Here is a 72089-nt window from a genome sequence, read left to right as displayed (position 1 = left end):
AAAGATGATTGATTGTCATCTTTTGCATGTGCATGCCTTGATTAAAGGGTTGAACTTTGAAAATATTAAAGATGATTGATTATCATCTTTCACATGTGCATGTTTTATTTGAATATTTTCAAAAGTGATTGATACTTTTTTAGACTTATACAAAAAGTAGATGATTTTGTTTGAAAAATTTGAAAAGTAAAGTGTGCTCATTTTGTCATATGCAAAAAGTAAAAGATTAGGTTTGAATTTTTTGAAAAGGAAAGTGTGCTCATTTTGTCATATGCTAAAAGTAAAAGATTAGGTTTGATTTTTTTTGAAAAAGTGAATGATGTTATCTTTGACATGTGAATCTTTTTAAATTTGAATATGAAGTCTCATATGCCTATAAATAGATCATTTGAGAGCTTCACATTCACAACACCAAGAGCATACAACATTCATTCAAAGCTTTCATTCTCTCTTCTCTAAGCATTGAGCCTTAATCCTTGTTCATTTTGAGAGATATAGTTTGCGCTGTATTGTTCTTATTTCACTCATTGAGGAGTGTTTTCTGATAACCTACCCACTATCAGCTCTTGTATCAGAAAAATGGTGTGTATAACCCTTGTGTGTGTAGAAAGTATTCTACACGGGGAATAGTTTGCAAGTGTAGAGGGTGTTCTACACGGATCCTTTGTAGCGGTGTTGTTCAAAGGTGTAATAGATTTCTATCTCTACCTGAAGGAGGTTGAATAGTGAATTTGGGAATCCTCAAGGGGTAGCTTGAGGCGAGGATGTAGGCAGTGGGGCCGAACCTCGTTAACATACTGAGTTTGCTTCTCTCTTACCCTTACTCTTTATATTTATTGTTATTTCATATTTTGTTTATTTTTTATATTATATATTTGATTTATAATTGTTATTTTTTTTATACAACTCAATTCACCCCCCCTCTTGTGTTAGCCATCTGGGCAACAATTGGTATCAGAGCTAAGAGCTCTATTATAAGACTAACTATCTTTTGAGTTAAGATCTTATGGCTAACATTTCAGCTTCGTTTGGTGAAGGTCAATCTAACAGTCGGCCTCCACTCTTTTGTGGAGATAATTACTCATTCTGGAAAGTTAGAATGAGAATATTCCTTCAAGCTCAAGGTCGAGAAATCTGGAAATGTATTGTAAATGGACCTTATATTCCAACAAAAGTGGTTGATGGAGTAAAGGTCAAAAAGGAAGAAGAAGAGTTTGATCATGAAAACGATAGACTTTATACTTTGAATTTAACTGCTATGAATTTATTATTTAATGCTCTCAATAGAAATGAGTTTAATAGAATAATGACTTGTGCTACGGCAAAAGAAATTTGGGATAACTTGGAAGTTACTTATGAAGGAACTTCGCAAGTCAAAAAATCAAAAATTTATATTCTTACTCATGAATATGAAATGTTTAAGATGAATGGTGATGAATCTATTTCTAGTATGCACACTCGTTTTACTAACATCATAAACAGCTTGACAGCTCTTGGTAAAGTTTATTCCAAGGTGGAGATAGTAAGAAAAATTCTCAACTCTCTACCAAAACGCTGGGAATCAAAAGTGACAGCGATTCTTGAAGCTAGAGACCTCAAGAAGCTCGAAGTCAATGAACTCATCGGGTCACTTATCACCCATGAGTACACATTGAAAAGAGGAGAAGAAGAAGGAAAGCCAAAGAAGAGCTTAGCGCTTAAAGATGTTCCTCATGAAAGTGAAAGTGATGAAGATGAGGAAAATGAAGATAAAGATGAAGAAGTTGCGATGATAACAAGAAGAATTCAGAGGTTCTTGAAGAAAAATAGAACTCCTCCGAGGAAATCCTTCAAAAAGTTTTCCAAGAAAGATTCAGGTAAAAATGACACTTTAATTTATTATAAATGCAATAAACCTGATCATATCAAGCCAGATTCTCCTCTGTTAAAGAAAGATCGAAACAAGGGCAAGAAAGCAATGAAAGTTACATGGGATGATGATTCAAGTAGCTCAGATAGTAAAGCAAGCAATGAAGAATTAGCAAATCTTTGTCTTATGGCTAAATATGACATTGAGGTAACAAATCTTGATAATATTGAAAATCCTTCATATGAAGAATTGCAAAATGTTTTAGAAGAGGTATATGAGGAATTTGAAAAATTGGGTATCAAGTATACTGCTTTGAAAAAGAAAAATTCTTCTTTAACAAACGAAATTGAAATTTTAAGAAAAGAAAGTATCATTTTGAAAGATGAAAATCTTGAATTGAATAAGAAGAAAACCGATTTAGAAAATATTATTGAAAACTTTACGAATGGAAAAAGAAATTTTGAAAAACTTCTTGGTAGTCAAAGATGTGTTTTTGACAAGGCAGGTTTGGGATATATGCCAAAACAAAAATACAAACCTTATAAAAATTTCTTTGATAATCATTGTACATCAAAGACTAATATTCAAAATTCTTTTCATAAAAATAATTTTGTCAAAAAAGGATATTATTATAATCATTCAAGTTTTTCATATATGTCACATGCTATTTACAATTTTTGTAATAGAAATAGTCATAATTATCATACTTGTCCTATTAGAAGGAATCATACAATGACTATTAGGGCCATATGGGTACCTAAAAATCTTGTTTTTTCTAATACTAATAAATAAAGGACCCAAAGAACTTGGGTACCAAGAAAAATCATTTTAATTGTTTTTATAGGTATGCATGAAGTCTTCCACAAGCAAAAACAAATGGTTTTTAGATAGTGGATGTTCAAGACACATGACGGGAGACAAGACTAAGTTCTTTGATCTTAGATCTAAAGAAGGACACGTGACATTTGGAGACAACTCGAAAGGGAAGATCGTGGGAATAGGTAAAATTGGTAATGAATCTTCTCTCATAATTGAAGATGTTCTACTTGTTGAAGGTCTAAAACATAATCTTTTGAGCATAAGTCAATTATGTGATAAAGGATTTACAGTTACTTTCAAAATGGATAAGTGCATTATTTTGAATGATCATGATTGTAATATTTGTTTTATTGCTTTTAGAAACAATAATGTTTATACAATTGATTTTGAAGAAATTACCTCACAAGATGCTATTTGCTTTTTAGCTCAAAATGAAACTAGTTGGTTATGGCATAGAAGATTAGGTCATGACAACATGTAACTTATTTCCAAACTTTCAAAAAATGATCTTGTGAGAGGTTTACCAAAAACATATTTTCTTAAAAACAAAATTTGTGATACATGTCAATTTGGTAAACAAACAAAAACTTCTTTTAAAACTACGAAACATATTTTCACTACTAGACCATTGCAACTGATACACATGGATCTTTTTGGACCAAATAGAGTTGCAAGTCTAGGAGGAAAATATTATGCATTTGTTATTGTTGATGATTTCTCTAGATATACTTGGGTCATCTTTCTTGCTCATAAAGATGAGGCACATAATGCCTTTACCAAGTTATGCAAGAGAATTCAAAATGAAAATGGTTATACTATTTCAAGTATCCGAAGTGATAGGGGAAAAGAGTTTGTTAATAAAAATATTGAAACATTTTGTGATGAAAACGGTTTTGTGCATAATTTTTCTGCTCCTCAAACTCCTCAACAAAATGGGGTAGTAGAGAGGAAAAATAGATCTCTTTAAGAGATGGCAAGAATAATGCTCAATGAGAACAACTTGCCTAGTTATTTTTGGGCCGAAGTCGTAAGTACTGCATGTTATGTTATAAATAGAGTTATGCTAAGGTCTAAGTTAGATAAAACCCCCTATGAGCTTTGGAATGAGAAAAAGCCCAACATTGGTTACTTTCATGTATTTGGATGCAAATATTTTATTTTGAATGACAGGGATAATTTAGGCAAATTTGATGCAAAATCTGATGAATGTATCTTTCTCGGGTATTCTACTAATAGTAAAGCTTATAGAGTATTCAATAAAAAGACTTTGACTGTACAAGAATCTATGCATGTAGTATTTGATGAATCTAATCCTTCACTCTCCAAGAAATCTATTGATGAAGAAACAGGAGGTATAAATAATACGGAAAGTCTCAATCTCAACAAAGAGAAAACAATAGAGGAAGTTCAACATGGAGCCATCAGGAAAGATCATCAAAATTTAATACAAGATGCAACCAAACAGTGGAAATTTGTGAAAGATCATCCAGTGGAACAAATTTTGGGAGAACCTTCACAATGTGTAAGTACTCGATCATCTCTTAGAAATATTTGCAATCATACTGCTTTTCTATCTCAAATTGAACCCAAAAATATTGATGACGCACTTCTTGATGAATCTTGGATTCTAGCTATGCAAGAAGAGTTGAATCAATTTGAAAGAAATGATGTTTGGACACTTGTTCCTAGACCCAAAAATCATACTATTATTGGAACAAAATGGGTTTTTAGAAACAAGAAAGATGAGTCCAGAGTCATTACTAGAAATAAAGCTCGACTTGTAGCCCAAGGTTTTAATCAAAAAGAATGAATCGATTATGATGAGACATATGCACCTGTCGCAAGATTAGAAGCTATTCGAATGCTACTTGCATATACTTGTTATAAAGATTTCAAACTTTTTCAAATGGATGTTAAAAGTGCTTTCTTAAATGGTTTTATAAATGAAGAGGTATATGTTTAGCAACCTCCAGGTTTTAAAAATCATATTTCCCCAAATCATGTTTTCAAACTCACAAAAGCACTATATGAACTTAAACAAGCTCCTAGAGCTTGGTACGAGAGACTCAGTGATTTTTTGATTGAAAAAGGTTTTTCAAGAGGAAAATCGACACAACTCTTTTCATTAAATATAAAAATGATGATATTCTTTTGATTCAGATTTATGTTGATGATATAATATTCGGTGCTACTAATGAAAATATGTGTCAAGTTTTTGCTAAGACTATGCAGGAAGAATTTGAGATGAGCATGATGGGAGAACTTACATTCTTTCTCGGATTGCAAATTAAGCAAGCAAAAAGTGGGACATTCATCAATCAATCAAAGTATATTAAGGAATTACTGAAAAAGTTTGGGATGGAAAATGCTAAGGAAATTGGAACACCAATGAGCCCATCAACTAAACTTGATAAAGATGAATCCGATAAGCCAGTTGACTCAAAGATATATCGAGGTATGATTGGTAGCTTATTATATTTAACAGCCAGTAGACCAGATATTATGTTTAGTGTGTGCTTATGTGCACGCTTTCAATCATCTCCAAAAGAATCACATTTAATTGCAGTTAAGCGCATTCTTAGATATCTTAGTGGTACAATTAACTTAGGGTTATGGTACCCTAAGCACACATCTTTCGATTTAATCAGCTACACAGATGCAGATTATGCTGGCTGTAAAATAGATCGAAAAAGCACTAGTAGAGCATGTCATTTCTTAGGTCATGCATTAGTTTTCTGGTTCAGTAAAAAATAAAATTCTGTTGCACTATCTACTGCTGAGGCAGAATATGTTGCTGCGGGTAGTTGTTGTGCTCAAGTACTCTACATAAAGCAACAACTTGAAGATTTTAAACTCAAGTATAATCACATTCCAATCAAATGTGATAATACAAGTGCTATAAATCTTTCAAAGAACCCAATACAATATTCTAGAACTAAGCATATTGAAATAAGATATCATTTTCTTCGAGATCATGTGCAGAAAGGCGATATAGTACTAGAATTCACAAATACACACGATCAGTTAGCAGATATTTTCACAAAGCCTTTACCAGAAGATAGATTATGTATGATCAGAAGAGAAATAGGTATGATGCATGCTATGAATATCTCTTAAAAGATAGACTAGAGTCAATAAAAATAGAGATAGATTTTTTAAATACTTTTACATAAACTTGAGATTCTTAGCCTCATGTTTGAGACGCTCATTCTCTTCATACAATATCATGTCATTCTTATCCATGGGAACCGGCAAGCGGAATGAAGAATCTAATAAAGATTTCAACTGTTTATTCTTCTGCCGAATGATTCATTCCCTTGTGTGAGACTCTTGAACAATTCGTTGAAGTACAACAATTTGTTCTTTGAACTTTTCAACTTCATGATTTTTGGCTTGTAGCCGCTGAGAAAAAGCAACAATAGAGGAAGAGTAGCGAATCCCAAGACTTACCAAGTCGTAAATAGCATCAAAATCTGACTTATTAGTCAGATTATTATTTTCTTGCTGCAACATGGCACCAATGGCAGCTGCAGAAAGGACAGGAGGTTGAGATGCAGAATGCCTCATGGATGGATCTAGAGAAATGTTAGAAGAATGAGCCATTGAGAAAAGAATAGAAGGCTTAAAACGAGAATGCTGAAGGAATGTAGATGAGTTATAGAGATGAGATGAAAACTTGATGCGGATTGGATGAACTTCAGGACTGATTTTATAGAGATAGCATAAAGAATAAGACAAACTATTTTCTCTTCAAATCTTATTTAGTCAAAAGAAATACAAGATATGCTGGACACACATTGTCAAAAGTTTTCTTACTAAGCCAGCGAGATTAACAGTAGATTGTCCCTATTTTTCTAGTAAACGATGAACCTCTGCTGTTATCTGCCGATGTTGATCTTGTATCTGAACCCTTTCTCGTTTCAGCTCCTCTATTCGTGGTTGCAGATCATGAGCATACCAATCTGCAAATTTTTTCAACTCTTGGTTTTCTTGCTTTAGCCTTTTATTCTCACTATCCTTATTGGCAAACTTCTGTCGTAACTCAAATATTTGCATGTTAAGATGATCAATCTCACTCACTCTCGCCATTAACCTCCGAGACATGATTGTAACAGAGGCAGCATATTGACTACTGAGCATTCTTGATTCTGCAATAATCTCAGAATCAGCCTTACTAGAAAAACGGTTCACTGCTTCTATCATGGTATTGACGGCCTCAGGAGAGAAGATTGATGATTGATGCGTCAAGGGTTCCTGATTCAAGTCTGGAACATTAGTGGAAGAGAATTGCTCAGTCATTCTATCGTTGTGGAAAAACAGAACTCAGGTCAAGAAGCGATTATTTTTTTGGCATCCGATAGATGAAAATGATCATTTTTTATAGAAACTCGGAACCTTCAATCCAGTTTGTCAACAACATCAGGTGATTGTTTAAATCTTCAGCAGTATTAAATTCATAGAGTTAGGCCTCGAGGTTTTGCAGCACTTGTCGGGTCACGGACGGCTCCATTTTTCAACTATCTATAGTGTCTACTAACGCATTGTTTTTTTTCAGTCTATTTACTTGTTTCAGATCCTTTTTAATGATGCCAAAAGGGGGAGAAGTGTTAGACTAGAACATTAACACTGTTTAAATTACTAAACTTGTTATATATGCTTGGAATTATATTTATACTTTTGCTTGAAAAACTAACGTATATTTTCAGGGGGAGCTTAAGTATTAATACAGGTTTCAAGTTCTATCAAGTATTTGTCATCATCAAAAAGGGGGAGATTGTTGAACCCAAGGTTTCAAGTTTCATGTGATTATAAATCTACACATGGATTTTGATGATAACAAATGAATTCAAAGAATAAAGGAGTTTCAAGGTCAAGTTGTTTACACAATGGAATCAAGCACATCAAAGAACCAAGCATGAGCAAGAAGGAAACAAGTTCACATTAAAGTCATAGAGTAATATTGTAAATCTCTTAAAATTCGAAATTAGGATTAATGCTCAAAATTAATATTTTATCATAAAGCATTAAAATACATTTTCCACATGTGCATGAATTTTTTTGAAAATTAAATTTGAAAATTTTGAAAGATGATTGATTGTCATCTTTTGCATGTGCATACCTTGATTAAAGGGTTGAATTTTGAAAATATTAAAGATGATTGATTGTCATCTTTCACATGTGCATGTTTTATTTGAATATTTTCAAAAGTGATTGATGCTTTTTTAGACATACAAAAAGTAGATGATTTTGTTTGAAAATTTTGAAAAGTAAAGTGTACTCATTTTGTCATATGCAAAAAGTAAAAGATTAGGTTTGAATTTTTTGAAAAAGAAAGTGTGCTCATTTTGTCATATGCCAAAAGTAAAAGATTAGGTTTGATTTTTTTTGAAAAAGTGAATGATGTTGTCTTTGACATGTGAATCTTTTTAAATTTGAATATGAAGTCTCATATGCCTATAAATAGATCATTTGAGAGCTTCACATTCACAACACCAAGAGTATACAACATTCATTCAAAGTTTTCATTCTCTCTTCTCTAAGCATTAAGCCTTAATCCTCGTTCATTTTGAGAGATATAGTTTGCGCTGTATTGTTCTTATTTCACTCATTGAGGAGTGTTTTCTGATAACCTACCCACTATCAGCTCTTGTATCAGAAAAAGGGTGTGTATAACCCTTGTGTGTGTAGAAAGTATTCTACACGGGGAATAGTTGAATCACTACGTGTAAGGTGATTGCAAGTGTAGAGGGTGTTCTACACGGATCCTTTGTAGCAGTGTTGTTCAAAGGTGTAATAGGTTTCTATCTCCACCTAAAGGAGGTTGAATAGTGAATTTGGGAATCCTCAAGGGGTAGCTTGAGGTGAGGACGTAGGCAGTGGGGCCGAATCTCGTTAACATACTGAGTTTGCTTCTCTCTTACCCTTACTCTTTATATTTATTGTTATTTCATATTTTGTTTATTTTTTATATTATATATTTGATTTATAATTGTTATTTTTTTTATACAACTCAATTCACCCCCCCTCTTGTGTTAGTCATCTGGGCAATACTATGATACTACATTACTCTTCTGTAGTTGTCAGGCGCTGCATAGTTATGACGCTACTTTGTTCTTTTGTAGTTGTCAGGCACCGCAGCTATGATACTACATTGCTCTTGTCTCTTGTACAAAAATGCTTCACGAGAGATGATTTGTCATAATTTTCTCTATAAAAGAATTATTCAGTTCATCTTCTTTCGCATCTCATCTTCTTCACTTTTCTGAAATTAGTTTGCATTCTTACTCTGCAATCTCTTTATGCTTACTCACTTTGCAATGGCTCAGTAATCTTCTCACTACCAAAACATGAGGTATTCTGCACCTCGTTCACCAGTTATTTATGCTTCTTCCGTAGGTGCTATAATGCAATCCAATAATGATCTGACTAATAAGTCAGATAATGAACTTATCTATGAGCTTGTGAGTCTCGGTACCCGATACTCATCAGCCATTGTCACATATTCTCAGCGACTGCAATCCAGGACTGGTGGGGTTGACAAACTCCACGAGAATATTGCTATCCTTCAACGGCTTCTTATGGAATCCAACATAAAGATAGAAGCACTAAAGCGAGAGAACAAAGATTTAAAATCTTTGCTTAACTCTTCTTTTCGAGTGGCTACTCCTTTAGATAGGAAAGGCATGCAGATTTTTGAAGAACAAGAACGTTTAAAGATTGAGGCAAAGAGCCTCAAATTTCTGTAATTTTGTTTTATGATAATAAAATAATACTTCACAAATATTTATATTTGTGTTTCTATCTTCTGGTAGATGTTTTATGTGCTCCATTTTATTTCTTTAAGGGATTTTCATATATATGACATGATCCAATAACTCATATAAATATGCATTTAATCATGCATATCCAAACTCTCAGTAATCTTCAAGTTAATAAAAACCTCAAGGAGTTCTACTGGTCTAGGACTAACTTACTTCTTTATAATCGCAACAATCAATCCTCTTCCTAGGTGGTACTTCGATAACTGATCAGTTAATAACTTAAACTTGAGACTTTCTCTCTTATGATTGTCATAACTCTTCTATCCATCATGAGCTATCACTTATTCTAATTCTAAATGATTTGTTCCTAATGTCCACATAAATCCTCAAGACCAAGATTTTACTCTCCATATAATAGTCTCCAAAAGAAGATTGATTTATGTATCCATAAAGATAGTGCTTTGCCAGAAATCATTTATTGGTGACGTGGTAATACTATTATCATAAATGAATCCTACTAAGGGTAAAGCTTCTCCTAATCAAATTACTCTTCCAAACACAATTTCCATCGTATTCTTAGAATCAAAACAATTCTCCAAATATGTGGAATACTATTCATCAATCCTAAATATCCTTTCTCATATTACTAAAAGGTATTATATATCTATATTGGTATGAACAATAATACTTCTAATGAAAATTGTTACTCTTACCACTAGGGTAACAATTTAGTTTCTAATCTGAATTCTCAAAAACTACCACAATTACTAGAAACAATAATTCATTTGAATCAAATAATGTACAATTTACCAACCCCATTGACTTGACCTACTCCAAAATAACAATAATGCAATACTACCATCAATTGCAATCAGATCAACCTTAACTACGTTTAACCACACATAGGTCCTAGTAAAATACCAGTGACAATACCAGCTCCTGCAGTTCCTGGAGCGCCAGTATCTACGTCTCTCTGAGTGACATCATATACTCTAATGGGTATGTGCACTTGCCGTAATTGTGGATGTCTAAACACGTTGGTCAACAAACTTACCACCTCAGCTAATCCTTCATCCATCGGGGAATTCTGATCCTCTTGATTGTTATCTCCCTTAGGATTCTGAGGTATTCTACTACGAGTCATGTGTCATTTCTTGAAACACACGAATATACGTATTAAAACCACATACTACCTTTCATACCTTAAGAAATTAAAGCCTAATGACGACTAAAATCTCAAACCTAATGTTTGGTGCATTTCCTAAGGACATGTGGATTTACTGCCCAGAGACGTATTGCTCTGATACCACCATGTGACGCCCCCAAATTCCGTTTGGGATTGGACGGACATTTGAAGCGTCGAGACATGTAACAGAAGGTTACCTGCCCCCGTTCATGACATATAAGATGCAATGTTCCTAACATGCATCTAACATTATGCAATATCCGCAACGGATAAATTATTTCTTTAGCAATACTATGCACCAAATTGAAAATATCTCAAATGCTTAAAACATAGTTGATATATAAAGACTCATTGAACAACTAAGATCATAACACTAGTCCAAAATGATTATGATCCAAAAAGTACTAGAGATGCAACTCCATCGTACAAGTAGTAATTTACGTTAACTACTATATTAATATTGACGTCGCATCGTCGCTCAGTCAACTGTGTCTAGTTGGTTAGCTCCTGATTCTCCTTCAGGTCCTGTAACAAGATCTACCATTCGGGGGGAATGGTAGTTGGGACTACCACAGTGAGATTTGATTACAAATCTCAGCAAGTTAACAAAAAACTTCCATACAGGCTAATGATGCATGGATGACAGTAAAAGCATAAATGCATAATCAAATTTATAAGTAATTAAAGTATAACTTGGCATATAACATAGCATAATTAACATAACTTAAATTGAAACATGAACTGAACTTGACTTGACATAAACTTGATCTGAAACTTGACTTATCATGAACTTGTTCTGAAACTTGACTTAACATGAAAAATACATACTCCACAGTTGTTGTGGCCCCATGTATTCTACGTGTAAAGACATACTCCACAGTTGTTGTGGCCCCATGTATTTTACACAAACTTGACTTAACATGAAAAATACATACTCCAAAGTTGTTGTGGCCGCATGTATTCTACGTGTAAATACATACTCCACAGTTGTTGTGGCCCCATGTATTATACACAAACTTGACTTAACATTAAAAATACATACTCCACAGTTGTTGTGGCCTCATGTATTCTACGTGTAAATACATACTCCACAGTTGTTGTGTCCCCATGTATTTTACGTGTAAATACATACTCCGCTGTTGTTGTGGCCCCATGTATTATACGGAAACTTATTCTTTAACTGCTTAAATACATACTCCACAGTTGTTGTGGCCCCATGTATTCTACGTGTCACAATTGATGTGGCCCCATGTATTCTACGTGTCACAATTACTATGTCTCACGTAGTGTATGCGTCACAATTGCTGTGACCCCATACATAAGTAATCAAGATGAAACGTGACTGGAATACTAAATGACTGAAGCCCTGACGTAACATAACGTGACTTGAACATAACTTGAAATACATGACCAACTTGAGATAGAAACATTTCGTAACATGGCATAACATATAATAGACGACATATTTAACATGACATACTTGCAACAGTGAATATTACATGACTTGACATACATGTAATAGATGGCATACTTAGCATGACGTACTTGTAATGTACAGTAATACATAACAGAATATATTATGTAACATAAAAATTGATGACAATAAATTCTCTATAATAGACAATTACGTGATAATTTGGCATAGCATGACATATAGGATAACACACATACATACACTGTAGTTCCTTTACTTAGCACACATACACAGTAGATTGTTAGTAAGTTAAAAGCTAACTTACCTCGATCTCCGTGTTTCTTATAAAACCTTAAGCGCGATCACGAGAAATTGTAATTAGTGATTCTAAAAGTTAGCATTAAATCACTAATAAATTAAAATATGAAAAATACTAACTTAAAGAGTAAAATTTCCATTTTACTCTCTGCATATAGGAAAATGACCGTTTTACCCATAACTTAAGGATTTTGCATACTAACTCCAGATGTCACCAAAATTTACATGCCTCATGTAAAATTTATCCTCAACTCAAATATCAATTTAGAGAAATTTAAAACTAATCACAACTATTAAAACTCCATAGGGCCGAAATTCCCATATGCTATTTCCATTGATTTTTGTTTCTAACTTGTTTTGATTAACCTTTTGATCTATGACTTATAAATAGGTGATCTTCAAACCAAACCATCACATGGTTTAAAAAGATGTCCTAAAACATATATAAGCTTCTAATTCAAGATCACATGGTTAAAATTTAACCAAAACATAAATTTAGCCAAGAACATCCACACTTTGGCTTATCTGAATATCTCATTACATAAAATTTCATATCTTTGAAACTAACATCAAATTTCTTCAAAATAATAATATAACATGTATATAAGATGCTTAGGATCCTCCAATAAAATTATCAAAGTCATTAGAATAGGTTTAGACCACCAAAGAGTTAAACTTTTTCAAAACAGAAACTGTTTTTCCTCTTCCAGTTTCTAAGTTTCTAAATCTAAGAAAATCTTTTATCAAAACCTTTAATCATGCAAAAATTGTCAACCAATAGTCATATATACATATTAACAATACTCCATAAAAATTTCAGACCAATATCTATCCATTAGCTCGGTCAAAAACTTCAAACTATAACATATTCTCCAGTTTATCTTCCAAAATGACCTTTCTATAGTTTACATAATATTTGATTGACCAAATGATCTTCAAATTGGGCAAATAAGATATCCATGTAAAGTAGACTAAAAAAGGAACAACTTATATGAAGGAGACTTTATGATAAAACACTTAAAAAAGCTTCGAAATGGGCGTGCAATAGAACTCGTAAAAGCTGTCTGAGAGAAAGTGTTTGATATTCTTTTAAAGGAACATGTAAATGAAGATAAGTTCATGGGTGATGGCTGGAGATGCTTATGGACGAGATAAGGAAGATGATAAGGCTGGAGTTGAGAGTTGAGTGTAGTTTTCTCCTACCCAAAATATCTATAAAAGATTATCTCAAAATATTCTATCCAATAATATCTACAAAAATCAGCTTAAGATATTTTCCAAATGTGGAGTAGACTTGGAAGAGTAAGGTGGCTAAAATCTTTCCACGTGTATTTTAAATCTTTGTTCTTAAGATATTTTCCAAATGTGTATTTTGCTTAGTTGTCATGATCTCACACCTTGATTTCCTTCACAATTCCATCTAATTGTTTCTTTTTGTGCCAAGTATCTAATACTATTCATTATGTGTTGTTAAGATCTTGCCAAGTGTCCAAATAAAATTTCGCTAACCTAATTTGGACATTTCACACTGTGATTTTGAAAACACTACGCTTAGTACGTTTACCGAGGTTACTATTCACTCCAAAAATAAACGTAATAAACTTAGTACTGAAAAATCCTAAATATTCAATTAAGCCTAGTGGTGTAGACTATAATGTATTCTGACACTTCTAACTATCTCAAATAATTAAAATCGCATTTCTGGCACCATAGTGAGTGATAACACTAACTATGTTGACAGGCTAAAACCTATGCGATTAGTGGATTCGTGAAAGCTTATAGAGTTTTCACGAGGTTCCTAAAGTCAATAGAAATTTCACAATTGAATTTCTAGGGGGCTATTACATTCGGCCCCTCTAATTTGAATGTTGAAGAAAGATATGTTGTAACCCCAGGTAATATTGATGCTAATGCATCAGAGACTAAGAAAGCTAGCTTCATCACTGGTATTTTCCTTATAATGTTTGTGCTTTTGTTGAGAGCATGAGTGTTAGAATTAGTATTAATACTAGTATCACATTATATTTTTATTAGGAAACGTCAACTTATTAAAGTTCACGGCTTGTGTGCTATTTGATTCGGGTGCATCGCAGTCCTTTGTGTCTGCAACGTTTGTATGGATTTGTAGGTTGTAAACTGAGCTATTACCTCAACAGGTTGTAGTGTTAATTCCTGACGGGAATACAATATATTGCTTGTACCTGTTTAGTTAATGATTGTCTTGTAAAGCTGGAAGGAAGGACGCTGAAGGTTGACTTGCTAGTATTTAGTCAGATGAAGTTTGACCTAATCTTGCGGATGAACTGGTTATTCAAACACTATGCTAAAAGAGACTGTTGGAAGTGAGAAGTTGTGTTTGAACCCCTAAGTGAAGACAGGATGAGTTACGTAGGAGCGTCAGTTAAGGTCACCCCTCCAGTGATTTTGACTTTGCAAGCCAGGAAGTGTATCGAGGATGGAGCCTCGACTTTTCTATTGATGAATGTGGAGAAGATAGTCGGGAGTGAAGGAATCAGTGGGATGCTCGTAGTTGAAAACTTTCTCGAAATTTTCACGACAACATCCTTGGTTTACCACCAGATATAGAAACGAAGTTTAAGATAGAGTTGGAACCCGCAACAGCTTCGACTCACAAGAAGTCGTATCGTATGGCCCTTGCAAATTGAAGGAGCTCAAGGTACAATTGGAGGAACTATTGGAGAAGGATTTTATCTTCATTGTGGGGAGCACATGCGCTATTCATGAAGAAGAAAGACATATAAATGAGGATGTGCATAGATTATAGAGAGCTGAACAAAGTGACGATCAAGAACAAGTATCCGTTATCCAAGATTGAGGACGTCACATATTGAGACAACCTTTCTTTCAAACACTCAACTACTAGATCAGATGGAGATATCAAAATTTCAAAGCCATCATGCATCAAATAAGGATGACCAAAACCACCAGTAGCTATCATCTCATACTAAAGATAAATCTGTTGAAGATAAGGACAACATGTAGTTCAGTTTTTAATTTGTATTTCAAATGTACAAATATCTGTAACAATATTTATCTATTTAGTAACAACTTGGTTTATAAATACAAATACAACTCTCATCAAAATATGAGGAGCTTTCCAGTCTATCATATCATGTTCATAATTCTATTACAATCTTAAGCCACATCCATAGAGATCACGCTTTAATTCACTTCTCTTTCTCCTAACATTTTAACATCACTTAAATTTCAATATAAATTGAGATCTCAATTTAATTTTAGCCTGCATTATTTGGTATTTTTTCTCAAGTTTTCTAGGAGTTCAAGGATTGCCTGCACATTTTGTGGGAGGCTGGAGCCCTAAGATCATCAAGGCTTTTGCACATTTTTAAAGCATCACAAGGTAGGAGTCTTAGATGTTTTTGTCATAAATTAGGTGAGGGGGCCACCTTCTTTTGGTCCTTAGCTATATGTTGAAACTTGGTTGGATTATTTTGAAATTAATTAATCAATTAATTAGATAAATTTATAATCAACCATCTTTAGTTTATCAAAATGATCTTTAGAGATAAGGGTATTCATGGACTCATCCCTAAAACATCTGAGATCAGATCGAGTACCATGTAATAGCTGCATTAATCATCATGTAGTTGTAGTACGTTCCAGTATTAATGGATCATGAAAGTGATATCAGTACAAGCCAATAATTAATCTCCGCACAGGACTATGATAAGTACTAATTACAAACTCATATCATTAAGTTTCAGGCTGACCTCTTCAAATTGAAGTCTCGATAACATGTAATATGTGGAAAGAGCATGCATAATCGATACATATTGATTGTTGTTACTAGTTAAATGTATACAACTACACTTGTAGGCAGGCCAAGACAAACCATATTGAAAGGACCGACTGGGCATGCAAGAACCAATCAATATTCCACATTAATGGCCCGACAGTAATACTACTACTACTTGTCAAAACAAGTTAAAAATAATTAATAGATCATGTGTTTATGCATGCATTATTATCTATGTACAAATTTTTTAGTTTATTATTTTAAGACGTGAGAATTGATCATATAATTAATTTTAATAATTGATAGACAATATAGCCGCATAATTATAAACATAGAGTAAAAAAATAAAATGAGAATTTAATATATACTATAACTATATTTCTAAGTTTTTTATTATACATTCGAAAAGTACTAGATTAGTTGCTATTAGCTTGCTCGACTTGAAGATACATTTGTTTTATGTATGTAGCTATATTTTTCTTGCTAAACAAGTAGGCAAAATGTTGTTTTTCTAAAGTTAGATGATGTATACATGTTAACCAAACACATGTTGTATAGCATATTCCTTGTTAGCTATGTTACATGTACCCTTATTCATGGAAATTGTGAATACGAAACATTTTTTAAGTAAGTTTGCGTTATGTCATGAATTATGTGTATATAATTATTATCTAGTAAACGAGCTTTAAAAAAAAAAAGTGAATGAAATGATAAGATAATCTTACAAAGGTAAGAATAGCGAATGAAAACATGTTCAACTACATATGTTTTTATATTTGGCCACAATGATGGAGGCTTACAGTACCAAAGGTGAGGTGAGGGGCAGATTGCAACGCTAAGAATAACTCGCTGGTAGTGCACCTAGTGATATCCATTTTAAAAAACTAGGTTGTTACTCATTAGTTTTTAGAAGAGCCAAGATTAGAAGGATCATTGATAAGCTCTTGATCAAGATATTAGATGCTTGTGACTTGCTTGAATCCTATTTCACTTAATGTATTACTTTTATATCTTATCGTACGAAATATTTCCTTAAGTTAGTCAACCATTGGTTCAAATTTTATATTTCTAGGGGTCTATTTAGGCCCCACCATGTTATATGCATCATTTATAGCATTAGCGCCTCTAACTTTTTAATCCATTTGTAGTTAATATTTTGGACTTTCAAAACTCGATGTAGAGTGACACTCAAGTCCCTTTTGCAAGTATGACTCTAGGCAGGATACATTTGATTGCCTTATCTTCTTCTCTCTAGGCATGCATGGGCAAGATTTTGGTTAAAACCTCATTCACTACAAAAGTCTCATCCTTTCAAGTATTAATCCTATGAATCCCTTGACTTTTTGGTTTTTGCATGAGGTTCTCACCTTTCATTTATGGGCTTAGGGATCCATTGACCATATATTTGCCTTCACTCAAGAGTAATGAGATCTCAAAACATCAATGATGTCTGGAGAAAGATTTGTAGGCATTAAGTGTGTCAGAGTTGGTGCCAAAACAGTATTTTTTTTAAAGTGAAATGAAAGGATAATTGGTTTGGGTTGATGGTGAGAGTTGTAGATTGGGGTATATAATAGCTAGAGGTTTTGGCCTCAAATTATTCAGATGTGTGTGATTGTGAGTCTGGCAGGATAGTCAAATTGAAAGATATTGTCTTTAATAATCTTTTATATTGAAAGATGTGAACTTGAGTTAAGGTGTGAGCATGGATCACCCCATCCTTCTAGGATTAAACATATTATATACGTTTGTAACTTGGGCCTAATAAAAAGATCTCCTGACCTAATAAAAATACCTCATTTATTAAAAAAATAAACTGAAAAACATAACATAGAAGTTGTCTTAAAAAAATCTAAATCAAAATAGTCTAATGTCAAGAAAATTTGAAATTTATCATATTATCTAAGAACACTTATTAACCAAGTCTAAGAATCCCTTAACATAAAGTATATGCTGGGCTAATATGCTTGTCAACATATTTTCTGAACATTTTAAAGACATAATATATAAAAATATATTAAAAAATGAGGCAATTACTCAATAAACAACATATCATACAATACACATATTTAAACGTAAGTTTTCTTAAAAAACATTCATACTTCTACGTATATAAACAAAAAAATTCAATATGCACTTAGCATAACTCTTTAAACTTATCTTTCAATGTTCTTATTGCTAGCAAAACTAGTTTATATATTTAGTTTAGTTATATATTTCATAAATTATTTAAATCTTTTTTAAGTCTTTGGTTTTTTTTTTCTATTTTTAATATGCTAACATGGCGTGCTAACTATGTTTTTTGAATTTTTACAAACGGGTTGTGTATAAATATGACATGTGCCATTTTCTAGCTAATTACAACATGACAATTATGTGCCACCTTAGCATTTTTTGTTGTTATATACATAGAAATTTGATGCATTGATGAGTTTGCAATATCATCCTAACCCATAAACCTATTCAAAACTATAAATAGCAAATTATACAATTCAAGGAACAGAAACATAGTAAACAATAAAACAAGCAATTGAATTTAAGAGAGATATAATTAAGAAATTTTTTAAGAAAACACAATAGGTTTTGAATTTAAATAGCTATACCTAATAATAATAATAATAATAATTAGAAAATATTGTCAGTATGAGTACCTCCTAGATGCTGCTAGTACGACTAGATTTCCACTAGTAGCATAGTGGAGTCCTCCCAACGAGTCTATAAAAGAGACACCATGCCTCCATTCATCCATTTGCTCTCTCTTTCTCCCTCCCTTTTTTTTCGTTGGCCGAACTACCCTCCCCATTTTCCTATCTATCAAAGGTCATACTTAAAACCTTAAAAGCATATTTTTTATACAAGATTAATTAGGAGAAGCTAGTAGGGTTTTTTAACTCAATGTAATTTTTACTTTTAAGAATTGCCCCAGTTTCATTCTCTTAAGTGTGTTTTTTTATCATTAAGTTGTTAAACCATATTTGCATATTAGAACATAAAATAAAATTATGAAATAACAAATGCACTTAATGCTTGAACCATATACTCACAAGAAAAATATATTAATCAAGTGAAATACTAGCCATATTACAAACACTATAACTAAAGCCCTAAAATACATATATTTTCATACACGATTAATTAGGATAAGCTAGGAGGGTTTCGTAACTCAATGTAATTTTTACTTTAAGAATTTTCTTAGTTTCATTTTGTTAAGTGCGTTTTTTTATCATTAGTTGTTAAACCATATTTGTATGTTAGAATATGAAATAAAATTATAAAATAACAAATGAACTTAATGCTTCAGCCCCCATACCCACAAGAAAAATATATTTCCTAGGTGGATTTTGATTCCATAGCTTGCTTTATTTTGGTTTTAGGTGTCACTTTATTTTTGAAATTGGTAACTTTTTCAACATGCACCAAACTTTTTTATGCCTATATATATACATGTGTACAAATTTATATATGCAATTTAAGTTAGAGCAACACAAACGTAAGTTCAAAACCTCATTTAATTTGTTCAATTAAGTCCTAACTTTAGAATTTCTTTTGTTATGTTATATTGAATATTCAACATACTTTTAAATGGATTGCATGTTGTGTTATAAGTTATTATAATGGTATTAGGAAAACAAGTAGAAGTTCTATAGCTTTCTTTCTTTTAATACCAAGTTAAAAACATGCATATGCCACATATATTTAATAGTTTTGTCTTGTATTTTCAAGACTTGTTACAAAACATATTACTGCATTAGAAATTCAATAATTAAAACAAAATATTTTAGCTTTTGAAGTAATTGTTTCAATGATATATACGCCAAATACAATTGACTCAATAATTGCATTATGGTAGGATTCTATATTATTTATTTTGTGTCATTCCAAGACTTTACCTTGATCGTAATCAAGCAAAGCTGAAAGACCTTGTTAAGATTTTGACTAGGAAAACGGATTCTTTAAGAGGTTATTACTAATAGTAGTTGAAAATAGCAAATCTTTTCCTTTTTTTTGCCGTTGAATTCTTTTTTTAACACTAAGAAAATGTTTGGAATTTAATTAAAGAAATGAAAATATAGAGATGGCTTACCAATTAATAGAGTAAGACAAAATTTCCACATTGTACCGATTATAAGCTAGTTTTTACTTAAAATATGGATTTAAGTGAGTAAATAAAGAGATATTTAGCATGCAAGACTTAAATCATACATGCATTTTGTTTTATGTGATGGAATTGGAAGAACGAGTGGTTTGAGATTTAACATATTTTGAAATTTAATGTGATATTAGATGATAAACAATATGAAAGTATAAATTAATACTTACTTGCTATTGTTTTGATGGAAAATGTATAGACATACAAATAGGAGTTTTGGACCATGAAGATTTTATATAAATTTGGTGGGTTTAATCATGCAACTTTGACTGCATCAAAATTGATTAAACAACACAAATATGGATTCCAACAAATATATTATCTATAAATATGCAATTTCATTGTGATGCTTATGTAGTAATCATTTGTATCATTAATTAACATTTGGTTTAAAAAGCCAACCGCGTGTTAACTAACATTTCCATATATGAGCAATTGGGGTATGCATGTATAACTTGGAATAATGGACAAAAAAATTGTATCCACAACTTGTTGATTAGCATTAATATTATGAAACAAAATTCACAACTTGTAGAATCGGCCAACTATTTTTTATGGCAACTTAAGTTGCAAATAATTCAGTAAAAAAATATGCATTGTGAACTTGAAAATACACAACCTAACTTGTTGACATAAATTCCTACAATGCACTTAATAACCAACTACATGACACCTACATTCTACAATGTCAATTATAAGAGAATTGTCTAGTCATTAAACCCATAAAGGAAAACCAAACAGCAAACAGTAACAATCATTGAAGTTAGAACCACTGGGATGACTATAACCCTCTTTCCTCTTGCATGCTATGCTATTCGACTCAAATATTTTAATTTATATAAGCAGTTTGGCGATAATGTACTTTCTAAAGTTATAAATTGATATATAAACCTATTCAAAATACTTGCAGCTTCTCCACCAATTTTGCATATGAATAATTGGTCAATACTAGCGAATACATTCTCCAATTCTACTAAACATTAGCTGAATTCAAAGTAAATTTATTTAGTGACGAGTAGTTGCCGATATTTAGTAAATGCATTATACAACACCAGAACTATATTTAGAGTTGTCATCAGTGTAAGAGATTTTTATCAATGCATATTTTATTTACACTTGGGTCAATTGCACACTGCTAACCAAGGCATTGGAGGTTGTTATAATTATTTGAAATATTACAAATTGATATTTTATTTTACAAAAACATAGGTGTCTTGTCTTAATTTTATAAATGAATTACAACTAATTGTTTTACAAAAGTACAAGTTATCTATATTATATATAATAAATAGATGAATGAAAAATATTTTGGAAGGATGTTGTCATGACACTGATTGTAGGTCTTGATGCTAGTTAATAGGAAATGTTTAAATATGTCCAACATTGATAATTTCGAACGGACATATATTGAAGGTTCAAAACATGTTGATTTATCAGTAATATTGTGGTCATGTTTTAGACCCTAATGCAGAGTTTTATGATATACATAAGCTAAGCTTCGAAGGAGAAATTAGTTCATACACACAATTCATTCTAATTATGGTAATTAATGACCTTTGGATGTTCATCACTTCAAGCATGACTACAAGTTCTGTATATTGGAGTGATACGATGTATGTAAACCAATAGAATTATAGTTTGAGCATTAAATAAAAAATACGATTAAAAGTTTTTAGCATGGATTGTAGATATTTTAATCAAGACATGAAAATAAATTCAAATGTAGTCAAACAAATCCCTGATATAGAATGTATGCCTGAAGATTTGATATTTGTTTAAACTGTTATTTGAATTGGAGTTAGTAATTCATAGATAGTTTGAGACAAGATTACTTAATGGGATAACTACGTAGTCAATATACTCAAAAAAAGAGTGTGCCTCCTTAACATATATGAAGTAGAGTTTTATAAAAGAAATGATGACTATAAAAAATATAATAGAGTTTTATAAGTTCTTGACTTGATCCCATTACAACACGTTATATTGAGGTATCTTGTATATCATTAAGCTAATAGTACTTGTTCTATTACGAAATTTGAGAATAATTTCTTTATTTCAAATATACATTATATATTAAGAAATATAATAACATTGTATTATGATGCATAAGTTTCTCATCAGTGTAAATAATTAGTTAATCAAGAAATTTGTTTCTTTCTACCAATGTTATAAAAAATCAAAAACCTTACAAAAAAAGCGTTAAAAACTACTTTTAAGAAAAAAAAAAAAAAAGAAATTTCTCGACGTGTAGATCTCAAAAAGTTATGTGAAGTAAAGAATCACCTCAAGCATACACTAGAGCGCAAAGTTATGCCCTTTTAAAGTTTTAAATGTTTTTAAGGAAAAACCATACCTTTTGCTTTTAAGGAAAAAACTAAATTTACATACATCACTATTTTAAGAAATATAAGTTTTTATTCAACGATTGTTTCTCTTGAATATCATATTCTTCTATTTTATATGATTTTAAATATTATTTAATTATAAATCTATTAATAAATATGGTTATTAAAAAATGAAATATTTACATAATACACATTTGATTTTTGTAATGTTTCAAGAAAAATAAAAAAGGAGTCCCAAATTATAATATTTCTCAAATCAAAGTATTTCTTACATGCAATTACTAACATGTGTTTTCATACACATCTTATGTATGACTAATTTCAAGAAAAAAATTATTTTTTTCTCAAAATGTAGATCTCGAAAAGTTGTGTGAAATAAAAAACCGCTTTAAACGGACACTTGAGCGCAAAGTTATGCCCTTTTAAAGTTTTAAATATTTTAAGGAAAAATTATGTCTTTTACTTTTAAGGAAAAATTAAATCTACTTATATTATTATTTTTAAAAAATTCAAGATTTTCTTCAACGATTGTTCCTCTTGAATCTTATGTTTTTCTATTTTATATGATTTTAAAAACCTTTTAATTGTAAATCAATTAATAAATACGTTCCCTACCAAATAAAATTTTTACATACTTCACGTTTGATTTTTGCAATGTTTCGAAAAGAAAAAGAAAAGTACCAAATCAATGTATTTCTCAATAAGAAATCTTTACACATGGTTCTTATATGCTGTTCCTCACATGTGTTTTCATACATGTCTTATGTGTATAACTAATTTTATCACTACTTCATGAACTATTATTAACATATTTGAACCATTAATTTGTGAAATTATAACAGTATTGGAACATTGAATTTGGAGCATTACAATTAAATGTAAGATAGAGAAAACCTCATCCCCTTATCACCATTTCATTCTAAAATTATATGTTGAAAAGTATAAAGCACATTAGGGTTTTTAATTACATGCCCATTCAAATAAATGTGGGTATTTACTTTTTCTTTCTCCATTTTCCAAGTAGATATGTGAAGAAAATTGTATAACCAACTAGGCAGACATCCTTTATCAACAATTAGTACCTGTTGCATAATTTATTTAGTGTAGTATTATAGATACCTACTAACCCATTTAATTGATGGGTTTAATTAAGCTTGACTTCTTTTTTACTTAGCACAGATTGAGATATGGCTTAGTTAACAAGTTATAAATAATTTGCGAAGAAAAAAGTTATAAATAATCCAGTGTTAATGTTATGTCAAACATGTTATCTAGATCATACCACTTATATATTTTCTTGTGCATGCAAAGTGGTACTCAAACACTACGTTAATTGATGCTTAAAAAAAGTGCATGTTGTAACATACATCAAAATATATTAGTTGCACGTGTCAATGAGTTATTGAAAAGAAATATAAGAGTGAATTTGATTAAAATAAAGTGTCCAAAGTTAAGGATTTTATTTAGATCATCAACAAAAACAAGTGTCCAAATTTTGATTTAAAATGTATATCAAGCATGGTATAAATTGTGCATATTACTAAATGTTATTTTGGAAGGTAGGAAGTTTTTTTTCAAATGTTTTGAAAATAAAAATTGTATAACATAGTTATATTTCAGGTGAAAAGTTGTTTAGTATAGTTGGAATTTGGCATAAGGATAAAGTTTATGTAATGAAAGATATTGGTAGGGGTCAAATTATTCAAGTAAATTATTTTTTAAATTACATGAGTTAGTAAAAGCACAATCTCATCAAGTTTTGTAACCTTCTATATACCCATCATATATGAATTAAGCTCTAAGAGGTTTACAATCTTTTAGGTTTTCAAAATCCTAATTTTTTATCCAACCGTATCAAAACGAAATATAATTTTTCTAATGTGAAGATAGTCCGCCTCTATGCATAAATCCTTGAGTAGGTAACTTTTTCTTCAAATATTCTAATAGATTGAAATAAATTTTTCTCACACCACTCAACTTTATACAAAAATAATCTCGATTGTTTTTAGATAATCATTTCCATTTCTTATCGAGATTGATTCTAATTGAAAAGCTCACAACTTTCACTGTCAAAAGGCTTAAGACTTTGTACGCTATATTCGTTATTGAAATTTTCACATTTTTTCCTTCAACTTTGTGTATGGAAACTTTGTGTATTTTTGTACTATATCTTTCATCTTTATGTTTAGAAAGTCCTATAATGGATCTTTTCTATGGGATTTTTGGCCCTGTTTTATTTTTGATTGTCTAGTATTGTGTGAATTAGTCCAAAATTTTGTTTAATAGATTTAGCAAACATGACATTTTCTCGATATAGTGAAAAATATTTTATGATTTCATATTATATTGTCATTTGATTACATAGATTATTGTTGTCTTTTGGTATTTTTTAAAGTGTATGATGGATTATGTGAAACAATTTAGAAAATGTATAATCAATGGGACAAGAGGTGACAGAACATTTCATACCTGCAAATTTGTCATCCAAAGGTGCAAAAAAAGCCATATGCCACAAGAGGTAAGGGTGCACACCCTCAGTCCTTAGATGGCTCCACCTAACCATATAATATTCTGATAGAGTTTAGGGACGTCAATTCTCAAGCAGGACAAATATTTCCTCCACTTGGTAAGTGTTATTTTTAAGATTTAAATTTTAAACGATTATATATTGCATATAGTTATGATTGGTGATATAAAAGATGACAATGCCATTAGGTTTTTTCTTAGTATCACACATATGAAAGTAGAGTCATGAGATTTTTAATAAGGAGCTATATGATAAGTTAAGGAAAGTGGGACTAATTCCTAAGCAATGCAAGGATGGCCATATGGCACCTTCATGTGAGAATGTAAAGGTCTAAAGTCGTAAGGTGACATGGATTGTTAAATACCATGCAAAGATGATGCATAATAGTTGGAGGTTTGTTGAGGACAATAAAAGAGAAGAGCTATTGAACCGTGTTCGAGTGAGTGATCTGGTATATTTTTCTATATTTATTTTCTAACATGCTTTGTGAGAAATTTTGGATTAGAGGACTAATATGGATATTTGTATCTTTTGGAAAGTTTTGTATTGGATTGGAATAAGTTAAATAACTTAGAGGTTGTGGGGTTTAATTTGCAAAGTTAAATGAATTCAAACAACAGCTTTGTGTTAGAAATTATTTAGACATGCATAAACTCTTGCTATAGGTGCTATGATTGTAGACCAAATGGTATGGAAAAAGTTTTACAAGCGACTAACCTCCATCGTATTTTACTTAATCAAAAAAAAGATGATAGCAAGATATCTACACACTATTAAGAAGAATCAATATTTCTTAATATAGTAGAAACAATTTGTTCCTTGGTGGTGATAAAACTTGAATCTCTTTGTTCTATGCTTGATATGTGATATTGGGTATAAAACATCTAGCCAAAACTAGGTTAATATGGCCAAGATGCGGACACACCACATAGAAAGTTCAAAGTCATTTCTAAGGCTTACATAAGAGGGATTGGGGAATTATATTTCACCTAAGCTATCCATGTAGTAAATGTTTGTCTTAGACATTCTGTAGCAAGTTAATAAATACAAACCAGAAATAGAAAAGTACAAGGACAAATGTGCAAAGTTGACAATTGGGTTGTTGCTATAATGGAGATTAAAAAACTTCACGAAGAAATAATAAACATTAGGTTTGAAGAAATGGAGTTTTGAAGAGTCACCGAAGGGGATCCAGTGAAATATTATCATTGCATATACTCATTTGCAATATAACAATAGCTATTTACAATTATTTAATCTCTTTGCTAATACAAGATCTATTGAAGTGTGTCCCAAAGAACCATGCAAAAATTTTCTCTTGAGGAGGTTGTGGAATCAACTTTTTTTTTGGATATTCGTGTGGCACCAAGAATGACTGCTTGAAATAAATTTGTCTCTCACATCTTACTCATTCTTTAGGTCAAGCATTAGTGAAACAACACATGTACCTCTCTATATTTTTTTTATGTAGCTTTCAAATGTCATGTTACTTGAAAAAAAATACTACAATAAAGAGTACACTTGGCACAAAAAACTTTCTACAAGTGGTTCAAGAGGATATTGCTCCAATACTTAAGTCAATGTATTTCTTCAATAATACTCTAATGATGCAATGATTTAAGCCCCAAAAGTCCCAATACTAGGTATTGTTCTCCTTTTTATAATGATTTTTTGGCAATCTTTTCTCCTTATGTAATACAGTATTACATTTCACATAGGCAAGATTTTGTTTCCTACTTTGAACCATTGATCATTATCACACTTGCAAAACTCCTTAGGTCTACTTATTACAAGGCGAGGAGGAATGTGTAGAAGGAAGTGGGGAACTGGTGGTGGGAAGTGATCTACCCGAGGCCAAGAAGGGTGGAAAAAAACTGTAGACAGTGGGGACCTGAAATCTCCTTGAATGCCATTGCTGGAATGCCAAGTCTCAATATGATGAGGCTACTAGGACAAATTGATGGGATCCAGGTGGTTATTTTAGTGGACTCAAGAAGTACACACAGCTCCATAGACCCATTAGTGGCCCAAAGAACCAAGCTGAAGATAGATAGAGCTAAAAGGTTGGCGGTGAAGGTGGTTAATGGGGTTGTAATCCATAATGAAGGCCATTGTGACTCAATGAAGCTCAGAGTGCAAGGTAAATAGTTCTATCTTTCTTGTTCCATGCTCCAATTGGGTGGGTGTGATGTGGTACTAAGGGTAAATTGGTTGGAAACTTTAGATCCTATTACTTGGGACTTTTCAAAACTATCCATAATATTTGAGTATGAGAAACAAAAAGTAGAACTTAAGGGGCTCCAACTGAAACATCTTATCGGCAGCTGTAAGGCCCTTGTGGCTTCGATATCACAGTGTAATGGGTTCATTTTACAGATTGAAGAAGAGGAAAGTATGTAAGGACCAGAAGTGAACAATGTTGAGTTGAAGAAGTTATTAAGTGATTTTAGAGAGATTTTTGAGGAACCCAAAGGGCTGCCTCCACCTAAGGCCCAAGAACATAAAATTGTACTTAAAGAGGGAGTGCAACCTATTTCCACCACACCATACCGATACCCCTACTACTAGAAATCTGAGATAGAAAACATAGTGGTTGAGTTGTTAAAAAAGGAGTTATCAGGCCTAGTTCTAGCCTTTTCTCATCCCCAATTTTGTTGGTACGCAAGGCGGATAGGTGCTAGAGCTTATATGTGGATTACTGAGCCTTGAACCAGGGGACAAACAAGGACAAATTTCCAATTCCCGTGATAGATGAGTTGTTAGATGAGCTGCATGGAGCTATGTTTTTCTCTAAACTAGACCTCAGGGTTACTATCAAATTAGGGTGGTAGAGAAGGACATTGAGAAGATAGCCTTACATATTTATGAAGGGCACTATAAGTTTTTAGTGATGCCCTTCAGGTGCACTAATGCCCCATCTACTTTCCAAGGCCTAATGAATGAAGTGTTCAAATCATTGTTGAGGAGATGTGTGCTGGTTTTGTTTTATGACATTTTTCTATATAGTAAAAATTGGGGGGAAACACTTGTGTTATCTTAAACTTGTGTTGAAGATACTAGATTCGAAGTGCAAGAAGTGGACTACCTCAGGCACAACATTTATGTCGAAGGAGTCAAGGCGGATCCAGCAAAGATAAGGTCACTGCTTAAGTGGCCTATACCTAAGAATTCCAAAGCCTTGAAGGGATTCTTAGATCTGACCAGGTACTACTGAAAATTTATCAAGAATTATGGGTTACTTGCTGCCCCACTAACTAATATTTTGAGGAAGAATGCATTCAAGAAGAGTTTAGAGGCAGAGCAAGCTTTCAAAATACTGAAGGAGGCTCACTAAGCCATCGGTGCTAAGAATTTCAGATTTTACATGCCCATTTGTGATTGAATGTGGTGCAAGTGGAACAAGAATTGGGGTTGTTCTTATGCAGTTAGGACAATCTATAGCTTTTTTGAGTAAGATGCTAAAAGGGAAAGCCTTACTACTGTCCGCTTATGAAAGGGAGCTGCTTGCCTTAGTGACAGCAATGCAGAAATGCAACTCTACCTCTTGGGCCAATCATTTGTGATAAAAACAGACCAGCAAGCCCTGAAGTTTTTACTGGAGCAAAGGGTTGGAATCGAGGCACAGCAACAATGGTTGACCAAGTTAATGGGGTATGAGTTTACAATCGAATATAAGAAGGGGAGGGAAAATAGAGTGGCTGACGCTCTATCGTGAAAAGGTGATGAAGAGAAGGAGGTAGAAGGTCTACTGGCCTTAATCACCTTCCCGAGTCCCAAACGGGTAGAAGAACTTAAGTTGAGCTACAAACTCTCGCCTAAGTTTACTAAGTTGATACAAAAGGTGGAAAAAAATTCTAAAGTTCTGAAAAGGGTTAAAATGCAGCAAGGGTTACACCAAAAGAAGGGTAGACTTTTGGTGGTGCCGGATTCAAATTTCAAAAAGAAGGTCCTTCACTTTATACACTCGGATCCTATGGCGGGACACTCGGGGTACCTTAAGACCTACTAGAGGGCAGAAAGAGACTTCATATGGAAGAGAATGAAGAAGGATAAAAAGAGGTGGGTAAGAGAGTTTGACATCTGCCAAGCCACTAAAAATGAAACCCTGCCCCCAACAGGACTACTATAGCCCCTACCAATACCACAACATGGTTGGGAGAACATCTTTATGGACTTCATAGAGGGCTCGCCTAGTTCAAATGGGTACTCTATCATCTATGTGGTAGTGGACAGGTTTACAAAATACGGTCACTTCATGGCTTTGGCTCATCCCTACTCAGCCCATGAAGTAACCCAAAAGTTCTTACAGTCTATTTTCAAGCTGTATGGTTTCCCTAAAACCATTGTCTCGGACAGGGATCCAATATTCCTAAGCTCATTTTGAAAAAGCATATTCTCGCTGCAAGGCACCACACTCAATTATGGTTTTGCCTATCACTCACAAAGCGATGGGCAGACGGAGGCACTCAATAAAAGTAAGGAGGGGTACCTAAGGTGCTATTTCAGTGAAAAGCCCAAAACTTGGAAGCAGTGGTTACCCCTAGCAGAATGGTGGTACAATAGCTCCTTCCATACCACTATGAAATTTACTCCATTCAAGGCACTATATGGGTACCCTTGGGTTGCTAACCTACATCTCGGGAACCTCCAACAACGACACAGTGGATCAGATGCTCAGAAAAAAAAAAACACAAATACTCAAAAGTAAGGAAAACATTTGTAGATAATCATAGAATAGAGAGGGAGCTCAAGGAGAGTGATTGGGTCTACCTTAGACTCCAGCCATACCGTCAGAAAACAGTGGCCATGCGTCATAACGTGAAGCTGGCGCCTTGATTCTACAGCCTCTTCAGGGTGGTCCAAAGGCTGGGATCTATGGCCTACAAACTTGATCTACCATCCACATCGAGGGTTCACCCAGTGTTCCATGTCTCCTGCCTCAAGAAGAAATTAGGGGATCAGATCAAGCCTCTACCCTCACTACCACCCACTAATGATATAGGAGAAGTCTTGAGCCCGAGGTTGTGCTGGACTACCACATCAGAAGGCAAGGGAACAAATTGGTGACAAAGGCCCTTGTGAAGTGGATCAAGGTTCCTTCGAAGGTGAATAGCTCGAAAATTTTGTGAAAAGTGTAGAACCTATACCCACACCTTCTTGGCAAGATCTTGTAAGGAGGGAGATTGTCAAGATTCTCAAGGGGATTGACGATGGAAAAGGGGGAAAGTTGGGATCTTGGCACTTTGGCTGAGCAAGGAGAAAGAGATCGTGAATGTGAAGTGTAGAGACAGCATGTAAGTGAAGGGATATTATCTGTGGTGGAATGACGTAGTTTCCAGTGGAGGAATAAACAGGGTCATTTAATCTTTTTTGTTTTGGAGTCTTTTGATGTAGCCTTAAAAGGGCACAGCTTATGGTTTTAATATGTAGCTTTTACTTGTATTGAACTATGCGTTTTGGTATAGAAGTTAGAGGGTCATTTTAGTCCTTTATGCAAGAGTATGTTAGGGAAGGGGAACACAAGTACTTACTGGGGGGGAAAGAAAGCAGAATTATTCTAGAAATTTTCAGATCCTTTTTGGACGTACATGGAGGTTAAGGGTGCCTCGAACCATCCCTGCCATTGCCTTTATGAAATACAGTTTCCCTTTATTCATATCTTCCATCATTCATACAGTACATTCCATCTACCTTATCGCAATTCATCCATATTACTTAAAATTACAACCAGCACGTTAACAGAATCCTCCAAAAGGTGAAGAGCCAGGAATACTCGATAGTCACTCCATATTATTTATACTTGGAGAAAAACTGATCAGTAATCATAGAGCTTTTAACATGAATTTGTTAATTCCTTTTATAGAAAAAGTGCTCACTCTCAATGAGATTCTTACAAAAGTGGAGTCAATAAATACTTGCCACTTGTTGGGCTTGAAGCCATTAGATTTTAAATAAACCTGAGTCTTCATAAAACATATCTGGGAAAAAAATGGCTCGTGCTTAAACAATCATATATTTATGATATTATATATATATATATTTCTTTCAGCAAGAGATGAACTTCATTAATAAAACGATCCTTATTACATATAGTCTGAAATGATAGTATTTAATAGGTGAGAACTGAATCTACTATGGTGTTTATGCTCACACATGGAAATATTGTAGAAACACTTTATCACCACAACCTAAATATATGCATCATACATAAAATTCATTAACTTGTGTATCCAATTTAATAAAAATCTGTTGGATAATTAGTGTTTAAATTCCTGTGATTTACACTATTTTCAAACTCTTTGGGTTTAAAAAGTCTCCAATTAAAAATTATTACTTAAGATTATTATTTAATATTTTTTTGAATAAAATTTGGATATATTTTCTGATAATTTTTATGAATTGCCTTTCAATTTTAAACATTTTCATTATTTTAAAAAGATTATAATATAAATTAAAAAACCATTAAATTAATTTACATTAAAATAGAAAAGGTTGGCCACCTGGGTGGGGATCATGATTGTGTTGATGATGTTTTTTAATAAGTTTATTATGTTGATAGTCAAATAATGTATTTCGTCGGCCTGAGTATTCAAGGGAAGCTGTTATAACTGAGTATTCAAGGGAAGCAACACCTAGATATAGGTAGTGTAAAGAGCCTTGATTGTGTGCTCCCTTTGGTTTAATCCTAGAAGTGCAAATAATTTTTAAGAGCAATCATTAGGGATATTTTTCATTGAATTATCCGAGATGCCCTTACAAAAAATATTAGAAATATTAGATCAAAGTACACAGCGGAAGTGATATTACCTCATCAGAAATATCTTGAATCTAATGCGGTTGTTCCACAGATTCTCCGACGTCATTGTTTATCCAAAATCGTCCTATCGATAGTGGAGTGTGCTACGTGGTAATACCAGAGCAAAACCCACATATTCCACAGCCTAGATGTCGGGACTAGAGAGAATCATTTGAGAGAGAAAGAGCTTGTTGATTCTAAGTGTATCATCCAAAAAGGGGGAAGGGGCCATGTAAATAGCCCCTTTAGTGTAACCCCCTGGCTGGCCATTAAGGACCAGCCATCAAGCCTCATAAAAGCCACTTCATAACCCCCAAGAGAAGGTGAAGAGGTGCCCACTATGGGTGCCCCTTTCTTACATCTCACACTCGCACATAGTGGACAAGACCCCAGGTCTGCATTTCTCAATATGTTCTCAATCTTGTTCATACTGGCAAATAGGCCGTGCAACCATCGAGCACAACTGTAAAAGAAAAATGGGAGCACTATACCAAATCTCTTCGAAAGAAGACCGGCATAGCAACATCCCTAAAAGTGTCTCGTTATACCCCGACTTATTTGGTCACATCAGACTAAGCATCCCTAATCCCTCTCGAGTCCAAATGACTCAGAGTAATGCTCAATCTCCATAAGACATAATGTACTCACAGTTACATCGCAACTCCTAAGAAGTAACATAACTTGCCGGCAGTGAGTACACACTATTATCGATGTGTTACCAAATAGTCTTCCCTTCGCCCTCATGTCATTCAGTTTCAGTTCAGTCGCTTTCCCAGTAATGTTTCTTTAGACCGCATCATTTATGGTCATAGATAACATACCAAAGTAGCTGACACTAAAACATCAACCTTGTGACATAGTCAAAGGTCTCCTAAGGGCAAAAAATAAATTAAGGTCATCAATTATGACCTTCAGGACTCACACGGTGAGGAAACAGGGATCCATTCACTCACCTCTACTGTTGATCGCTAAAGCACATGTAGTATAAAATACATGTTACGGTGGAATTCTCTTTCCAAAGGAAGAGCGTATATCTTATCTCAATACACCGTACAGATCTTAGTATAGTCACTATCTCAGCGCCTAACCCGAGTCCCTCCATTTGCTCGCTATCCAAAGCGCCAAAGAGGATCTCGCATCTGGCTAAACCACAGGCTACATGGATTGTGGGTAACCATGAACGGTCCTTAGACCTCATCTTAGCTCCTACTAAGGCGATATATTTTGTGTCTTACAACTTATCATTCTCTGAACAAGTTCAGAATGACACATTGTCTCATCTTTGCTCGCTACCCCTTTGTAGCGCCAAAGGTGATCGCTCGTGTGAGTGAGCCGATCTAAGCCTGTCGACATACCTTTTTCACCATAACTACCTAATTTATGGTGAATGTGTATGCTTACCAAAAAAAAATACTTCCAGCCACACCACATGATCCTAAAGCACATCAGTGTCACGTGCATGACAAGCAATACCATGATGGAGGGAAATCCCATGGTCAACTAAAAAAAATAAATCACAACTCTCAAGTGAAATTTTAGGACCATTTCTCTCCATGCGCATTCTTATGTATAGTAACTTTTCAAAATATGCACCTTTCAAGAGACTCTACTTTTATATATAAAAGTCATTAGCACAACCATGAAGTCAGCGAAGACTCATCGCAAATCTCATTGAGGTCAAACTCACAATTTTAAATCTTTAGATTCTAGTCAGCAAGTCCTGCATGCAACTTTTAAGAATATTCAATGTGACCTCAAATGTCATTCAGCAAACTAAATTTGCGACTTCAAGGTTTCATATGAATCTCTTAGACTCAACAAAAAGCATGTGAGATAACCATCATTTATTTTTCTTTTAAGGGTAAAGCGATTAGGGCCTTTGCCCACAAAGATAATCACAATAGTCTAGTCATTACTTTTAACGACAATCGCAACATAAACTCACTTAATCAAGTAATCCATATTTACCCTCCTAACAAGATCTCAACCTCTAACTCCCATGAGCAAACCATAATGGAAAAACCAAATTGTATACAAGGCAAAACTAGATTCTTTAGTATTTTCCATCTCATTAATTGTCTATGGATTTTGAACAAGAGCTCATAGAAACTGTTTTTCTCATACACAATCTCACAAGATGTAAAGTCTTAGCTACTTTTCACAAACCCACATCCATCACCTTATAGTATGGAAAACCTCTCATTAGGCGACAATTAATAATTTAAGACAACCAGATCATCATCTCTCTAATTAGAGACATTTTTCTAAAACCGTCAACAGTTTTCAAAGAACCCCACTTTATTCAATAGGTCGTTAATAAAAACGACTAGGTATATTGAGTATCTTTGAGTAAATGGTTCGTTTAGACCATATGTATACAATACTAGTAGCATTCATTTGTTTTTTTTTCTTTTTTTTTTTTGTACCAAAACAGTACAAGCAACAATCATGCGCTCATAGTACTTGCACCTAAACATCACAAAAAACTTAACCATCTAATTCTCATATGAGAATCAGCTGTTTGACTATTTCAGGAAAAACTTCAATAAATGTGTGATCAATGGTTATCTAAAGGTAATTCAATTAGTGCCAAGAGTTGGATCTATACATCTATTAACTCCACTTTTTCTTTGTCAAACCAATCAACAACCCTGGGTTGGATCATATAAGTGAAGTGAATCTCAGATTCTATGTTGATGTTCCTACTATGTGAATTCTATAACTTTAGCGGAGCCATATTACAAATATTCTCTTCTAGTCTCTAAACGACGAGATAATATTGATATATTGCTTATACACTATTTATGAGGATTTTTATATTCTACGAATTTTAGGAGTCACTATCACTAATGGTACACCTTAACTCAAAGGTATACTCCCACTAGTTGTTGAATTACTCCCACTATTTTTTTCTAAAAGAAATGTACCAGGTAATGTGGAATGGAACATAATGAAACGTTCTTTCCAAAAAACAAATGTTTAAAAAAAAAACACAATACCCCACCTTAACAAAAAAAAAAAAAAACGAGTAATTTTCTTGACTCAACCAAAAAAGATCAAGCTTAGATCCTCTAGATAGAATTCACATTTGCACAAAGGAGTCATTCAAGCCAGCTCAATGGCGAATGAACTTGATTTAGGAACAAGAAGTCAAAAAATTAAAGTTGCAACTGCTTTTGCGTCATAATTTATTTAGAACTCCATTCTCAACAAGTCATTAAACTGCGAGATAATTGTTCCATGTCCTTATTGTGCATATCTAGGAACTTCTATATAGAAATGCTCATATTTGCCTTTTTCTCTGACTCTTCAAAATAAAGGAGAGGGTTCTCATTAACGAGAAAATCTTAAATTCTCAAGCTTCACACCCATCATCCTATGCCTCCACGGCATATTTTAGTATATAATTTCCCCACCTGAGAAATAATATCACTGAGTCAATGAGTGACCATCTAACTTCTAAACCTCTAGGAATTCTCACTAACACCACTACTTTCAACAAGTCTTAAATCAAATTAGGTCTAGACTTCTCTAATATCGCATTAAAAGTGCTAACAAAAACATCTATTTGTGCAACAAATGCAATATGTGTTGTTTTAGCCGTTAACTAGCGATATATCCTCATTTCTCGCTTACTCAATATTTTCATATTCTCCAATCCACTATAGGAGAGAAAAGAAAACTTTGTAAGAAATTATCTTAGCCTAAAACCTATCTTGCATCAGTGCAACCACGAGCAAGATTTTTTAGACTTAATTAAGTCATACCTAATTATTCAGACTGCCACAATTACCATGCAAACCTCCAAGGTGCTTGGTATTACTCTCAATAGGTGCTCCTAATTTCATATTTATGCAAGAACCTACTTGTTCTCACTAGAGATAAATAAAATTTGAGCAATATTACCAGTGCTAATACCACATGGAGGTGCACTGATAAAACCTTTAAAATGAATGTGTCAATCAAGAATGTCCTCAACACTCTTACACACTCAAATTTTAATATCTTTACTCGCTAGACATACTAGCAAGTTTTAGAGAGCATGTTCTAATCCGTGAATTAATTTGAGTTGCTTGAAGATTATAATACTCAACCTCAAATATAGGAGCAATTAATCTTTGCGTTACCTAAATAATGCGCAATTTCTATTATTACCCACAAGATTCTCAAAGGCAAAATAGTGATTTAGCTCTATATGAAAGTTGATCCCATCAACTTCTATAAAAAAATTGTAGTGCATGCGTCCCACGCGTACTTCCAATTTTACTCTAGGCCTTTCAGAGGTTTTTACTATAATGATGATCTAAGATTATTTAACCCTGTTAATAATCTTATTTCCAACTATTGCTCATGGAGGAGATTAATGAGACACTTAAGTCACATACATAATCTCAAGGCTTTCTTCTAGGTTATCTCAAAGTTACTAAACTATGCTGATCTAATTGCACACATATTTAAGAAATTTGCCGCGTTAATCTAAATCAGAACAAAAATAATTAATACACGTCGCAAGATCGAAAATTCGCTATGCTTCCTAATCATCTCTCGCGCCTCAATGTATAATTATTAATTTCTAACCTAATTTTTTGCGCAAATTTATATCGTATAGGAGATTAATTCCAAATTAATCTCAACCATACTCCCACTAGGATAAGCAATCTACCGAGTTAGTCACATGCAAAAAAAATTTCTTCCTAAATCAAAGAAATCAGTTTAAGCCAGTCATAAGCATGTACAAATAAAACTCAGGCTACTTAATCCTCTATATTATCACATAAAAAAAAATAATGACTAACTCTTAAGAATAGTCCAACAACACGTGATAAAACAAGCTTATGCAATTACATGTAAACACCATACATGTACAAGAAATTCATCACATTTCATCCAAATAATTATTATCCACAAAATAATAATAATAATCTAGGCAATTTAAAACGTAAAATAAAATGTCTAACAAATGTGACGAAAATCATTTCATAATATCATGGCATGCATGTATTCAATAACCATAATAACATGCAAAAATATTTCAAATAAAAATTCTATGCCACAATAACATGCTGAATAAATAAATAAAGTCAGCAAACTTACCAACACTAAGCTCTAACCCAATCATTGAGCTCATTGTCCTGAGGTCTTGGCTTCAAATCACCAACCAAACTTTTTTTGTTTTTTTAATTAAGAAAAAACGGGGCTACAATTAATGAATAGCCCATCTCGTTTTACAGCCCACAGCTTAAAAACAAGTTCTCAACGTGATTTAAAACAAATCAAGATGGGTCAGATTAAAAAAAAAAACTTTAAGGCCAAGCCCATTTCATTAAAAAAAAAAAAAAAAAACCGGCCCAAGCCAAAATACCTAACACATTTTCTTCGGCCCATCTAAATTTTAAACCCAAACTAGTTTTGAATCCAGACCAAAAACCATTTCAGGAGCCCAAAAAAGATTTTAAGCCCATATGTCTTTAAACATCATCTTCTTCCTCACACGTAGGGCAACATCGCTAACTCAAAAGGTCCTTTGCCGCCACCTTCATCTTCTTCCTCCAGCAACCTGTCAAAAAAAAAAATTTCTTCTTCTTGCAGTTGCTGCCGCCACCATTCAAGGTCCCCTACAGCTCACCATCCGGAGCACCATGCTCACTGTAGCGGCCAGAGTACCTTCAAGCGGGCTCCTGGTGAGCCGCTCATTGGTGCGCTCTGCACCATGTGCGCGGCGCAGCTGCTGCTGGTGTGCGCAGCACCTGGTGCCAGCCGCAACAGGTGCGCAGCAGCACCTCCTGCGCAGCCGCACCAGGTGCGCTGCTACACCTCGGCGGCTTCTCCGTGGGGAGCAGTGGTGCGCGCGGCACCAGTGCGCTGCAGTGCGCAGGTGGTGAGCGCAGCACCACGCTGCCGACTGCACCACAGGGTGCTCGCAGCACCACGTCGTGCAGGTGGGTTGCCTGGAACAGCCATGCAGGCTTGCCATCAACGCACATCACACCGGCAGAAACTGCCGCTTGGCCTGGACGGCACAACGCTGTGGTGGTGGACTCAGCACCTGGCAGCACCCAAACAGTGCGCGACGTTACACCTAGATCTCGTGGATCTTGCTGTCGCGTAGCAAAATCTGGTGTTCTCATCGCGCAGCACAACGTGCGGCATTTTGTGTGGCTTGTGCTGCTCGTAGCGAGCGGGATGGGCAGTGAGATCTCACTGTGCCCATCTGGGCAGCGTGGCATCGGTGCGCATTGTACCATGAACCAGTTCGAACCACCTCGCCCGGTGGTATGGTCAGAATCACTCATGCACTCGGGAAAAAAAAAAAAAAATTCTCATCACAATGCATTTCAAACAGATTTTATCAAACAAAGTACAAACAATGCGAGCAAAATTTAAATCGGGAACAACCGATCTTGCTCTGATACCAATGTTAGAAATATTAGATCAAAGTACACAGCGGAAGTGATATTACCTCATCAGAAATATCTTGAATCTAATGCGGTTGTTCCACAGATTCTCCGACGTCATTGTTTATCCAAAATCGCCCTATCGATGGTGGAGTGTGCTACGTGGTAATGCCAAAGCAACACCCACATATTCCACAGCCTAGATGTCGGGACTAGAGAGAATCATTTGAGAGAGAAAGAGCTTGTTGATTCTAAGTGTATCATCCAAAAAGGGGGAAGGAGCCATGTAAATAGCCCCTTTAGTGTAACCCCCTGGCTGGCCATTAAGGACCAGCCATCAAGCCTCATGAAGTGGCTTAAAAGCCACTTCATAACCCCCAAGAGAAGGTGAAGAGGTGCCCACTATGGGTGCCCCTTTCTTACAAAAAACTTTTAATGAAGATTAGTAGGACTATATTCCAGACAACCAATGCAAATAAAAAAAGTATTCAAGGGAAGCATGCTCCTTTTTTCAAAACGTGGATCTAAGACATTCAGAAATATCAACTTGTTTAGTGATCAATCTCTGGGGAGCATCAGTCACAAAACTCTCACAGAGACGGCTAGGTTGAGAGTTCATGGAGTAAAGGGTTATCATCTGTTTCAAGCAAGGGCAAGTAATTCCCACAATGTTATGACATTAAGCATGCTAATCAAGAATCACAAATCTGTTTAAGAGAGAGATAACAGTGAAAAGGCATTCCCATATGGCTTTAAAGAAAAAAAAATTAAAGGTAAAGCTCATCTAGTCACAAATTGTCCTAAGGATGTAATCTTGTGTTATTATGTCTTTGATATTGCCCCCCCCCCCCCCCCCCCCCCCCCCCCCCTTCTTCCTTTTTCTCTTAAAAAAAAATGCAAAAAATGTGAAAAAAGAAAAGAATACTATGAAAGACTTGTTTACGACACATTCAGGAAGATTTAACCTCATCTTTGCCAGTAAAACCATTAAACCTAACTTAAACTCGGCAAGTCGTGGCAAGGAAGTCACATCCATCATAAACTTCCAGCCCTGGCTGGTCCAGTTGATCCTCTTTAAAGCAAACACAGCGCTTACTCATCTTCCCAGTCAAAGCAATTTCCAAAGGCCTCTGGACCAACCTTGGTATGCCGACATCGCACCAAACCTAACACAAATCACAATAAGAGATATAACTCATAGAACATTAAAATGTCAGTTCAATTATCATCAAACGTCTGAGTCATTTAATAACTATTTTTGACGAGATAGTTACTAACTCCACAATCTGCCAGACATGTAATATCAAAACTGAGACGAAGAGCAAAACAGTTAGAATAGCAGTAAGGTATAGTAAGATATCGTTCCCAAGTCAATCATGAAAACGCATACCTCTCCTCCACTGTCCTGGCTCCACCTTGAATTGCAACTGAGTTGTTTGGCTTCTTCAATCTTCTGTTTCTCCAAAAGCTGTGCACCTCTCGCAGCCTTCACTTCAACTCCTTTCAAATATTTTGTTGGGTTTCCATGGCTGTCATAGTAACGACCTACTAACTTGCCAATAAATCTGAAAATAGGAGTTCAGCACTGAATCAAATACCAAGTATGGTGCTCCATCCAAGATTTTCATGTAACCATAAAATTTGATCAAAGTATTACAATCATTTACAAATCCTGATGCTGATTTACAGCAACATATTTAGCACATTTTGTAATGCCCAAAGCAAATCCTCCTACATTTGATAACATGGTATTTATGACATCATATTTACCACTAAGACTCCAAATCGGTAAGATGCTTGTTTTGCTCATGCTGTAAACATGATGCTGTATTTTGTACCGAGTTGATGGATTTGCTTATGGTAAATACAAAATTAGCCCATATCTCATGATCCATCCCAGTGGAAGAAGTGGATCCACACCTTGGCCAGAGGAGTTTTACACTACTTTTTAATTTAATTTTATTTTCTTGTTTTGTTTTGATTGTTTTAAGGAATGCAACGTGGCAATAGGGACCACGTTGGCATGAGTCGGCACGGCTAAGATGTTTTAATTAATTTGACAAGGCCCTGTCCTACATTTTTTGACGGAAGGACTTCTTTTGATAAATCTCACAATCCTAGGTACCACCTGTTAAACCCAAGGACTAATTTAGTAGAATGCATGAGCAAGAGTCATAGACCAGCAAAAGATGGACTCTAATAGCTTTGGAAACATATCAGAGATTTCTTTTGACAACCCTTCAATCAACTTAACAAAAAAAATCACAAATAAAAAAATGCTTTGAACTGGCATCCCTTTTACAATGTGACACCTAATCTACTCCTTTTTGTCAAATAGTACCCTCTATCCAATTTTGATCATTACGATGGACAAAGAGAGGTGACATAGCACAATCTTAACAATTTGATCTTAACAAAATATGAATATAAAATGAATTAAAAAAAAAAAAAACACACCAATGGAAGCCATTGCGGCATTAAATTTACACTCAATGACTTAAATTATGCTCTATATTAATAATGGTAGTAGTGAATAAAAAATATGAACTATGCACTCCAAAAAATTACCCAGTACTATATTAGGAAATGGAAAAAAGTACCAAGAAACAACTTCAACAAAGGAATCCAATTCTCAAAGATTTTAAGAAAATCGAGTGAATATGAACTTAAAGAGGCAATCTTTGGAGCAAGCAATGCAAATCTCACATTATTAAGGCCCCACAAAAGACACCGTTGAACAAATGATTTCCACATAAAATGTAGCAAATAAATGGAAAAGTTTATATACAATTCTGGCAAGTAAGACAAACTCATTTAAAAAAGTTGCAAAGCTTGTCTAGATGACCAAGGTGGGTGCAGGGACTGCTTCTTGGTTTAGTCCAACTTGATGCTAGAACATCATTCTTAGACAGTTTCAAAATAGTCCCACAACAACCTTCTTGGTTTGTGTCGTTTTATAATTCTTTTTTCACCAAAAAAATATTTTTTGAAGTATCATTTCTTAAAATACAAAACACATTTTTTCCATGTAATCGCCAAATCTAATGTTAACCAGAAAGGATGTAGGGAATTGATATGCAATATACCCTGGATTGAGAATAAGTGACTGGTAGATGGGAACCCACAATGCCTAAAAGGGAGAAGTTCAATTGTAACACTAACTAATCCATTTAGAGTGTAAGCCCATAACTAAATTGGGAGATACTAGAGCCATTAAGAATGGAATCAAACCCTAGGTTTAATAGTGTCATATGCATCAGAGATGACACTCACAACAGAAGTTGTGCCAGTTGTCACGGACTTAAAATTTCTTCACTCGACCCGTGCGGCCTTAGGAGGCTTTCTCTCCACAAAGCTCCTAAGTAAGCCTTCTAAAGGACTCAAGACAATAGAGAACAAAACTAGAGAGAGAAAATAGAGAGAGATGCTCTAGAGAACTTGTTAGCTCTATTGCTTAGTGATTTACACAAATGAGACCCCCTCTATTTATAGGGAGTTCTTGGTACAAAGAATGGTTAGGATTGTGACACTTGTCATCAATCCAAGAGTAAAGAACTTTCTAGATTACTACTCTAGAATTGTCTATAACGCCCCTTCTATATTACTACTCTAGAAATGTCTATAACGCCCCTTCTAGATCACTACTCTAGAATTGTCTATAAAGCCCTTCCCTAAAAGGTTCTACACCATTCTAGAATACTCCACACAATTCTACAAGATTACAAAGGATTAGGAGACTCTAGAAGGTTGGGGAATTCTCTAGAAAAATCTAGGTGGTGACATTCTTCCCCACCAAGTTTCGCGACGTCCTCGACGCGGTGTCTTCATGGAACCTTCGAATGTGATCTTCAAATTGCCACAACGACTCCTTTGGTTCCCAAGTTGTCTCACTTTCGGGCAATCCCTTCCACTTGATCAAGTATTCTTGGCGTGGCTTATGACTCTTTCGCCTGATGACACGGTCCGCCAAGATTTCTTCTACTTCTTTATTAAAAGTGGTAGTTATACCCAAGGGTGCACGCTTAGACTCTCCTCGTGTTGGCTCCTCTTCATCACCATGGTAAGGTTTCAAACAGCTGACATGGAAGACTGGATGAAGTTTGAACTTGGGGGGTAAGTCTAACTTGTAGGAGACCTTTCCTATTTTCTTGATGACTAGGAACGGTCCCTCATACCGTCGTACAAGCCCCTTGTGTAGCTTTCTTGTGAACTTATGTTGGCTTGACAAGATCTTTACTAACACCAAGTCGCCTATACGATATTCTGCGTGCCTCCTTTTCTGATCAGCCCACTTCTTCATCTTCTTGGTTGCTTTGTCTAAGTAGGAGCGGGTCACATCCAATTGTTCGTTCCAAGACTTAGCAACCTTGAAGGCTGTTGGACAATTCCTTGCATAGCTTGTCTCCAACGACTGGGGAGTAAGTGGTTGCTGTCCCATTATAATCTCAAAGGGGCTTTTGTTTGTGGATTCACTTCTTTGTAAATTATAGGAGAATTGAGCAACATCCAATAACTTAGCCCAATCGGATTGGTTGGCACTTACAAAGTGCCTCAAGTATAACTTCAACAAGGCATTCACCCTCTCAATTTGCCCATCTGTCTGAGGGTGAAAACTGGTAGAGAAATGTAGGGCAGACCCCATAAGCTTGAATAGCCCTGACCAGAACTTTCCTGTGAAGCGAGGGTCCCGATCACTAATGATGCTCTGTGGTAAGCCCCAATACTTCACCACATGCTTGAAGAATAACTTTGCAATTTCTTCAGCTGAGCAATCCTTAGGAGCCGCGATGAAGGTGGCATACTTGGAGAATCGATCTACCACCACAATGAGGGTACCGCACCCCTCAGATCTGGGTAGAGCCACTATAAAATCCATGCTCACACTTTCCCATGGGTGAGAAGGAATGGGTAGTGGTTCTAGTAATCCTACAGGACTTTGATTCTCCACCTTATCTTGTTGACACACAAGACAAGTCTTCACGTAGAGTTCCACCTCATCTCTCAATTGAGGCCAATAGTAGGAAGCTTCCAGCAAAGCTCGAGTACGTCGTTGGCCTGGATGTCCAGCCCACAAGGAATCATGGCTTTCCTTGATAAGGTTCCTCCGTAGATTTCTCCACTTTGAAACATAGATTCGTCGCCTTACAGTGTAGAGAAGACCGTCCTCTACCCAGAATCTTTTAGTTTTCCCCTCCTTAGCCATGTTTACCAAGTTCTTGACTAAGGGATCATGGTCCATGCCTTCACGGATTACATCAAGTAGCTCCCCTTGAGCTTGAGTGATAGCAGAAAGTTCACACTTCCTACTTAATGCATCAGCAACAAGGTTGGCCTTCCCGGGTTTGTATTCCAAGACAAAGTCAAATTCTGCCAAGAAGTCTTGTCACCTAGCTTGCTTTGGGCTTAGTTTCTTCTGACTTTGGAAGTCACTAGTGGCAATGTTATCTGTCTTGACCACAAAATGAGAGCCAAGCAGATAGTGTCGCCAAACTCTGAGGCAGTGGATGATAGCCGTCATCTCCTTCTCTTGTACGGTGTATCGCCTCTCAGTCTCATTGAGTTTGCGACTCTCATATGCAATGGGATGTCCCTCTTGCATGAGAACTCCCCCTATGGCAAAATCTGATGCATCTGATTGTACCTCAAAATGCTTGGTACAATCTGGTAAGGCCAAGACCGGTTCCTCCGTGACGGCTGTCTTCAGATCGTCAAAGGCTTCCTGACACCTTGATGACCACTCCCATGTCTTGTTCTTCTTGAGCAAATCGGTGAGGGAGGATGCTCTTGTAAAGTATCCCTTTATCAATCTTCTATAGTAGTTGACAAGCCCAAAGAAAGATCGAAGCTCGGTAACCTTAGTGGGAGGATCCCACTTCTTGATGGCTTCAATTTTCCCCTCTTCCATGCTGAGTTTTCCACCTTGGATTTTGTGGTCAAGGAAATGGACTTCAGTTAGTGCAAATGAGCACTTCTGCATCTTGACATAGAGTTGGTTTTCCTTTAAGACACGGAAAACAACCCTTAAATGCTCCACATGTTCTTCAAGGGTAGAACTATAGATGACGATATCATCCAAATAGACTACCACAAATTGATCAAGATAGGGATGGAAGATCTTGTTCATGAGTGTGCAGAAGGTGGCTGGAGCATTTGTGAGGCCAAAGGGCATCACTAGGAACTCGTATGCCCCATAGCGAGTTGCACAAGTTGTTTTTGCTTCATCTCCTTCCGCAATCCTCACTTGATAGTACCCCGATCTTAAATCAAGTTTAGAGAAGTACTTCACATGGCCCAATTGATCAAACAAATCAGCAATTAAAGGAATAGGGTACTTGTTTTTTATGGTTACCTTATTCAGAGCCCGATAGTCGATGCACAACTGCAAAGACCCATCATATTTCTTTTGGAACAACACGGGTGCCCCATATGGTGCCTTGGAGGGTTGGATGAATCCGGCATCAAGTAGCTCCTTAAGTTGCCTCCTTAGTTCTTCAAGCTCTGGAGGTGACATGCGATAAGGTGCTTTGGCGGGTGGTTTGACGCCGGGTTCCAACTCGATCTGATGATCCACCTCTCTCCTAGGTGATAGTTGCTTGGGCAACTCTGGAGGCATGACATCCTCATAGTCCTTGAGGACCTTTTGGATTTCCTTGGGTGGAGGGGAGGAAATCTTCACTTCATCTTCCTCCATTGAAGCCAAGTAAGACACCTCGCCCTTCTTCCATCCTTTCTTGAATTGCATGGCGGATAGAAGCTGGGTGGTGCTTGACTTGGATACGGTGGGTATCATGCATGGACCGCCTTCTAAGATGCACACCAAGTTATAATGGGGAAGAGACACTACATTTAATTGTCTCAAGAATTCCATCCCCAACACGATGTTGAAGTCATCCATAGGGGCGACTGAGAAATCTACCGTACCTTTCCAAGTGCCAAGTTGTAGCTCCACCCCATGAGCTACGCCATCAAGGGGTTTGGCCTCAGAATTCACGGTATTCAGCCATCCTTGACCCTTCTTAAGAGGAATCCCTAGCCGTGTGGCCTCCTCCTTCTTAATGAAGTTATGAGAAGCTCCTGAGTCGACCATGGCGTGACTCTTCTTCCCATTGACGAATACCTCTACAAACATCAAAAATCCATCCTTAGTGGTTGGCTTTGTGCTTGCCTTGAGGGAGTTGAGAAGTTGTAGACACCCCAGGTGCGACTTCTCTTGAACTTCCTTCTCTTCCAACATGGCGTTGAGGGCCTTCCTCTTGGGACAATCTCTAGCCCAATGTGGTCCATTACATAGGAAGCAAGCATCTTTTGGCTTCTTGTCTTGAGAGTAGTCCTTCTTGCCCTCCTTTGATGTTGAAGGCTTGTCTCTTCGGTCTTTGTACTATGGGGGCTTGAACCCCTTCGCTCCCTCACCCTTACTGTGATTATCCTTTGAAGACTTGGGCTTTGAAGAGTTATCACTCTTATGATACTCAAATTCTTCTAAGGTTTCTGCCACTGTCAGGGCGGTGGAGATGTCGTTGACTCCACGACGCTTGAGTTCTTGAGCCACCCAAGATTTGAGACCATCGATGAAGTTGAAGAGGAGATCTTCTTCACTCATGTTTGTGATTTGAAGCATGAGGGCAGAAAATTCCTCAACATAGTTGCGGATAGAAGAGGTGTGTTTCAACTCCTTCATTCTCTTCCGCGCATTGATAGCCACATTCTCAAGATAGAATTGTCTCTTGAGTTCACGCTTGAACTCTTCCCAAGAATCAATAATGCAAGTACCCTTCTCTATCTCACTATGCTTACGACGCCACCAAGTACCAGCAAGATTAGTAAGGTAGAGAAAGACAGTACGTACCTTGACATGCTCATCTTGCATGTTCAAAGCTTCGAAGTAGCGCTCTATGTGCCACATGTAGTTGTCTAGTTCTTTGGCATCCCGCTTGCCATCGAACTCCTTTGGTTTGGGGCTATCCACCCTTGGTGTCGCCATCATTCCAGCTCCGACGGCGCCCCCATTGGCCACTGCCCGCTTGCACATGGCCCAATCCGCCTTGGTCTCCTCCAGACCGACGCGGTGTTCCTCCATTTGCTCGTGGAGTTTTGTTAGCTCCCCCAAGACCCGGTCTTGGAAAGCAACATTCTCAACATGCTCTGCCTCGATGGTGGGGTTGATGGTGCTCAGAATGGACTCCTTGAGCGATTCGGATTGTCCCTCCAATCCTAGCTCCTCCAAACCTTGCTCTACGATGTCAAGTCGATCCCTGACATCCGCTACCGCCACCTCCATCCTCGTCACAGTGTTGTCAAGGGTGCTCACCTCCCTCTGAGACTGATCTCATTCCTCAATCTTGACCAATATCTTGGTCATGGCCCTATCGATGCCATCGAGACGAGACTCCATAGATGAGGTTGATTCCTTCGACCTCTTGCTCTTTCGTGTCTCCAGGGGCTCCATGGTGATCTCGCTTGGATCCGCCATCCTAACCTGGACAGCTCTAATACAAATTGTCACAAACTTAGAATTTCTTCACTCGACCCGTGCGGCCTTAGGAGGCTTTCTCTCCACAAAACTCCTAAGTAAGTCTTCTAAATGACTCAAGACCATAGAGAACAAAGCTAGAGAGAGAAGATAGAGAGAGATGCTCTAGAGAACTTGTTAGCTCTATTGCTTAGTGATTTACACAAATGAGACCCCCTCTATTTATAGGGAGTTCTTGGTACAAAGAATGGTTAGGATTGTGACACTTGTCATCAATCCAAGGGTAAAGAACTTTCTAGATTACTACTCTAGAATTGTCTATAACGCCCCTTCTAGATTACTACTCTAGAAATGTCTATAACGCCCCTTCTAGATCACTACTCTAGAATTGTCTATAAAGCCCTTCCCTAAAAGGTTCTACACCATTCTAGAATACTCCACACAATTCTACAAGATTACAAATGACTAGGAGACTCTAGAAGGTTGGAAAATTCTCTAGAAAAATTTAGGTGGTGACACAGTGCTCATCATGAAGAAAATGTGAATTCCACCATGAAGCATAGGAATAAGCAAATTAATAGAGATGTGAATATGCATGTAACAGAAGATCTATTAGTTAAGTAGAGGACAAAAAATTATGTTTCCTTTAGATGGAGAGCATTACTGTTAAAGGTTGTCGACAGAATTGTTGAACAAGTATATTGATTGTAGTGTAATAAGTGCGTGCACCTTAAGAAATAAAATTTTTCAGGAAATGCACCATAGACTTCAAATGATCTATTACGTGCTTAACAATCTTTGGGGCCAGTATGCTGCTCAGTTCAGGAAAGACATCACAAATAAAGTGATTGCAAAGATAGGCTAAGATTCTCAGTTTGTAGATAACACAAGTGAGTTTAGTATTTAAATGGTCATAGAGACATTAGGTATATCTTTGAATGTAGTCAATGAGTATTTGGAAAAAAATTTTATTAATCAAAGGCAGAGGAATCTTTGGAGTCTTTTATAAAAAGAAGGTTTCATGTTTAGAATAACACAGTAATTGAGGATAGAAAGATTTTTTTTTTAAGACAAGCAAACGATTGTATTAATAAGAATAGGCATAGCCCAGGTATAGAGGATAGAGAGATGAAGCAAAACTCTAGGTTTGATGGTCCTAGGACAGATCCCGAACAAAACTTGAGGATATAAAGATCTCAAGTTGATTGAGGTTTGAACCTAACGATCAAAATAGTTGAGATTTAATTGGATGTCGAGGTGTACTTGTGGAAAACTCCTTGCCTAGAGCCTGTGCACCATCGGGATTAGTCGGGACTTTTTCTCAGATACCCAATGCCAATAAAAAAAAATATTTAATTGGATGTGACGAGTTGATATGTTAATTATGATCCAAGTATTGAGCTTGGATGGTACCATCAATGATTAATTACAAAAAAGTATTGAGGTTTTAATTATAAAATCTTTTAAAAGCATTTCATGCACTACAGAAGCACGATCATCTTTGATGGTTTTAATGTATGTTTCACGAGGTTCCTTTGAATTGAAAAAGACTTAGCGTAGGCTTACAATTACTGAAGATGGACTGTTTAGGGCATGAATTGAAATTGACGAATGGTTTTTAGTATATATATATTAAGATGGTAGTTAGAATTTAGATGTGTAAATTCCAAAGATGAATGGTTTAGGGGGACTGATTTTAATATCCCAAATTGAGTATAATAGGGTGATGAATGAGATCCTATATTGCTTAGAAGGGAAGTTCTTACAGTTTATAATGATTGAAAAGGGCTCCAATTGTAACATTAACTAGCCTCTTTTGAGTAACTACATGTTTGGCAAGTAAGGTCGGTCCAGAACTTTTCAATAAAGGCTTTCATCTTCAATCTAAACATCTTTAAATCTAAAAAACTATATATATTTCCCAGAGAAAGCCTTTCAGCAAACCATTTGCCTAGATTCCAGTGAAAAATAAAAAAACATAAAAACCGAAACAACTTTTACAAAAAAATCCTAAAAAAAAAAAAAAAACAACCCTTAAAAATTTATATCCAAACAATTTTTTCAAATCTACCTACCCATTTTTTACCAACCCTAATACAAATCATATCTTAACAAGTTTTTATTCAAACAATTCTCAAAATTCACTCAAACATTCTTCACAATTTTCTAGCATCAGCATACTGTCACCACCTAGATTTTTCTAGAGAATTCCCCAACCTTCTAGAGTCTCCTAGTCCTTTGTAATCTTGTAGAATTGTGTGGAGTATTCTAGAATGGTGTAGAACCTTTTAGGGAATGGTTTTATAGACAATTCTAGAGTAGTGATCTAAAAGGGGCGTTATGGACATTTCTAGAGTAGTAATCTAGAGGGGCGTTATAGACAATTCTAGAGTAGTAATCTAGAAAGTTCTTTACGCTTGGATTGATGACAAGTGTCACAATCCTAACCATTCTTTGTACCAAGAACTCCCTATAAATAGAGGGGGTCTCATTTGTGTAAATCACCAAGCAATAGAGCTAACAAGTTCTCTAGAGCATCTCTCTCTATCTTCTCTCTCTAGATTTGTTCTATTGTCTTGAGTCCTTTAGAAGGCTTACTTAGGAGCTTTGTAGAGACAAACCTCCTAAGGCCGCACGGGACATGTGAAGAAATTCTAAGTCCGTGACAGTTGGTATCAGAGTCGTCCAGGTTAGGATGGCAGATCCAAGCGAGATCACCATGGAGCCCCTGGAGACACGAAAGAGCAAAAGGTCAAAGGATTCAACCTCTTCTATGGAGTCTCGTCTCGATGGCATCGAGAGGGCCATGGCCAAGATATTGGCCAAGATCGAGGGATGGGATCAGTCTCACAGGGAGGTGAGCACCCTTGACAACACTGTGACGATGATGGAGGTGGCGGTAGCGGATGTCAGGGACCAACTTGACATCGTGGAGCAAGGTTTGGAAGAGCTAGGATTGGAGGGACAATCCGAATCGCTCAAAGAGTCCATTCTGAGCACCATCAACCCCACCATCGAGGCACAGCATGTTGAGAATGTTGCTTTCCAAGACCGGGTCTTGGGGGAGCTAACAAAACTCCACGAGCAAATGGAGGAACACCGCGTCGGTCTGAAGGAGACCAAGGCGGATTGGGCCATGTGCAAGAGGGCAGTGACCAATGGGGGCGCCGTCGGAGATGGAATGATGACGACACCAAGGGTGGATACCCCCAAACCAAAGGAGTTCGATGGCAAGCAGGATGCCAAAGAACTAGACAACTACATGTGGCACATGGAGCGCTACTTCGAAGCTTTGAACATGCAAGATGAGCATATCAAGGTACGTACTGCCTCTCTCTACCTTACTAATCTTGCTGGTACTTGGTGGCGTCGTAAGCATAGTGAGATAGAGAAGGGTACTTGCACTATTGATTCTTGGGAAGAGTTTAAGCGTGAACTCAAGAGGCAATTATATCCTGAGAATGTGGCTATCAATGCGCGGAAGAGAATGAAGGAGTTGAAGCACAACTCTTCTATCCGCAACTATGTTGAGGAATTTTCTGCCCTCATGCTTCAAATCACAAACATCAGTGAAAAAGATCTCCTCTTCAACTTCATCGATGGTCTCAAATCTTGGGTGGCTCAAGAACTCAAGCGTCGTGGAGTCAATGACATCTCCACCACCCTGACACTGGCAGAAACCTTAGAAGAATTTGAGTAACATAAGAGTGACAACTCTTCAAAGCCCAAGTCTTCAAAGGATAATCACAGTAAGGGTGGGGGAGCGAAGGGGTTCAAGCCCCCACAGTACAAAGACCGAAGAGACAAGCCTTCAACATCAAAGGAGGGCAAGAAGGACTACTCTCAAGACAAGAAGCCAAAAGATGCTTGCTTCCTATGTGATGGACCACATTGGGCTAGAGATTGTCCCAAAAGGAAGGCCCTCAACGCCATGTTGGAAGAGAAGGAAGTTCAAGAGAAGTCGCACCTGAGGTGTCTACAACTTCTCAACTCCCTCAAGGCAAGCACAAAGCCAACCACTAAGGATGGATCTTTGATGTTTGTAGAGGTATTCGTCAATGTGAAGAAGAGTTACGCCATGGTCGACTCAGGAGCTTCTCATAACTTCATTAAGAAGGAAGAGGCCACACGGCTAGGGATTCCTCTTAAGAAGGGTCAAGGATGGCTGAAGACCATGAATTCTAAGGTCAAACCCCTTGATAGCGTAGCTCACGGGGTGGAGTTACAACTTGGCACTTGGAAAGGTACGGTGGATTTCTCAATCGCCCCTATGGATGACTTCAACATCGTGTTGGGGATGGAATTCTTGAGACAATTCAATGTAGTGTTTCTTCCCCATTATAACTTGGTGTGCATCTTAGAAGGCGGTCCATGCATGATACCCACCGTATCCAAGCCAAACACCACCCAGCTTCTATCCGCCATGCAATTCAAGAAATGATGGAAGAAGGGCGAGGTGTCTTACTTGGCTTCAATGGAGGAAGATAAAGTGAAGATTTCCTCCCCTCCACCCAAGGAAATCCAAAAGGTCCTCAAGGACTATGAGGATGTCATGCCTCCAGAGTTGCCCAAGCAACTATCACCTAGGAGAGAGGTGGATCATCAGATCGAGTTGGTACCCGGCGTCAAACCACCCGCCAAAGCACCTTATCGCATGTCACCTCCAGAGCTTGAAGAACTAAGGAGGCAACTTAAGGAGCTACTTGATGCCGGATTCATCCAACCCTCCAAGGCACCATATGGGGCACCCGTGTTGTTCCAAAAGAAACATGATGGGTCTTTGCAGTTGTGCATCGACTATCAGGCTCTGAATAAGGTAACCATAAAAAACAAGTACCTTATTCCTTTAATTGCTGATTTGTTTGATCAATTGGGCCATGCGAAGTACTTCTCTAAACTTGATTTAAGATCGGGGTACTATCAAGTGAGGATTGCGGAAGGAGATGAAGCAAAAACAACTTGTGCAACTCGCTATGGGGCATACGAGTTCCTAGTAATGCCCTTTGGCCTCACAAATGCTCCAGCCACCTTTTGCACACTCATGAACAAGATCTTCCATCCCTATCTTGATCAATTTGTGGTAGTCTATTTGGATGATATCGTCATCTATAGTTCTACCCTTGAAGAACATGTGGAGCATTTAAGGGTTGTTTTCCGTGTCTTAAAGGAAAACCAACTCTATGTCAAGATGGAGAAGTGCTCATTTGCACTAACTGAAGTCCATTTCCTTGGCCACAAAATCCAAAGTGGAAAACTCAGCATGGAAGAGGGGAAAATTGAAGCCATCAAGAAGTGGGATCCTCCCACTAAGGTTACCGAGCTTCGATCCTTCCTTGGGTTTGTCAACTACTATAGAAGATTTATAAAGGGATACTCTACAAGAGCATCCCCCCTCACCGACTTGCTCAAGAAGAACAAGACATGGGTGTGTTCATCAAGGTGTCAGGAAACCTTTGACGATCTGAAGACAGCCGTCACGGAGGAACCGGTCTTGGCCTAACCTGATTGTACCAAACCTTTTGAGGTACAATCAAATGCATCAGATTTTGCCATAGAGGGAGTTCTCATGCAAGAGGGACATCCCATTGCATATGAGAGTCGCAAACTCAATGAGACTGAGAGGCGATACACCGTACAAGAGAAGGAGATGACGGCTATCATCCACTGTCTCAGAGTTTGGCGACACTATCTGCTTGACTCGTATTTTGTGGTCAAGACAGATAACATTGCCACTAGTCACTTCCAAAGTCAGAAGAAACTAAGCCCAAAGCAAGCTAGGTGGCAAGACTTCTTGGCAGAATTTGACTTTGTCTTGGAATACAAACCCGGGAAGGCCAACCTTGTTGCTGATGCACTAAGTAGGAAGGGTGAACTTTCTGCTATCACTCAAGCTCAAGGGGAGCTACTTGATGTCATCCGTGAAGGCATGGACCATGATCCCTTAGCCAAGAACTTGGTAAACATGGCTAAGGAGGGGAAAACTAAAAGATTCTGGGTAGAGGACGGTCTTCTCTACACCGTAAGGCGGCGAATCTATGTTCCAAAGTGGAGAAATCTACGGAGGAACCTTATCAAGGAAAGCCATGATTCCTTGTGGGCTGGACATCCAGGCCAACGACGTACTCGAGCTTTGCTGGAAGCTTCCTACTATTGGCCTCAATTGAGAGATGAGGTGGAACTCTACGTGAAGACTTGTCTTGTGTGTCAACAAGATAAGGTGGAGAATCAAAGTCCTGCAGGATTACTAGAACCACTACCCATTCCTTCTCACCCATGGGAAAGTGTGAGCATGGATTTTATAGTGGCTCTACCCAAATCCGAGGGGTGCGGTACCCTCATTGTGGTGGTAGATCGATTCTCCAAATATGCCACCTTCATCGCGGCTCCTAAGGATTGCTCAGCTGAAAAAACTGCAAAGTTATTCTTCAAGCATGTGGTGAAGTATTGGAGCTTACCACAGAGCATCATTAGTGATCGGGACCCTCGCTTCACAGGAAAGTTCTGGTCAGGGCTATTCAAGCTTATGGGGTCTGCCCTACATTTCTCTACCAGTTTTCACCCTCAGACAGATGGGCAAACTGAGAGGGTGAATGCCTTGTTGGAGTTATACTTGAGGCACTTTGTAAGTGCCAACCAATCTGATTGAGCTAGGTTATTGGATGTCGCTCAATTCTCCTATAATTTACAAAGAAGTGAATCCACAAACAGCAGCCCCTTTGAGATTGTAATGGGACAGCAACCACTTACTCCCCAATCGTTGGAGACAAGCTATGCGGGGAATTGTCCAATAGCCTTCAAGGTTGCTAAGTCTTGGAATGAACAATTGGATGTGACTCGCTCCTACTTAGACAAAGCAACCAAGAAGATGAAGAAGTGGGCTGATCAGAAAAGGAGGCACGCAGAATATCGTATAGGCGACTTGGTGTTAGTAAAGATCTTGTCGAACCAACATAAGTTCACAAGAAAGCTACACAAGGGGCTTGTACGACGGTATGAAGGACCGTTCCCAGTCATCAAGAAAATAGGAAAGGTCTCCTACAAGCTAGACCTACCCCCCAAGTTCAAACTTCATCCAGTCTTCCATGTCAGCTGTTTGAAGCCTTACCATGGTGATGAAGATGAATCAACACGATGAGAGTCTAAGCGTGCACCCTTGGGCATAACTACCACTTTTAACAAAGAAGTAAAAGAAATCTTGGCGGACCGTGTCATCAGGCGAAAGAGTCATAAGCCACGCCAAGAATACTTGATCAAGTGGAAGGGATTGCCCGAAAGTGAGACAACTTGGGAACCAAATGAGTCATTGTGGCAATTTGAAGATCACATTCGAAGGTTCCATGAAGACACCGCGTCTAGGACGTCGCGAAGCTTGGTGGGGGAGAATGTCACCACCTAGATTTTTCTAGAGAATTCCCCAACCTTCTAGAGTCTCTTAGTCCTTTGTAATCTTGTAGAATTGTGTGGAGTATTCTAGAATTGTGTAGAACCTTTTAGGGAAGGGCTTTATAGACAATTCTAGAGTAGTGATCTAGAAGGGGCGTTATAGACAATTCTAGAGTAGTAATCTAGAAGGGGCGTTATAGACAATTCTAGAGTAGTAATCTAGAAAGTTCTTTACTCTTGGATTGATGACAAGTGTCACAATCCTAACCATTTTTTGTACCAAGAACTCCCTATAAATAGAGGGGGTCTCATTTGTGTAAATCACCAAGCAATAGAGCTAACAAGTTCTCTAGAGCATCTCTCTCTATCTTCTCTCTCTAGATTTGTTCTATTGTCTTGAGTCATTTAGAAGGCTTACTTAGGACCTTTGTAGAGACAAACCTCCTAAGGCCGCATGGGACATGTGAAGAAATTCTAAGTCCGTGACAATACCCTAGACCTACATGTAGTTTGGACTTTCCATAAGTTGCTAAAAATTGTATCAAAGCCAATCAACAGCTAGAAGTGTGGGACTTGAGTCATGCCATCTACAATGAAATAATCTAAAGAGAGTGTTAAGGACTGAGGGAGATTGTAAAATCCCGAATTTAGTATTGGCTGGTGGTGAATAGCTAGGTGTATGCTGTCTTCATACACCTAGCAATTGCTTTACGGAACAACCTATAAAGCTATTTTCAGAAATGTGGTGAAACTCTTTGGACTTTGCTAAGATATCATCAGTGATCATGACCCTAGATTTACTAGGAGATTTTAACAACTTTGTTCAATCTTATGGGCTTGAAATTGAAGTTCTCAACAAGCTATCACCCTTAAACTAATAGGCAGATAAAAAGGGTTAACACTTCATTGGCTAATGCTTTGAGACATTATGTCCAAAGTATTAAAAACTGTTCTGTTTCGTACCAAAGTCTTAAAAACTGTCCGAGATTTTCATACAGGTACAGTAACGGGTACAGGACAACCCAAGCATCCGTCTTGGCATAAATTTTGGAGTGTTTCAGATGTTCTGACCATTTCCGGCATTCCAGCTGAAATATCCATTCCAGTCTGGAATATCGAACAATGGCATTTGTGGTATTTTTCATTAAAGCTCAGTAATTTGGTATTTTTGTGTATGATACACCCCTTACCAACAACCCACCTCCTCTCATGCCTCCATTTTTCTGAATAGCAGTCCTACTTTTTCTCTTTCTAGATTCTTCCCCCTTCTATCCTCACTTTGCCTCACTCTGTGTCTAGGCTTTCAGACGCACTTTCTCTCACCCCTTCCATGCTTCTCTATCCCCACAGATTCTTGTTGTCAAGTTCTCCATCACCATTGCATTACCTCCTCGTTTTTGTTTCTCTAGCAAACAAGAAAACTACTTCAATTTTTTCCAGCTCTATGGCAGCCAATTATTTTATTTATTTATTTTTATTCTCAACCTTGAATCTGCTAAGAGAAAAACACCTAGAGCTCCTTTTTGTTTCTCTAGCAAACAAGAAAACTACTTCAATTTTTTCCAGCTCTATGGCAGTCAATTATTTTATTTATTTATTTTTATTCTCAACCTTGAATCTGCTAAGAGAAAAACACCTAGAGCTCCGCAGCTAATCTCAATTTACAAATGGAGCCATAAACTGCAACTTATGCTTGATTTGAAACAGAAATGTCAAACAATCAAAGTTTTTTTTATTATTATAATTCAAAGTTCATATACGGAATAAAAGGTGAAATTTTTTCAACCCACCAAAATTGAGAACAATATCTTACATAGACTCTAGTTTGGGTGGCTGAGAAAATGCGGCATGAAAGAGTAGGAAATTTTAAATTTTTTTTATTTTTATTGAGTTACAAAGAAAAGTTTTTTGGTTTTTATTTATTACAGAATTGAGGTAAGATATTTTAATCATTGAGGTTCTAGTGGTGTAAAAATGTTTTGGATTGATGTAAGGAAACTTTGGGGAAAAAAAGTCGTGAGCACATTCAAAATATCTTTGGGAAGAAAATTGTCAAATTATTTCTTATTTTTGTGAAAATTGTTTTGGTTTTTATTTATTACAGAATCATTTTAATAACTGAGGTTCTTGTGGTGTGAATATCTTAGGATTGAAGCAAGAAAAAGTTGTGGAAATTTTCAAAACTTTGTTCCCAAGCATGACCTAAGTTAACAGTTGGAAGATATACCCTTAGAAACTCATGAGATTTTGGCTCGGCAAACTCAAGGCAAGTGCCCAACTGCATAGCACTTTGCTAAGGCCAAACAAGATCACTACGTAGGCACAATAAAATTTGGCTATTGCTTAACAGAAAATGAAACAGCATATGGGTGTAATGAGATGACCGTTTGAGTTGAAGATTGGAGACAGGATGATGTTGAAGCTTCCCCATAAAAGATATTGAAGTGATTTTGTAGAGGAAGAATTCAAAAAGGGTTAGTTTTGAAACAAAACTAGGCATTTGAAATTGTTAAGCGTGCGACCAAGACGGCTTACAAGCTTAAAGATGCCTTAGTGTTCGATTGTCTATCCAACTAGGAGAAAGTGGTTCTTACCAAAGTTATACTGTTTTGGTGGCCATTTCCGTTAAGGCACTGAATGAAATATTTCGATACTAGTACCGTTTCATAATAGTCTATATATAATAAATTAATTATATGTATAAATTATATTTTAAAATAATATCAATGCAAGTCTTAAAAAGTTAAAATACATATTTATAAAACACAATAATACTTCTAAGTTCTCAATCCAACTATTTAAAAGAATAATCACTTATCTTCATTACGAAAAGGGGAGTAGGGATTTGATTTTCAATCCTCGAGAAAAAAAGATTAAAAAAAGTTCAGAAAATAGTCTTCAGATGTGAGAATAGGAGTGAAAACTATGAAAAAATCAGAATTTTCACATTAATTACAAAAATTCACTAATTTTGGCACTACACCGAAACCGACTAGAACACCAAAAACTAGCCGGTATTGACTGAAATGCACTAGTTCGACCGGTATTTGACCCGGTACGAAACACATACATTTCCTACACCAGTCACTATTTCGGTACGAGAAATACAAGTTGTACCGGCCAGTATGGCACGAAATTTAAAACATTGGTTCTTACTCTTTATAAAGATTTCAAGAGAGCCCAATCAAAACATTGACCAGTCCTGGAATAGAGGCCCAAACATGTCTTGGACCTTCTTTGAGCTCAACCAGAAGTGTGGCACTTGAGTAGTGCCACCTATGATGGACTAGCCTGGTGAGGACATCAAGGATTTAAAGGGGGAAGATTGTAATATCCTACTTTAAAAAATGAAGTATAGGAAGGTGGGGATGGAACCCTGCATTACTTGGGAAGACAAACTTCTTATCCTTTACAATGACTCCAAGGGGTTCTAGTTGTAATATTGACTAGTTCTTTTGAAATATAGGCCCAGATATGCCTTGGTCCTTCCATGAGTCATTACACCTACCTTCCATGCGAACTTTCTCCAGCCCTACCACAAAGATGAGGTTAAACCGTCTTGGAATGAGCCAAACCATGTAAATCCCAATTTTAGAAAGCAATTCGAGAGACAAGTGGAAAGAATCTTGGCCCAAAAGAGGGCAAGCCAACGTAAGAAAAAAATGTTAAGTTTATTTTCTGGTCAAATGGAATGGATTCCTAAAGAAGAAGAGAGCTAGGAGAGGCATATCGCTCTTTAGTAGTTTGAGAATGAAGTGAAGGGCTACCTGGTCTCTTTCCCAATGAAGACGTTGAGCTCAATTGGTACGTGTTGTTTGTCACAGTCATGACTCAGTTGCCAAGCACTGAAGGGATGACACTATTGTTAGCTACTCTCAACCAAGCATCGAATGGAAATAAGCAAGGTCAAAGAGCAACAAGCACAAGCACACACAAGGAAACACAATAGATGCATGACCAACACCTTCCAACCATTACACTCAATATAGGGGTTTTATTTGTTTACAGCCCTTACATTCTAGATAGTTAGGCAAGATGAGCCTCACCAGAGGCTTACAATAAACACCTGTTCCCACCCACACTCGATGATTGTCACCCCAAGCATTGGATTCAAAGTTTGGGCTGACCTTCAACTATGGCCCATGGGCTAGATTTATCGTATTTGTTTTTTTTTTTTTTATACGTAAGAAATAAATTTTATTGATACGAATTAAATAGGCATAGCCCATGTACACAGGAAGTATACCAAAAAACACCTAAATACATTCTAGATTAGGGACAAGAAGTCATGAGCATTGTTACCATCAAGTACAATGGCTGAGAACCAAAGCATTAAGGTGCACATAAAAAATTTTGAAGCTCCGCCATTGTGTGCTCCCTATCTTCAAAGCACCACTCATTCCTTTTCGACCACGTACACCACATTATATACAACGGAATCATCTTCCATGCTGCCCCCACTTGAGGATGGCTTTGAATCTCCTTCCAACAAGCCAATAAATCCTCCACCCTCGATGGCATTACCCAAGCGACATCAACTCTTCTAAAGATCTCATTTCACAACCCCTTTGTCACCTCAATGTAATAATAAGTGATCCACATATTCTCCATGCTTTTTACACAAATAGCACCAATCCATCACAATGAGTCCCCTCTCCCTCAAGTTGTCTGTGGTTTAAATCTTCCCAAGAGCAACAGTCCATATGAAGAAAGCTACTTAAGTATGCACACGAGACCTCCAAATCCTCTTCCAAGGGCATTAACATGGCCTTGTGCTGTCAAGATCTTGTAGTAATAATTGTACATTTTTTTACTACCATTGGCCCTCCACTGCATCTTATCCTCTTGTGCCGTAGTATTTCCCATAAATTATAACAACCTGAAAAATTCCGAAATGGTGTGCAACTCCCATCATGAATATGCCTATTAAAAAAGACATTCCACTTGTAAGAACCATGAGAAAATACCCGCATATCTGCCACAAAAGCCTCATTGTTAGCTGCAATACGATAAGAGTGCTGGAAATGTCCCATGAAGAGCGCAATTTCCACACCAAACATCATGCCAAAACCTGATTCTAGAACCATCTCCAACCACAAACCGTACATGACTTTCGAAACTCTGTCATCTCCTCCTAATAAATTTCCATAAGCCCAAGCCATACCCCCCCCCCCCTCTCTCACTTCATTGGAGCACCACCCCCCCCCCCCCCCCCAAGCACACCCATGTCTAGAGTCAATAATCTCCTTTCATAGTGAACCCCCCTCTAAATGGTGCCTCCATAACCATTTCCCCAACAAAGCTTTATTGAAAATCTTCAAATTGCATATTCTCAAGCCACCGTACAAAAGAGTGATGTTACATACAGTCGTGAAGTGTGCAAACGCCGTGCAGTCACTTCGAAAAAGAGTGGGATCCACTATTAAAAATTAATTTTCTTTTCATGTGAGTCCCATATTTATTCACTTTTTTCAAATTGATTAGACGGCGCTTGCACACTCATGACTGCAAGTATCATTTCTCCATACAAAATTAGGGAACAAACTTTGTTCCAATTAACAAGATGAAATTTTATGTGTAATGGATAGATATCTTGAGAGGGTAATCATTCCATAAATATGTTCATGTAGTAATTAAGTCATTTCATCATCATCATGGAATATGTGTATAATATTCTAAATTAAATTAAAACAAGCTGGCGCCACAAGCTGTCCAATGGGCTGGCGCACTAACCCAATACACTCACTATTATGTATAATTAAAAGCCCAAACATCTATAAATTAAACAATAGCAATATGCCATGACTTAAATTACTACATGAACATTTCATGGCATACATGATGATAAAATGTTCATGTAGTAATTTAAGGCAAATTTTCCATGTAATAAAATAGCCAGATTATGTATGCCATGTTCATGTAGTGATTAAGTCATATATGCTATGTAATGTCATGAAGTATTTAGATTAAGTGTGTTATGTAAAGTTTATATAGAACTCAAATCATGTATGCCATGGAATGTTTTATGTTTAGATCACATTATGCCATGTACAAGAATAGGTCATGTTATGCTATGCCATTTACAAGTATATGCCATGATAAAAAGTTCATGATATTCAATATGTTCTCACGCATTAAGAAATATAAGATGTTTAATGGGGACACAGACCTAAGCGTGTTCATCACAAGCTATTTTAAGATGGTGCCACAGACCTAAGCGTGGTTCACTATATGTTAAATGAAACATGGATAGATCCATGTTTCACTTCAAGTTATGTTAAGGATGACACGGACCTAAACGTGATAATCACAAGTGATAACACAGACCTAAGCATGTTCATCACAAGTTATGTTAAGGGTGACACGGACCTAAACGTGTTCACCACAAGTTATGTTATGCAATGCCATAGACTCAAGCGTGGTTCACCTTATGTTAAGTGAAACATGAACTCAAGCGTGTTTCACTCCATGTTATGACAAGTTATGGGGTGCCACGAACTCAAGCGTGGTTCACCATATAATAAGTGAAAGACAAGATAAATAAGTAATTTATGCATTCACATTATATTTTTGTCATGATTATGTATGTTTCCGCTCATGTTGATGATGAATAGACATGTTAGGAGAATCTATGAATGATATATGTTTGCTTGAAGAGTCTTTCAAAAATTAAGTCTAAGCTAAGTTATAGTTTACGGTATGATGTGCTATTTACTGAGTATTCAATTCATTTTTGTTTGTTTCTCTATTTCCTCCTATGTTTAACTATCACAAATGATGATTTTGAGGACGCAAAGCTGGAGGGCTAGGAGTAGATCTAGTGCAAGGACATAGTTTTCTTTTATGATTTTTGGTAAAAAGTTACACGTAGATTTAGTTTATGTTTTTACTTTACGTTTTTAGTTTCATGTTTCAAAAACAGTTATGTTTAGTTTAGTTAATGTTTCAATAAATGAGGTATTTTAGAATATGAATCTGTTTATCTGGCATTATATTATGTACGTTAGTAACATCTCTATCCTACGGGAACGGGGTGTTACAGAAACCACACAACTTTTAGAAGCACTAAGAATCTAGGTTGCTGCCCCCCAACTTAGATGGCACCCAAAACCCTACCCTTGCCTAGCATTGCATGTAGAAGGGCTTAAAAACATGCATAATGAATTTCTATGCATGCAATGTGACAACATGGGCAGGACACAAACAAAACACATGCTGTCAGGCTCCTGACAGCATCATACAACTCGTGAAGTCATGGATTCTCCTGTTTGACTTGTCTAGAGGATAAGGAACACACTTAGCACATGCATTACACCCACTCACAGCATGTAAAGTGCTTTTAAGCATGTTTCGTAACTCAGAATTCAGACTTTTTAAAAAGGTAGAAATTTTAGCATATAGAGCATAAGCATGAATAAACATTCATCAAGCCATGATTCCTTGCATATTTATAATATTACATTTAATTGAGTCACTGTTATATGATGCACATAGCGTAAAGAGACCAGAGAAGGTAAGTTTATGAAAACCACATGGCATACCGACATGTGACATGCATGATTTTTGAAAGTATGTTTGAAATCACTCTAAAGCTTTAAAAAGGGGTTACTGTTAACAACCCCAAATGACTCTAGAAGCCACATTTGAGCGTGTTAGCACCTGCTTTTACCAAACGCTCACGAATCCCTTATAATACATCAAAAACATGTTGCTGTCAGCATCTCCAAGTGGACCAAACAGCCACTATTTTGAGACTTCATCGCATTCTAACTTACCCAAAAACATGAGAGCATGTCTACATGCACAAGCACAGCATGTCTACAGCTCTGACTCAACACCATTCAGGCTAATACATCAAGGGAGCTTATGTATGTCCATATTTTCTTAAACAGCTTTGTGGAGGAAGCCATGCTAGATATGGGGGCCACTCACAACTTTATTTCTGATAAAGTGGTAAATAATTACAAAGTAGAGTTGAAGAATTGTAAATTTAAAATAGAACATGTGAAGATTTAGATGTATCACATATCACATTCACCAATAAAAAGTAAAGAAAATATGTTGGAATTGCATTATAAATCTTTGATGGGAACATCCCTTAAAGAGAAAATAACATAAAATATGGATGACAAAATTTTAAAGAGGTTTATGAAGTTTCAGATGTAGGTTACTAACAAAAGCAAGATTCACTTGGGGGAAGGTTTCTAGTAACTCTGAAGGAAGCATAATAAAATGATTGAGAATTTCCAAATTTCAACTTACTAGAATGAACAAGATAACTGATCAATGTAACTCACGTGTAGCTTCTAAAGTAGAAATCCCGCCATTCAACGACACTCTTCACCTATAATTACAATATAATTCAATCATGTGTGGAACTTTCTATAGTAGTAATGACATTGGTTATGGTTCATAGAAAAAAAGTAATGATAATAGAAATCATATAGGAAAAGAAATAAAAGTCCTACTTTTTCTCTCTTGTTTTTCAAACACTTAAAAAGTCTTAAAAAAAATACTTGAAAAAAAGGTCTTAAGAAAATATATTTTGAAAGCAAGGATAGACAAACGATTTTAAAAACCTCACTAACCACAACTAGATACATTCTTCTTCGTTTCTTCAATGGGTAAATCTACAGCTCACAGGCCAACACGAGTAAACAGTAAGATCAACTTCCAACCCTTTTACTTTAGGAGGAATAGGATGTCATTTGGTCCAAGGATCATTGGCAAGCACTTTATTCATATGTTATACAGTTAATATTAGTAATTACAGACTGGAGGGTCTCATGGTGCCTCAAGGCCATTTTGAAAAAACTACCACGATGAAACAAGCCACACCTAGCTCTAACTCATCCTATATTCTGGTAATCTACATTGAAAACATGACAAATGATTATAATTTACATAAAACTTGAATAACAAAAGGTGGAGAAGGACACCAAGCTTAAGTTATCTATAACTCAAAACATTGAAATCCACAACAAGAATGAAAATGGGGAACAATAGGAATTGGCTTGTCCATGATGTAGAAGTACATTGTTTCAATGAGGGTAAAATTTGCCTACAGTGAAAAGAGTTAGAAGTTTTGTATCTGTTCTCATCATTAACTAATCATTTAATAATTCACGTAAGACATATACACAACATTTTAATATCCTATCTAATAAGGTATATAACGGGTGAAAAAAACCAGATGCCAAAATAATGATTTTTCAAGTTATCTTGGCGGGCTTCACAATATTTTTCCTGTTTGTAAAAGAAAAATAATTACTAGTCAGATCTTGGGGACGCTAATACCCAGGTATGCTATGTCATTCCACCCCTATGAACTATAACCAAATAAAAATGATTACCTCAGAGCTAGATAGCCCACGCAACGAGTCAGTGAGTCCATCTCCTGTATTAAGAAACAAAGGGGAAAAATCATCTTACAAAATATAATAAATTCCCATCCCAAGGTTAACTTCCATCTAGCTGCGGTAACACACCTTCAACTAGTTTTTATAACCAATTGTACCCACAATTCACAAACTATTAGAACTTTGTAATAGCCTCTTGTATTAACATCCAATTCAAAGCTAGCACATGTTATTATGAGCTTTTGACCACTAAAAAAAACTGAATCACTAAAAGAGAGTGAGAAGGGGAGAGAGAGAGAGGGAGAGAGACTACTCTGTCCCAATCAGCCTGCCCCAGGCAACTGTAAGATAAATTAAAAAAAAAAAGCCTCTGACAGAATCCTTTTTTTTTTTAAATACTCTTGATCTTAAGCCCCACAGAGGAGATTGAATGAAAGTGAGATAAAGAAAGAGCAGAATCTTGATTTCCTGAAGAGACAATTGATGATAGGGACAACACAACAATCCCATCACCATCTCCACCCAATTCATGCTATGAAATTATTTTCAAGCTTTAGAAATATTATTGTGTTTTTGAATTTTGTACAGTACTCAAATCCAGGCATTTGCACAGTTTTTCCCTCTCTTTTTTAGGGTGCCAGGAAGCAAAGATATGTAGGATTTTCACTATGGCCTCATTGAAGGTCCAACCTGTTTTTATTGCTATCCACCACTTCTTGGATCCACAAATCTCATTTCTAACTATTCATCGCAGTATCTGCTTTGTGCATCCATACATCTCACATCCGGCCCATCAGTTGCAACCCATTTACCCTTTCAGTAATGAAGACACAACCTCCATCCCCTGCAACAACATAAACCTCCTTTTCCCCTCCCTTTAACCTTTTGCATTTTCCAAATTTGTTTGGCCACTGGCATATAAGGGAAAGGAAAATGATAAAAAAACTTGTGGTGTAGAGTTCTTCCAATCTTCTTCTTCATCAAGTTAGGCCCCAGCATTGTGGTGCTTTCCACACCCAATCTCCTCTTCATCAAGTCAGCTTTCTCCTACTCAACATTAACGCCATATGTGCTAATTTAATTCTCATTTTCTTCTACCGTCTATTCTTTATTTCTTACTCCTTTTTTGTCTAACATTACGTAATTTCAAGTGACAAATCATGTACATGTTTATTTATTTGGATGGGCGGCTTGATAGCTTATTGATAAAATTGGCTAACATTTAGTTTAAAAGGTGTCTTGTGCTATTAAGTTATTAATTAAAAGTTCAGGACGTGTAAATCCATTTTAGCATTAAAGAAAAGACAAACAATGGAAGCAAGTACAGATTATAACAATAAGATATGAGAGAAGAGGGATTACTTTTTTGAGTAAATGATTATAAAATGATGACTTTCAACTTTCCATCTTCTTCTAGTAGAAAATTACGATAGTAATCTTGAATTTAAACCAATAAGCAAATAGGCGGTTACTTTGAAGTAAACAGGATGATGATTAGGAATAAAATTTTATCTTATAGATATCTTCATGCAGTTTCTAACATTTAACCTTGCATAAAATAATCAACAGGCATGAGCAAAACTAAAAAGGATAGTTGCTACCTGTAAAGTTTCCTGAAACAAATGCACGAGAAGCATCTCTGGATTTCAAGGAAAATAAGCAGGTAAAAACTTGTCGATATGCAATCCCAAAACATAAATTGAAAGAAAGAATCACAAGAAAAATGATATGGATAAGTAAATTTAAGTTAGTGGGAGCTATCTTGAATGATGGTATTTAAATTTGGAAACGCAAAGTTTTAGGCAGTAAGGTGTCAGCATATATGGTTGTGTTAGAATCACAATGAGAGTGAAGGAAAATTATGAGCACGGAGAGACAAAAACAGAATAGTATAAATTATAAACATGCAGACAAATATCTCTGAGACATCACAGGTTCTTGTCCACATATGTTTCCCATTTGCAGCCATTCAACACATTTTTATTAAGGCAGTCATGCTTCCTAGGAAAGCTGCTGAATGTAGAATTTATAGCATTTAACAAAGGTTTTGATTCTCCCTTTATCACCATTGTCTAATAAATCCACGAGAATCATATACAACAACCCACGCAGTATCTTTAAAGAATGAATTGCTGAAATGGCAGCACTGATATGTCAATTACCTTCCAGAAAAATGATTGTAACCCCCTCCTGTGCCATAATGAGACTTTCCTTTTGTAACATCAAACACAGACCTGATTCAAAACATAGAACATTGTTATGATGTTGAGGGTTAAAAATTTAACCAAATTAGTATCCAATAGTCCTAGGGCTTTTGGATCAATAATTGGGTCTTTAACAATTGATATCAAAGCAGAGACCATGTTACGGGTTCAAGTCACAGAGGAGGCGACCTATAGGCTAGATTAAAATGTCATGGTACTATATATGGGCATAGTGTTAAGTCATTTAATACTGGTAAATAAATGAAGCCGCCAAAAGAAAAAGAGCTAACACCGGGTCAATGTTGATAGAGTGGGCCGCTGTGGATGTTGGATTCAGAAACATGATGAAATGTTATGATGTTGAGGGTTAAAGATTTAACCAAATTAATATATCTAACAGTCCTAAGGTTTTTTGATCAATGGTTGGTTCTTTAACAAACATGCATTCGAACTAATTAAGGCTAATTTTTTAGGGAATAGAACTGTAGTCTGCGTCTTATTTTTAGAGACGAGAACGCGCGCGCACGGGTGTTTCCGTGCGTCTGAGTCCAATTATACATGCATAGGTAATTATGTGGGTGAGATTGCGCGCTATACATGCCAAATGGTGTTGTGAATGATAGAGAGAGAGAGAGAGAGAGAGAGAGAGAGAGAGAGAGAGAGAGAGTACCCGAGAATTCCTAACAGGATGGGTAACCCTTCATCAGTCCCATTGTACAGGGCCAATTCTTCGACAGTGAAGAGTCTCTGGGGAAGCAAACAACAATAGCTAGTTGCAATCATTGCGGGAAAAGTTTTCCCATTTCAGCCCAAAAAAATCTTCACAAACTCGGAAGAGATATATATATATATATATATATTTATATATATATATGCACACACGCTAGTAATAAAGGATCAATCTAAATTCAATTTGTCCGAAAAATCAAGAAGTGAAACCAAAGAAGAAAGAATTAGCGAGCTTCGGAGTAGATTTGAAATGGCAAGTATAAAATCATCGAAAGGACAGGAGTTGCTCACCGGAGAATGGGTTTCGGGTGAGAATCTGAGGAGTGCAGCGATGAGGGCCACAAAAACAGCAGAAATACCCAATAAAAATATGAATGTGGGCATTCCTAAAATCTTCCCCGCCATACAATCGAAGCAAGCTCAGATCTGACGACACGTTCTCCCGCAGCGCCTCGCCTTCTTTTCAAAATGGAAGATTTTGGGAGATTTTTGCAGACGACTCGAAATTCGTATGGCCCAACTCGACAACTGTCAACTCGTTTAATCAAAACCCAGACTGCAAGCCTGAAAGCATTTTGCTCGGAATATTTTCAGAAAACATTTCCAAAGATTAGGCCTCGTTATTTTATTTTATTTTTATCATTTTTTTATTATTATTTATTATTAATTAATATTTTAATATTATTTTTCATTTTTATTATTATTTACATAATATCTAAGATCACCTCATTATTTTCTTAGAGCGTCATTTATTTTTACAAAATTTTTAAACTTATTTTATTTCATCTAATTATTATAATTTTTTAAAATTTTTATATAAAATAAATTAAACGATTCAATTTTTTTAAATTATAAAATAAATATATTTTAATAATATTTTATTTGATTTTAATCTTAATTTATTTCATCTTATTTCAATATTAAACAAACGATTTCGTAAAGATTTTATTAGAAACGTATTTAAAGATTCATTTTCCTGGCTAACAGAGGTTAATAAAAAATTTCAAAATATTTATCAACCAGAATCCGAAATTTTTTCAGCTATTCTATTTTATAAATGGGTGGGGAGTAGTCGGATGACACTTTTTTATACCACTCAAGTTTTGATTCACAAAGATTTGATTTTTAAATTTTTTAGCAACTCAAATCATATCAAGTTATGAAAGGTAAATTCTCCGTACCAACTTACAAATTAGTGATAGTAATATGTAATATGACCCATAACTTCAATATAAATAGGATACAAAATTGGTGGATTTGGATTTGATATAAATGGATTCGGATCAAATCAGGTTCACCTGTTAAGACATTATTAATAATGGGTCAAAGACATGATTAATAATGGGTCAACCCGCTTAAACTGAAATCAACTTGTAATAACCCATTTAAATTTTATTTGAAAATCATAATTTTATTATTGTTGGGGTATAGCATTTGTATTTTTAGTATGCTTATATTTTAATTGTTGGTGGAAGGGAGTTTGCATTCCCAATCAGGTTGGGTCTAATGATGACTTGCAAAATTTCGTATTGCAGATTTTACAAGATCGCTCCAGCGGAGACTTTTGGCCGCTCGAGCGAATTCAGGCAGATTCAAACGCTCGACTGCCGCTCGACTGTGAGCTCGAGCGGGTTGCGGAAAAACAAAGATCGCTCGAGCAGAGATATTGGCCTTTCGAGCGAAATCAGGCAGAGTCTAACGCTCGATGTGCGCTCGATTGGACGTTCGAGCGAAATCAGGCAGAGTCGAACGCTCGATGTGCGCTCGACACCCCGCTCGAGCGAACATCGTATTTTGACAGATCAAGGGTTTTCCGCCGTCACACCATATAAAAGGGATTTTTCACTCTATGGCCCGGGCTGTTAACTGGAGAATACTTTTTGAGACAGAAAAACACAGCTAGAAGGATTCAAATCATCTGTTTTGGAGAGGGAATTCCAATTATTGCACATACGTTGGAATCATACACGAGCACAGACGGGAGAAAAGCATTGAATCATTTCCTTGAATTTTTGAAGACAATTTGCGACTGCGATGAGTATTTTTCAGCGTTTATTTTCTTCCATTATTCTCAGAACAATTATGGTGAATTCGTTTATATTGAATTCCATTTCTAGCATGAGCTAAATTTTATTTATTCTAGGAAAACTATGTAACCTAGTTCCGAACTATGCTTGATTGTCTATGCTAATTTAAGGCAATTTTCTCTTTGTTTATCTGATTTATTATGAGTTTATTACTTCTAATTAACTGACCATTGATTAGATGATATTTAATCTTGTGATTTGCTATCGAAAGAGGGAATCATAGGGTAGATCTTGAATATTTCAGCATAAGTAAGTATAGAGATCGAAAGACTTGTATGAACCTATGTAGTAATTAAATCATTGGTCTTATTGCTTTCTTGATTATTTAATTTGCATATTCTTGTGTGAATTAATGAACAAGAATAATTTCCAATTGACTATCGAAAGAGGCTGTTGGATGAATTAGAGATTTGCTAATGAACAAAAAGAATTAAATTAAATTAGCTGGATGAGAAAAGTATAGTGAAGAATTAGGTGAAATCGATTTCCTAGAAGTTTTCTTTCCCATTAATTTGATCTTCGAACGTCAGTTTTATTTCCTTTGCGTATTTCTCTTTGAGTTGATCTTAGTTTAATTTGTAACTACAAAAATCTTAGTGATTCCTCTAGATAAAATTAAGATTAGTATAATTTTGGTATTTGGCAATAGTAAGGTACCAATCCCTGAGGACGATTCTCTTCTTATCACTCTATTATAAAACTACGATACTGTGCACTTGCAGTTTTGCACCAGTCAAGTTTTTGGCGCCGTTACCGAGGATTGGTTTATTCTTATTCTTTTTGTCAATATCGATACAAAGTAATCTTGGTTTTAATTTAGAATTTTATTTTAAGTTGTTCTTATATTTTATTTTTGCTCTACAGGTGTGTTTTTGATGTTGGATACGCCGTGCTAGATCTCGTGATATTATTCCTTTTGATCCGGAGATTGAAAGAACTCTTAGATCACGAAGAAGAAATAAGATACTAGCCATAGCTGAAGAAGAAAATGAGGCATTGCCACGCACCTTGAAGGATTATGTACGGCCAATTGTGAATGGGAATTACTCAAGTATAAGGCGCCAGACTATTAATGCCAACAACTTTGAGCTCAAACCAGTTTTGATTAGCATGGTGCAGCAGGCTCAATTCAGTAGATCGCCACTAGATGATCCCAATATTCATTTGGTAATGTTCTTGGAGATTTGCGACACTGTGAAGATCAATGGTGTTACTGAAGAAACCATTAGACTGAGATTGTTTCATTTTTCTTTGAGGGACAAGGCTAGAGGTTGGCTACAATCTCTACAATCGGGAAGCATCACTAGTTGGCAAGACATGGCTGAGAAGTTTCTTAATAAATACTTTCCTCCTGCAAAAGCAGGCCAACTCGGAGTGAGATTGGTCAGTTCAAGCAAAATGATTTTGAGTCACTTTATGAAGCGTGGGAGAGGTATAAAGACTTGGTTCGACGTTGCCCACAACATGGATTGCCAGATTGGTTACAAGTTCAGATATTCTATAATGGGTTAAATGGGCAAACTCGAACTATAGTTAATGCTGCTTCTGGTGGCACTTTGATGTCAAAGACAGCTGAGGGTGCTATTGCTCTTTTGGAAGAAATGGCCTCAAACAACTATCAATGCCCAACTGAGAGGACTTTGGCTAAGAAAGTTGTTGGAATTCATGACTTGGAGCCAATAGCAGCCCTTTCAGCTCAAGTTGCTACTCTATCTCATCAGATTTTAGCCTTGACAACACAAACGATACCACAAAATACCGAATATGTTGCATCTACAAGTATGATAGTTCCAAGTAATGAAGCGAGTCAAGAACAAGTTCAATACATCAACAATCGGAACTACAACTATCGTAGTAATCCTATGCCAAATTATTATCATCCAGGGCTTAGAAATCATGAGAATTTGTTATATGGAAATACAAAGAATGTGTTACAACCTCAACATCCTCCAGGATTTGATAGCCAACCAAGCGAGAAGAAGATGTCACTTGAGGATGCCATGATTTCCTTTGTTCAGGAGACAAATGCAAGGTTAAAAAAGACTGATTCACGGTTGGACAACATTGAGACTCATTGTAGCAATATGGGATTTGCTATAAAGAATATTGAAGTGCAAATTGGGCAACTAGCCACTACCATCAATACCCAACAAAGAGGAGCTTTTCCTAGCAACACTGAAGTGAATCCAAAGGAACAATGCAAGGCCATCACACTTAGGAGTGGAAAGGAAATTGAGAGGTCGCCATTAAAGGAGAGCAAATCCACCCCTACCGCTGCGAACAATGGCCAAAGCAAAAATCAAGTAGAAGAAGAGAAGATTGTCAATGATACACTAGAAGAGACCGACTTGCCTCCAGCAATTTTATTTCCTGACAATCCTCTTATTCTCTCTACTCCACTTCCTTACCCTCAACGTTTTCAAAAGCAAAAATTAGATAAACAATTTTCTAAATTTTTGGATATTTTTAAGAAAATTCACATTAATATTCCTTTTGCAGATGCCTTGGAACAAATGCCAAATTATGTCAAATTTCTGAAGGACATCATTTCCAAGAAGAGAAAGGTTGGAAGATTTTGAAACAGTGAAGGTTTCTGAAAAATGCAGTGCCATTCTTCAAAAGAAATTGTCTCAAAAATTAAAAGATCCGGGGAGTTTCACTTTGCCTTGTACTATTGAAAATTCATTTTTTGATAGAGTTTTATGTGATCTCGGTGCTAGCATTAATCTTATGCCACTTTCTGTTTGCAGGAAATTAGGACTTGAAGAGATGAAGCATACAACAATTTCTTTGCAACTAGCGGATCGGTCCATCAAGTATCCACGTGGAATCATAGAAGACGTATTGGTAAAGGTAGATAAATTTATCTTCCCTGCTGATTTTGTGGTGTTAGACATGGAAGAAGATGAAGAAGTTCCACTAATTCTTGGCCGACCATTCTTGGCTACAGGAAGAGCTTTGATTGATATTCAAAAGGGTGAATTAACATTGAGAGTTAATAAGGAAGAAGTTATGTTCAATATCTACCAAGTCATGAAATTCCAGAAGATCCAAGTACTTGCTTCCGGGTTGATGTCATTAATCAATGTGTAGAAGAGGCATTTTAAGAAGATATGCCAGCCGATCATCTAGAACGAGCCTTGCAGTAGGATACATCACTTAGCAATGAAGTGGAGAGGAACTGTACACTTATTCCTCTTGGAGATCCCGATTGATGAAGATTGAAAAGTCTGGCTGTAGACTTTAAAACAAGCGCTTATGGGAGGCAACCCATAGATCTATCTTTTATTCTTTCATTTATTTTATTATCTTTATTTATTTAGTTTTAATAATTTGGTTTTTGATGCAGGTTTATTTAGCATGAATAAAGAGCTAAAAAATTTTAAACTACGGAAGATTCATCATGAAACCAGGGAAGTTCCTTTTATTTCTTCAATCCTTTTTACTTTTGCATTACAATGAAGACATTGTTTAGTTTAAGTTTGGGGGTGTAAACTCCTATAGTCATTTGATCCTCTT

General features: G+C 36.2%; 1 protein-coding gene and 1 non-coding gene across 3 annotated transcripts; both read right to left on the bottom strand.

Moving 5' to 3' along the window:
* Positions 1 to 38995: 38995 nt before the first annotated feature.
* LOC122296366 (membrane-associated progesterone-binding protein 4) lies at positions 38996 to 67082 on the bottom strand. 2 transcript variants are annotated; one of them, XM_043105983.1, is made up of 9 exons: positions 66775 to 67082; positions 66425 to 66501; positions 65713 to 65784; positions 65152 to 65189; positions 63545 to 63588; positions 62489 to 62535; positions 57959 to 58036; positions 39729 to 39903; positions 38996 to 39504 (listed from the first exon to the last, which is right to left on the bottom strand). In XM_043105983.1, the coding sequence occupies exons 1-9, from the start codon at positions 66886 to 66888 to the stop codon at positions 39337 to 39339; spliced, it is 813 nt and encodes a 270-aa protein (XP_042961917.1). In that variant the 5' UTR covers positions 66889 to 67082; the 3' UTR covers positions 38996 to 39336. The 2 variants fall into 2 exon arrangements, with proteins under 2 accessions (XP_042961917.1, XP_042961918.1); XM_043105984.1 differs by lacking the exon at positions 57959 to 58036 and having other exon boundaries at positions 66775 to 67080.
* Positions 67083 to 69937: 2855 nt separating this feature from the next.
* LOC122298019 lies at positions 69938 to 70041 on the bottom strand. The gene has a single exon (XR_006239077.1). It is a non-coding gene; the product is annotated as a small nucleolar RNA R71 (small nucleolar RNA).
* Positions 70042 to 72089: the final 2048 nt, after the last annotated feature.

Source organism: Carya illinoinensis, chromosome 15, assembly GCF_018687715.1.
Source record: "Carya illinoinensis cultivar Pawnee chromosome 15, C.illinoinensisPawnee_v1, whole genome shotgun sequence".
Taxonomy (NCBI): domain Eukaryota; kingdom Viridiplantae; phylum Streptophyta; class Magnoliopsida; order Fagales; family Juglandaceae; genus Carya; species Carya illinoinensis.
Note: the sequence above shows the minus strand (reverse complement) of the source record. Positions and strands in the feature narration are given on the sequence as shown.

Excerpts from the sequence above, each read along its gene's own strand:
- LOC122296366 (XM_043105983.1), bottom strand. The coding sequence starts at position 66,888 with ATGGCGGGGAAGATTTTAGGAATGCCCACATTCATATTTTTATTGGGT. Across the intron at positions 66,502-66,774 it reads CACCCGAAACCCATTCTCCG|AGACTCTTCACTGTCGAAGA; the intron begins GTGAGCAACTCC and ends TTGCTTCCCCAG. Across the intron at positions 65,785-66,424 it reads ATCCTGTTAGGAATTCTCGG|GTCTGTGTTTGATGTTACAA; the intron begins GTACTCTCTCTC and ends GTTTTGAATCAG.